The 69,765-nt window shown below is 50.1% G+C and overlaps 2 protein-coding genes, 1 long non-coding RNA gene and 1 pseudogene across 7 annotated transcripts; 1 reads left to right on the forward strand and 3 right to left on the reverse strand.

The window, feature by feature from the left end:
- Positions 1 to 7,195: 7,195 nt before the first annotated feature.
- RAE1 (ribonucleic acid export 1) lies at positions 7,196 to 28,850 on the reverse strand. Of its 2 annotated transcripts, XM_027046520.2 has the most exons (13): positions 28,653 to 28,850; positions 28,181 to 28,215; positions 26,367 to 26,463; positions 25,699 to 25,803; positions 23,562 to 23,654; positions 17,950 to 18,036; positions 17,115 to 17,201; positions 16,918 to 16,989; positions 15,826 to 15,933; positions 12,126 to 12,232; positions 11,969 to 12,044; positions 11,217 to 11,411; positions 7,196 to 7,634 (listed from the first exon to the last, which is right to left on the reverse strand). In XM_027046520.2, the coding sequence occupies exons 3-13, from the start codon at positions 26,454 to 26,456 to the stop codon at positions 7,548 to 7,550; spliced, it is 1,107 nt and encodes a 368-aa protein (XP_026902321.1). In that variant the 5' UTR covers positions 26,457 to 26,463; positions 28,181 to 28,215; positions 28,653 to 28,850; the 3' UTR covers positions 7,196 to 7,547. The 2 variants fall into 2 exon arrangements, with proteins under 2 accessions (XP_026902321.1, XP_026902320.1); XM_027046519.2 differs by lacking the exon at positions 28,181 to 28,215.
- A 4,650-nt stretch (positions 28,851 to 33,500) lies between these two features.
- SPO11 (SPO11 initiator of meiotic double stranded breaks) lies at positions 33,501 to 46,646 on the reverse strand. Of its 3 annotated transcripts, none has more exons than XM_015087376.3 (13): positions 46,423 to 46,646; positions 44,146 to 44,259; positions 42,781 to 42,869; positions 42,297 to 42,363; positions 41,966 to 42,074; positions 41,328 to 41,414; positions 40,581 to 40,617; positions 40,142 to 40,239; positions 38,598 to 38,697; positions 38,246 to 38,283; positions 37,236 to 37,312; positions 34,675 to 34,786; positions 33,501 to 34,179 (listed from the first exon to the last, which is right to left on the reverse strand). In XM_015087376.3, the coding sequence occupies exons 1-13, from the start codon at positions 46,551 to 46,553 to the stop codon at positions 34,060 to 34,062; spliced, it is 1,179 nt and encodes a 392-aa protein (XP_014942862.2). In that variant the 5' UTR covers positions 46,554 to 46,646; the 3' UTR covers positions 33,501 to 34,059. The 3 variants fall into 3 exon arrangements, with proteins under 3 accessions (XP_014942862.2, XP_014942861.2, XP_053055762.1); XM_015087375.3 differs by having other exon boundaries at positions 40,142 to 40,251; positions 46,423 to 46,644; XM_053199787.1 differs by lacking the exon at positions 44,146 to 44,259 and having other exon boundaries at positions 40,142 to 40,251; positions 46,423 to 46,645.
- Positions 46,230 to 57,303, forward strand: LOC113595745 (uncharacterized). 2 transcript variants are annotated; one of them, XR_008289028.1, is made up of 4 exons: positions 46,230 to 46,813; positions 47,254 to 47,372; positions 56,458 to 56,589; positions 57,080 to 57,303. It is a non-coding gene; the product is annotated as an uncharacterized LOC113595745 (long non-coding RNA). The 2 variants fall into 2 exon arrangements; XR_003416346.2 differs by lacking the exon at positions 57,080 to 57,303 and having other exon boundaries at positions 46,443 to 46,813; positions 56,458 to 56,601.
- Positions 49,739 to 49,816, reverse strand: LOC113595803 (uncharacterized; annotated as a pseudogene).
- Positions 57,304 to 69,765: the final 12,462 nt, after the last annotated feature.

Below are 69,765 nucleotides of genomic sequence, written 5' to 3' on the forward strand. Positions count from 1 at the left end.
GGCTTGGACGATGCCAAACGTTGTGGACGACCCGGCAAAATGGCCGGGACACCCGTGCTGTGCGTGTGGCTCAGAGCCGCTCAGGTTCAGGGTCATGGCGGCTGCTGAGGCTGCACGGCCTGTGGCCTGCGACCACGGCTCGTCCGCGTCGGTCGGACTCTGCCGAGGAAGACTTTTTCCCTCGCCAAGTTCACAGGCCACGGGCCGGGTGGGTGTGGGGGCCCCAGGGAAGAACTCCTCTGCGTCAGTTCCTTCGGTCGTGGTAACGAGTTACGCACACTTCTTGGCTCCGGGTAACACAGATTTATTCTCTCCTTCTGCTTACTCTGGAGGTCGGAGCCCAACAGGGGTCTCATGGGCCAGAGTCGAGGTGTCGGCAGGTCTGGCTCCTTCCGGAGGCTCTAGGGGATACATCCGTCTCCTTGCCCCTTTTCGGCTTCTGGAGGCTGCCGCCTTCCTTGGCCCGTGACCCCTTCTCTCATCTTCCAAGCCGGCTGCCGGGTGGGCTCTCCCATGCTGCATCACGGTGACACGCTCTCCCTCTGCCCCCGTCTTCCAGCTGCTGAGTGGAAGATGGTCCCCCCCCCATCACCGGCATAATCGCCCCATCTCAAGGCCCAGAGCCCTGGTCACAGCTGCAAAGCCCCTTTTGCCACGTGCGGTAGCTCGGAAAGCAGCGGCCATCTGTGGGGCTAATGAGGGTGTTTCGTCAGTAGACAACCTGGGGCACTGCCTCCGTCCACCTTAGAAAAGTGGCCACTGCTGATCTGGAAACGTGGATCATAAGCAGGGCAATTCCCCCACTGGAGGCTGCACGCTTTTTACTTTTTGGCACTCCGCAGGCGAGCAGGTGTGTGTGCCGGGAATTTGCAGGAAGTCGCGTCCTGTAAATGGAAGCCTCTTTTCCCCCCACCCCACCCCCCACCCTGTGCGGCTAATCCCGGAGCTTCGAGAAACCCGTGAGAGCCAGTGCTCGGGAGAGGGCGTGAGGTGCCTGCCCCGGGGGCCGGGTTTTCCCAGTGAGCACTGGTCCCGGGACCCTGCCCCAGCAGGTGCAGCCCGGCAGGTGCATCAGAGGCTGGCTCTAGGAGCTGGGGGGTGGGGGGTGGCGGTGAAGGTACAGCACGGACGTGGAGTCTATTCTGGGGCGGTGGTGGGGGCAGGGGGCGCCGTGTCACACAGCTGGAAGGCAAACGGCTCCCTGGGAACACTGTCCTAGTCAGCTCCAGCTGCTGTGACTAAGGACCACAGACTGGGGGGCATGGATGACAGACATTTATTTCCTCACAGTTCTGGAGGCCAGAAGTCCAAGATGGAGGTGCTGGGGGGCTGGCAGGGTGATTTTTGGGGGGAGGCCCCTGTCCTTGGCTCGCAGATGACTGTCTCCTCCCTGTGTCCTCACATGGTCTTTCCCGGGTGTCTGTGTCCTAATTTCTTCTTAGAAGGACAGCAGCCATATTGGATTAGGGTCCACCCCGGTGACCTTATTTATTTCCTTTTAGTTTTTAATGTTTATTTGTTTTTGAGAGAGGGAGACAGTGCGTGAGCAGGGGAGGGGCAGAGAGAGAGAGGGAGACACAGAGCCCGACGCGGGGCTCGAACCCACGGACCGCGAGATCATGACCTGAGCCGAAGTCGCACGTTCAACCGACTGAGCCACCCAGGCGGCCCTGTGGTGACCTCATTTAACTTCATCACCTCTGTAAAGACCCGGTCTTCCCGTACAGTCGCCTTTGACGCCCTGGGGGTTGGGACGAAACATAGGAATTTGGTGGTGGGAGGAGGAGGGGCCACCGCTCAGGCCATAACAGGCACCTACCCTGCTTTTGCAGGCAGCTCTCAGTCGAACGGAATCATGCTTGGGGCAAGGGCCCCCTGCTAAGTCCCACTGAGGCGGCCAAGAACTGGGGTCCTTGTCACACAAAGCCCCAGGAGATAAAGCGACCCCTGGCACCGCGAAACACGCGACGAATCCGAAGACAAGGGGAAAGCCACGCAAGTTGTTCCCTCAGAAAAGTCCACTTCCACGGCACTTTGGCTTTAAAGGTCACCCCAGAATCAGAGGCGATGGTGGACGGGGCGCTGGAGGAAGCGGTGGGGCGCAGCCCTGCAGAGACGTGCGGCAGGGGCAGGCAGGAGCCCTCGGGCACAGTGTCACGGCCAGCCCCTCCGGGCCCCAGAGCAACGGTGACACCAGGGGCCATCTGTGCTGAGACTCCAAAGCCGGGAGTGTGGCCTCTTGCTTCTGACCCGCGGTGGAGAAGAACCGGGGACGCAGGAAGCGGTGCCCAGATGACCCAGAGGGCAGTGTGGGCTGGGCCCCGGGCAGTGCTGGTGGATGAGTTTCTTCTTAGCACTTTTGTTCTCTCCCCTCCGCTGCCTTCCCCCATCCCTCCCCCCCGGGGAGAAACTCAAACTGGTAAAATAGCTACTTTTCTTGAGGGGCTGACTCATGTGTTAAGGAAGTATGCAACCAGCGTTTTATTTGCTTTGGAAACAGCCCTTCCCTTCGAGAGTCTTTGTCCGTATTAGTGACACAAAATTCACGACGACTTACACACGCCAGGCTGTATGTAGAATGGTTCACTCTGCTTATGTGAGCCTCATGGTGATGAAAACTCTCAAAAAAAAAAAAAAAAAAAAAAAAAAAAAGAAAGAAAAAAAAACCCCAAAACCCAAAACTCTCAAAACTACAGCCGCCCGGCTCTCCTGCCTCCTCCCACCTTCTGCTGCTTGAGCTCCATGAAATCGGGGTACCCTCGCTTTGCAGGCGATCCCGCTGGGTCTCTGGGGGGTCAACCCAGCCCCTCTCTAGGGAACAGGGTGCTCTTACTGAAACTGCTCCCCATAGCCTGCAGCCAGGAGGCATTTCCCACCCACTAGCCCAGGTAGGTGGAGAGGGTTCAAAGGCACCAAAGTTAGTCTCCAAATGGCCCTTTTGGCCACCAGGGTCCACCTGGGAAGGAGATTTGCATTTCCTACTCTTTCCTTCCCAAACCAGGGCAGAGGGATGCCAAAGGGTGAGTGGGTTCTCAGGGTCGCCCACACCGACAGGCAACAAAACCCCAATGTCCCGTAAGGGAACCACGGCGCGGGGGGTGGGGTGGGGGGGAGACATTGAATTTTAAAGTAGAGAAGTCAGGAATCGGACCTCTGAAAAAACACTGACTCCAGTATTTCCTAAGGAGGCCATCACTCTCGTAAAGATAAAGTGTATAGTTTTAAAGAATATTTTTCTAACGGGGTAAATACTCCTTCAACCCCACTGACAAGCTTAAGGACACCACCAAGTGGAGAGCCAACCCTCATTTCCCGGAACAAGTGCAAGAACACAGAACCGCCCTCCCGCCCCCAACACAGGCGCCGGAGTCGCTGGCGCCATCTGCCGGCCGCTTTGAAACACGCACCGGAGATCCCAAGACCGCCCAGCGTGTGACTTCCGTCCCTGTAGGGCCCCCCCCCCCCCCGGGGGGAAAGGGAAGCTTCCCACGGATGTCATCCCACCTGGACGTTCCAGCGGTGGCAGCAAGAGTCTGAGCACGTGCCGTGGGCCTTAACTCTGAATCCTCAACGCCGGTCTTCTGCGAGCGCTGCTTTTAACGTCTCCCGTTCCGCAGATGCGGTCACCGGGGCTCAGAGAAGTAGAGATGACACGCTCGGGGCGCCAGCGCTGGGATTCGTCGCTGGGCAGCCCACGTTCCTCACTATGTACAATGCTGTGCGGACACTTCAAATGTCACATTTTAGTCGACAGTGCCTCTCTCCCGTTTTGGGGGCAAAATGCAAGGAAACCATTACGGCAGGTACTCATGGCGGGTACTGCTTGAAGTTACTGAACCTCAAGAACTCGTCCTAAACCGTGTAAGACGTAGCAGGGAGAAAAACCCCAGTCCGGGATACAATGACCGTACAGAACGTGCATATGCGTAGACACGCGCACACACGTGTGACGGTAGCACAAGTTACGCCGAACGATACTGACCGTTACTGCGAACGACGTAGCGGAAACTAGAAAATAAATATATTTTGGGGCGCCTGGGTGGCTCAGTCGGTTGAGCGTCCGACTTCGGCTCAGGTCACGATCTCGCGGTCCGGGAGTTCGAGCCCCGCGTCGGGCTCTGGGCTGATGGCTCAGAGCCTGGAGCCTGCTTCCGATTCTGTGTCTCCCTCTCTCTCTGCCCCTCCCCCGTTCATGCTCTGTCTTTCTCTGTCTCAAAAATAAACATTAAAAAAATTTTTTTAAAAAGAAAATAAATATATTTTAATACGGCTCCGCTACAAAAACACCAGTAGCAACAACTGCAGTCACTTCACAACCTACGAATGGATGTTTAATTTGGAAAACGCTGGCTCACACGTTCCCTAATGTGTTTGGCTCATTTCTCACAGAACCCCCTTCTTCAAAGGAAAACCAAACTCCGGGGGCGCTGGGTAGCTCAGTCGGTTCAGCGTCCGACTTCAGCTCAGGTCACCATCTCCCGGTTCATGGGTTCGAGCCCCGCGTCGGGCTCCGTGCTGAAGGCTCGGAGTCTGGAGCCTGCTTCCGGTTCTGAGTCTCCCTCTCCCTCTTGCTCTCTCTGCCCCGTCCCTGCTTGTGCGCAGTCCCTCAAAAATAAATACATGTTTAAACAAAATCAAATTTGGGTTGAATGAAAAAAAAAATGGTTTCCCAGGTCACTCCAAAAATGGCAGAGCTCCTACCAAACAGCCTAGAACATACGGAATAACGTCCCCTTGAGAGAATTTTCCAGAGCAGTACGTGGTCCCTTGAAGATGGCTTTACCTGGTACGTTTTACCTTCTGTCGTATTATTTCATGGCTCGTTTTTACTGCTTTATTTTCATTGTGTTAATTTTTATGGTTACCTCGGGCAAAAGAGAATCGTTTTCCATAGACTTCCTTTCTTTCTTGAAATTGATGGCGGTGGCTAATTTTTTTGCAAGGCAACCATGTTTTTCAAAAGCGGATCAACTGAAAGAAGTGAACAACAGTGAAAGCGGTGACCAGAGCAGCGTGCGCCTGGGACACTGCGTGACAACCGACCCCTTCCCACACGACCAGGCACTCGAGGAGCTTCTCACTTGGCAGAACCCCCCCTGCTCCACAAGAGCAGCCGAGACGCGATGTCGTAAGCAGGGGGTTCACCTTGACCTACCGAATCCCACCCACGGCGTCCGCTCGTCCAGGCGCATGGCGGACGAAGCCACCCCGAACACGGGCTGGGCAGGCAGGGGTCAGGAGACCCCCTTGGTTGCAGAGGGCTCTGAGGAGGCTCCCGGACGCAGGACACAAAGCAGGCCACGTTTTGCAGGCCGCTCCCGGCGTCTGTGCCCCCAGGACGCGGCGTCAGACCAACCGCAGCAGGAGCAGGGAGGGGTGTGGCCACCCTGTGCCTGCAGGACCCCACCTCGGACCCCAGGCCCCTCGGCCCCTCTCGTGCAAGGTCTCCCACCAGGCCGCGTCCGCAGCTCAGGCCAAGCGCGGGGTCACACGCAGAGAGGATAAAAGGCCCAGCGAGACCAGAGGGGAACATACGTGAAAGCAACGTGCCACCTTTGGAATCTACGTGGCAGGTCCGCGCTCACCTCCGTTTGGGACTTTGTGACGATCCAATGCCGGAAAACGTTAAGTGAGCGAGACGACTGGTCCTCTCCACGAGGCCTACTCTCTCCTCGCTCAACGAAGCCGGGACCTCTGGTTCGAACCGCATGTGCGCAGCGGCCTGACACTGGTTAGAAGAGTCACGATCACACGCGTGGCTTTCTGGACTAGAAGATGCCAGCAAATCTCTTCCGCGTACCTACCGCATGCAACGCACAGCTTGGGCGCCTGCAGCGATGACGTCTAAGGTGCGGAGTTTCTCAAATACTCCGTGTGCCTTTCAGGAACCGTGAAAGCAAACATCTTAAGTCCAGTGATTCAACAACTATTTCCTGGTGCGTCAGCGAACCCCAAGCACGCTTTAAGGCTCTAGGTTCTGGGCCCCGGCCCCGTCTGCCAGGGTTCACATCTCTGCGGGCGCCAGGGAGCCCCCCTCACTCCTGGTTCCACCACCCCACAGTAATTTCGGTAAATGGACCTTGATAACCACGTTTTAAGTTGGCCAGTGACTAAAACTACCTAGCCCCTTGGTCACGTGCCAAGGCCCAGTCTTGGAAAAGAACGCTCTTCGAAGCTCACGACTCGGGCCGTTTCGAGGTCCTTTTCAAGCATCGCCAGTCACGGACATACAGAGAATGAAGAAACTCCGGGTAAACGAACACTGATAAATCTTGTCCACCTGCCGTGAGGTTCAGCCACCGAGATAACCGAGCTGGACTCGGCAGAGCGGGCTACTGGCTGTGTCCCCCCACAGGCACAGATCATAAAGCCGCACGGCTGATTCGTGCAGCAGGGAGAGAAGGGAGGTGAAGATTCAGACTTTTTCCCCCGTGCACCTGCCTTTCTCCCTCAAAAAACGCATCTTTCAATGCAAAGAGAGCTGAAGAGTTAAAGGGCCTGAATTTGCTTGGGATCTGACTACCAAAGAATTCAAACCACTGAGTGCAGGCGATCTCTTTCAGTAGAAAACTTTATTTTCATTGCTTTTTACGAGTAGGCAAACAAGTCTTACAATATCACGAAAGCCAGATTTCCAAACTCAGCAAGCCAGTTTACATCCCAGTCCCAGACAGTAAAGCGTAAGATGCATTTGGGATCGCAGGGTAGGAACACAACAACGGACTCAAAGGTCAAATGTCGAAGTTGAATTTCATTTCAGATACTTACCAACCAAGAATTTTCAAGTACGAGAAATAAATAAAATAAAAATTAAAAAGCCACGCCTGAAAAGTTACTGGGCGGGAGTTCAGCGCACGTCTCATGCAGGGGGCTCGCTCCTAACTTGAGGGCCACACAAACATCACCCGCTTGGGTCTGCACGCGGAACAGGCCCCGTCCCAGCCACCAGGACGTCCGCCCGCAGAGCCAAACGACACCGGGGACGTGGAAGACGGAACGAAAGAAGCCGGTGCTTGGAGAAGCAGCGGCCGGCCCCCCGCGCACGGCTCAGGATTCCCGCCCTCCTCAGCAAGACTGCTGCTCCCCCAACGGCGTCTCACATCACAAATCAAAACCCATGATCATGCTGGGCAGGACAACCATGTGAGAGCTTAGGGGGCAGGCCAGGGGAGAGAGAGACAAAGGGAGCTTAGGAGGCAATCTTCAAAATATTTTATTACAAAATACAGTAACAGCGTCCGTAGAATGTTCCCCAATGTTCTCTAATACAGACGTGGCTGAACGAAGCGCTGAAAAATGCCTGGCAGTCACCCACAGGAAGCTGACTTCTCTAATGACTTCAGTCCCCTCAGGGCCACAGCACAGACCTGTGACAGGCAGTCGCCGTGGCCGGCTGGGCTCCCGACTGCTGAACAATGATCGTTTTCTCCAGGGGTTGAAATCCACATCCATGGCTGACAACCTACCAAAAACTGGGACCCAAATTCGTACAAAGACGAGGCAGAGTGAGAGAGAATGACTCCCGACGGCCCAGAAGTCTCCGGCCGCTACTTCTTATTCCTGGGTTTTAGTTCTTCGGCTGCGTTACGCAGGAAGATGTAATTTTTCTTTTGGGGATTATAAAATTCATGTCCCTAAAGGGAAAAAGACACGACAAGCTTATTATGAAAAAGCAAAAGTTAGCATTTTGTGGGCACTCGGCACACGCCAGGTCCTGTGCTTCGTGCATCAAACAGAATCTCTCTGGGGGAACAAAACAGGTTTCTGGCGAGAAAGAAAAGGCAAACAAACGTTAAGCAGAAACCGGTGTCCCCCTCGGACGGACCATCTTTTATGGATTTTCGGCACGGAGACTCTTCAGCCCACCCCCACTTCAAGGCCCGGAGGGCCGCCCACGGGAGGAGCAGAGCCTCCCAGGAGGACGGGGGAGCACTGGCCTGGACTTGAGGCCTTGAAGCAGAGCGGATGTCTGCTCTGAGGCTTCCCGGGCACGAGGGCAGGGTCCGGGACAAGCCTCCCCACGCAGACCCATAGAGAAGCGGCGGCACGCACGGCCGTCAGTGCGTCTGCTCGTGCCCGTGCTGAGGTGGAAGGAGATCGGTACGACTCTGGGGGAGCCAGAAAAATCTGGACCAGGCTGGACTCTGAAGGGCTGGGAAGGGCAGACAGGGGGGCTTTAAACATTATCCCACAGGGAAAAGGAACAGCAGCCACCAAAGTCATAAGTGGCATAAAGAGTGATACGGGGGGGCTCCCGGGTGGCTCGGTCGGTTAAGCGTCGGATTCTTGGTTTTGGCTCAGGTCGTGATCTCACGGTTCGTGAGTTCGAGCCCCACATCGGGCTCTGTACTGACAGCGCGGAGCCTGCCTGGGATTCTGTCTCCCTCTCTCTCTGCCCCTCCCCTGCTTGCTTGCTCTCTCTCAAAAATAAACCAAAAACAAAAAAAGAGAGAGAGAGACACGTGACAGACCTGTTTCAGGGAGATGATGGGGGCGGGGCAAGGCAGAAAGGCAGCACTCCAGAGACCAGAAGCATGGGAACAGGGAGGTGGGAAGGGATACCGACTGCCCTCTGCCTCCCCCGTGACGACAGGTTTTTGCTCGTCCCTGGGCAGATGTGCCGAGGTGGGTCTAGAAGCTTTGCTCAGTGGTGACCATACGTTCTCATCGTAACACGCAAGGTGCAGCTCTTCTGGACAGGTACACTCGGGCAGCAAGCTGAGAGTATTAATCGTAAGTGAGCACGGTCGCATCCCGGAGACAACAATCCTTAGACCAGAACAGGGTGAAATTCCCAAAGCGACTCCTTCCAAACGAGAACGAGGATTTAAGCCGCGGGCGCCGCGGGCGCCACGAGCTGGCGCAACCTGTTCGGACAAACTCACCCTGATCGGCTTTCACGGCAATGAACTTTCTCGCTTCCTTCCACTACCAATGTTTCCAAGCCCGCGACACACGGAGCCCCGCGGAGAAATCGAGGCCTCAGGCCACCACCTGGCTCCAACACCAAATCAGGCAGAACCGGAAGTGCACACTTTGCAAAACGGAGCGTGTGGCTCCCCGGGTGGATGGACAGACACGCGGGCACAGTCGTGCCACGGGCTGCTACACAGTGAAAAGGATGGACCAGGGAGGGATACGCTCCACGCCATGCGTGAATTCCACAATCATCACACTGAGTGAAAGATGCCAGGCAAAAAAAAGCGTGTGGTGTAGGACTCCTTTTTTTTTTTTAACTGTTTATTTACTTTCGAGATAAGAGACTGTGTGAGTGGGGGAGGGGCAGACAGGAAGACGTCGAATCCGAAGCAGGCTCCAGGCTCCCAGCTGTCAGCACAGAGCCCGACATGGGACTCGAACCCACAGACCATGAGATCCTGACCTGAGCTGAAGTCGGACGCTTAACGGACTGAGCCACACAGGGGCCCCTGGAGGACTCCTTTTACATAAAGCTCTAGAAACTGCAAACTCATCTATAAAGACAGAAAGCAGATCACCGGTTGTGTGTGGGGAGAACGATTCCAGTAATGCACACGGAAACTTCTGGGGGTGATAAAAGCACTCTCTCGACTGGGGTGAAGGCTTTACGGGCATATATACGGATGCTGAAACTGATCACTCCGCACGACGACGACTGCATTGCAGGGACACGTCAGTATAGCTGCCTGACGAGAACCAAAGGGCGGCTGCACGGCCCGCATCAGCAAACGCTCAGCCACAGGGGGCACATCTGTAGAGGCCGGGGCAGGCATCGAAAATAACGTGCTGAAGGGCGCCTGGGTGACTCAGTCGGTTAAGTGTCCGACTCTTGATTTCAGCTCAGGTCACAATCTCATGGTTTGTGGGATCAAGCCCTGCGTCGGGCTCCGTGCTGACGGTGCAGTGCCTGCTCGGGATTCTCTCTCCCCCTCTTTCTCTGCCCCTACCCCGCTCGTGCTCTCCCCCCTCAAAATAAATTAAGCTTAAAAAAAAATTAAAAATTACAAGAAAAAATAACAACGTGCTGAGCAGGCAGGGCGGCCAGAGACAGTGACTTCCAGCTCTTCTGAGAAAAAGAGAGGATCGAAGCTGAGACCGAGACCTCTGCCCCAAGAGAGCGGATGGTGACTGACACAGAGGTTGGACACGGGAGAGGCAGCAGGCCTGGAGGATAAAGGATGCGTGGGTGGGAGTCAGCAGGACTCTTCTCCCAAAGTGAAGGAACCCTAGGGCACCAGGTACACACATCCTGTCGGGACCATGATACCGGAAGAGCTCAGGAATCAAGTCAGAAACCGAAGGGTCACTGGTTTACGGTGGAGAACCCCGAGCAGAACCAGTCAGGCTGAGAGCGGACCAGGAGGGGCAGCATCCCGGAGGCGGCCAAAACAACAGAAGCTGCAGGCGTTAACCTCTTCCGACGGGTCTATGGGTCAAGGGAAACGCGGCTCCTCCGCGAGCGCTGGCACGGCCCCTGGCTGGAGGACAAAGGAGCTGGCGGGGAGGGAGAGAAGGCGCTGGGAGGAGAAGAGGATGGAGTGGCTCGAGGGAGTCCTGTGCCTGTCTGCGGTGGCAGGAGGGCAGAAGGAGACGGGCCAGCAGACAGACACGTGTGCCGATGGGAGGGAAGACACGGTGGAAAGGCTGCTGGGGGAGGGGACGAGAGAGACAAGGGTCGAACAATCCAGGAGAACCAGCAGCTGAGAAGCAAGCCCGTGGGCTGGCCGAGAGACAGCAGACATCAGCCAGTGGCCCGGAACTCAAGCACCCGAGTCAGGTCCCTTTGCCACTACGCCGGGATGCCTCAAAAACGCAGCCACGATCCAGTCAGCCCCTAAACCCTCTCCCCAGATAATACACAAAAAAGCCACGCCTCCAGCCAAGGCTCGGTGACCTGGCCCTGCGGCCCCTGCCCCCTGCATGACCACTTCCTCTCTGGCCACCGCCCCAGCCACCACTGAAGGACGTGCGGCTTCCAGCTCCCCTCTGCTTCTGGGCTCACGAGGACCAGACCCTGCCCAGGGGCAGGGTCCCAGGGAAAGGCTCTACAGGTATGACTTCACGGGGTCTGCACACCTGGCGAGGAAAGCCTGCCATTTCCCTTGGAGGTGACGTGATGGTGACCTGCCAAGGTCACCAGTGAGTCCAGAGAAGAGTCACAGCTCGAGCCTGGGCCTTCCGCCTCCAGCCTGGCGTTGTCACCCGAGAGAGCCCAGGGCAGGACTGGGAATCCTCACCTTTGACCAGTCGTAGCTGGAAGCATAGGCAAATATGTTCCCATTGTGATTGAAGCAGCAGGCCGATATGGGCTGATCTAACTGTTCCGAAGTTTTTAGCTTCGTTCTGGCATCTTTGTCCCAAAAGCTGAATCTGCCATCGGATCCCACAGTGGCAAGGGTGCCGTGAACAGGATGGAATGCGATCCCGTTTACCTGAAGGGATTGACACGCACAGTGAGAAGTGGACGACGGAGGAGAAAGCACATCTCTACCAGGACGTGCTTCCTGCTGCACGTACGAAACAAAACGTACAGACTGTCACTTTGTGAGAGCCGGCTGCCCGCTGATCACGGAAGAAACTAGCCATGCTTCCAGAATCAACGGCCAGCCCAGAACTGAGTCACGCCTCTTGTTAGGGACACAAGTCAGCAAAAATCAACAAGTATGCGGCTACTGACACTGCAGAGAGGACCCCACAGGAATGCCTTTTTCTTTCTCAGCAAACAGCAATTTCTGAGTTTTAGCTAAGCGAATCAACTGCCTACCAGCACCCGAAAGGAGGTGGATGGCCCTGAGAGCCCAAAGCGAGAGCCCGAAGCTTGCACCCGAAGCAGCAGGCGGAGAGCAAAGACAGTGTGTCATAAAAACAGAAACCCGGGCCCTACAGCGTAACTCATCTATCTCTGCCTGTGACCCCTAATGACTCAGCCACCCACCTCCAAGTCTAGTTTCTAGACAGGTTCTCAAGGTTAAAGTTTCTAAAAACATACCGCGTAGATGTCCTGAGGAGCTGAGGTATTGGTTCCGTTCGAGCGGTGACATTTGAAGGTGAAGTTGTCTTTGGCACTGAAAAGCAAAGGCCCAACTGAGTTTTCCTTTCTGAAAGAGTCTCCAGTGAAAATTCACAAGCGAATTGAGCCCACTTACGGATTTGGGGGGTTGATGTAGTGAATAGCAACCCTCCCCTCGATACTTCCCAGAGCGAAACCAGTCGGCTTGTTCTGTTTATCTTTGAAAATAGCCACGCATCGATGCTACCGTTTGTGGAGACAGAAAAAGAGAATGTTATCACAATGTAAAAGACAAGATTTCGTAACTAAGTGAAAATAAGTAATTTTCACCGTTTTTGGGTTTCAGAAGAACCAGAAACATATTATACAAATATGACACAGAGGTGACTGCTCGTCCTCCAGTAAACATCACTGTCCACCTTTTGGGAAACCACTTGTACTCGGCCACGTGACTTTGTGGATAAACCGCAGACGGCGTGCTTCCGTCGGGTGCCGCTCGGCCTCTGGTGCCACAAAGGCCTGTCACTCCCGCAGTTGGTGTGACCCTCGGAGCCCCACCACATCCTACCCCAGTGCCGCCCCATCGTGGGGCGGGGGGCGCACTCGTGTCTCTGACCCACAGCCCCCCACCAGGTGGGCTCCCTGCGGCGACTCACCCAATGCTTCTGAATCTGCTTCCCCAGGCAGAAGAGGGAAACAGCGTCTGCCCGGCAACCACAGGGGAAACCAGGGCCGAGTGGGACAGGGGACGTGACCAGCACTTTCTAACTGTGACCACACTATGCAGAAGCAACACACCACACCCCATCTAATGCTGGGTCTGGGGACCCAAAAGAGGGTCTCCTGGACTCTATAGAAGACCCCACCAAAGAGCCCGGGACCCAGCCCCCGTGGCAGAGGACCAGGGCCTGGGTCTTCGTGCCTCCTTCTATGCTTTCATCTACCTTGAGAGAAGAGCATGCCGGCGAGTGGGGGTGGCGGGGAGGAAGGGAGGAGACAGAGAGAGAGAGAGAGAGAGAGAGAGAGAGAGAGAGAGAGAGAGGGAGAGAGAATCCCAAGCAGGCTCCGCGCCGTCAGCACAGAGTCTGACGCAGGGTTCTATCTCACCAACAGTGAGATCGTGACCTGCACCGACATCAAGAGTCAGACGCTTAACCGCCTGAGCCAATCAGGCACCCCGTCACTTCCTCCTAGATGTGACAACCTGGCCTACCCCCGAGACCCACCCACCCACCCCAAACTGGACATTTCCTCTTCCTAGAGGGGTTGGGGAGGCATGAGAGCAGCATCAGAGCCTGGGACGAAGCCATAGAAGAATGATGGTAAAGAGCAGTTTCTGTTGTTGTAACACTTATTAGAGTGCACAAATTTCCTAAGTAAACAGAAAAGCACATGCTAGTTCTATTTCTGTACCGTTTGCCTTTTTTTGAACAGAAAGCCCATTACTTCTGCGAGTAGAAAAAAAATTAATATAAAGAGACAAAATCTGTAAGTTCTTAGAGGTCAGCAGGAACCATGGCTCGTCAAGCTGTGCCTCCCATGCTCAGCGCAGAGCCCAGGAACTGCACACCTCTAGGGGGCACCATCTACAAGGACACAACCACACAGCAGCCCTATGCAAAGGCTGATGGCGTGCCTCAACAAATGAAAGGCCAAGGTGCCTAGAAGCAGGAAGTAAAGTCAGATCAGACTAGGTTTTGTCAGGGAATCTGGGATTTATCCAAAGGGAAATGAGAAGTCACTGCTGGCTTTTCGGCAGAGGTGTGGGCAAAGTCAGACGTGCCACTAGAAGAAAGAGCCCCCCCAACCCACGCGTGGAGAGCAGATCAAAGGAGGGCACAGACAGAACCTCTTACAGTCATTCGAGGAGATTTGGATTAGATGTGGTGGGAGGGAAGGAACAAAATGAACAGATTCTAAAACACCTGCAGAAGTGAACCTGGGGATCAGGGGGACAGGCGGAAAGGAGGGGGAGCAGATCAAGGATGCCTTTCCGATTCACAGCATTGACAACAGCAGGTGGGTCTCATGAGATGCAGAGCACCTGGGGAGGAACACGCTGGGGGTGGGGGGGCGGGAGCAGGTGAAGATGGTTGTTTTGCTCAGCAAACATCTACAGAAGCCTTCTACCCACCAGACCGGGCTGTAGCTGGGAACGAAGCAGCGACAAAGAGAAATCTCTGCTCTTACTGAGTTTACATTCTAGTGGGCAACACAAAACGAAACACATGAAACACATCACGCGTTTATCTCTAAGGTATATACACACACTCACACACGCAGTTTAGGGGAAAACGGCCAGGGAGAAGCCTGAGGAGGGGTAACACCCAAATAAAGATCTGCAGAAAGTCGTCCCGGGTTTGGTGACGGATACTGTTGGGCGGAGACGTCGGGAGGCACATCAAGGAGCTGTCAGACTGGGGGTGTCCTGCAGGCATCCCGGAGGCGAGGTCTGTGGGGGGTCTGAGTCCCCAGCCCACAAGGTTTACCAAAATGACAGCAGGGAGGGGAGAGGAGGTCCTGCTTCAGGAGAGGAGGCAGCGCGGCCAAGGGCAGACACCCGGGGAACCCGACACGCAGCAAGCAGCAGTGAGGAAGCAGCAGCAGCAACCGCGAGGCAGGTGGTAAGAGGCTGGCGTCGCGGAGAACAGGGACAGGGCGTTTGAGAACATGTAGGGACAGTGGTGAGTGCTGCTGGGCTGACAGAAGAGGACGGCTGGTCAGCGTCCACCGGAATCACTGACGAGGAAGCCCTCGGTGGCCAGCCAAAAGCTGTTTCAGAGGAGTCACGGAGGCAGAAGTCTCAAGGGAGTCGGGTGAGAAGTGAGTGGGAGGTAAGGAAACCAAGAAAGCGCAGGTGAGATGCTTAACTGCAGAGGAAAAAGGGGTCCGGGTGGGACCAAAGGATGTGGGCCAAGAGTGTTTTCTCGGGTGAAGAAGACTAGGGCACATGTCAGGGCCGGTTGTGACATCAGGAGGGGGTGGGAGTCCAGACAACCCCCGCCCCGGAGGAGATGGGGACCACCAGCACGAGGCTCCACAGACCCCCTCCACACGATGGGCCTTCCCAAGGGGCACACGTCCCCTGACTGGCGGGAGAAAGTGGGGGCAAGGTGCAGGCGCAGGTAGACTTCTAGACTCAGCGGGAGGAAGAGAAGCTCCCCACCGCTGGTCCGTATGTTCTCTGAGCAGGAGCCGAATGGATGTGCGGAGACAAAGGTAGGGGAGGGAGAGCCTAGGAGTTTCAAGTGAAGAAAATCTAAGAGTCTGTGGCAGGTGAGCTGACGAGAAAAACCCGGTAACTGGGCGGGATGAAGGCACAGCAGAGGCTGGGAGCGATGCCCACGACGGAACCAGTCCGCGGGGGTATGCGATCTGATTCCGTAGCATCCAGCTGTCCGGGGCACGTCTGGAGAGGACAGAGAAGTCTGGCTTGTCCAGGGATGGACAGCAGTTACTCACTAAATACTTGCTTATATCCTCAACTTCACCCCCTTTGAAACTACTTGCCGGGGCACCTGCGTGGCTCAGTTGGTTAGGCATCCGACTCTTCATCTCGGCTCAGGTCACGAGCTCATGATCTGGGAGTTCAAGCCCTGCATCCGGGTCTGTGTTGACAGCTCCTGCTTGGGATTCTCTCTCTCCCTCTCTCTGCCCCTCCCCTGCTCACGCTCACTTTCTGCCCAAAGAAATAAACTCTAAGCACTTTAAATAAACAAACTTTAAAAAAAAAAGAAAATGCTTACAGGTGTTTGGAAGCACAACTGTATCCCAATCGTGTGCAGTGAGGTGTGACACAGGCTCGTAAGTACGTGCGTCCTGGTCACGCGACTCACCTGATGTTTCAGCGGGGATTCTATCCTCCTGAATTCGGAGGGCTGATTCTCTAACTGGTAGACGATCAGTCCCCTCTCTGCAGTCGCCACCACGGCCATAGGGTAGATCTAGGGAATGGAGGAGGCAGGGGCGTGCTTAAAATGAAGGACTGTGGTTTTTTTACACAGAACTATTAGATCAAAATTCTTTCAGAGTCACAAAAGTAAGTGAATTTTTTTTAATTTAAAAAAGACCACTGGTATCAACATGTTTCATGAAAATCTACAGAAACCGTATCTGCAAGTAGAACATCCGTTTTTAAAAGGCTCGTTTTTTAAAAACTATAAAATACAATCATTTGAAAAGTACACTGAGGAAGAGAGGAGAAATCAAAGTCACCTACACCATACCTTCAGATGACAGCTGTTGTCACTATCACAGTGTGTTTACTCCGGTGTTTCTTTGAGCATTACGCACATATAGGCATGTACGTATGTTCCTGCATAATCTGGATCCTTCACTCGAGGTGTGTGTTCCGAGAACGCTACTGGTGACTGTGCAATATTCCCTCAAACAAACACAGCACCAGGTTCGTTTAATCTCCCTGGTCCTGTTGGCCCATTAGGTCACATCCAAGGTTTCGTCATGTTACACAAAACAAAACCCATCTGCGTCATTTTTCTCACAATAAATTCCTAAAAGTGCGATTACTGGTAGTTCGCACAAAACTTTAAGACTTATAACCAGATGGACAGAGAAAGTTCTTCGGTTTCTCTTCCACTCACGGTCCCCAAAGATCCGGTGCCACACCACAAAGTTGTTGCCAGTTTTTCTACAGCAACCAAAAAATGTTACAGCCTGATGGCACGTGGCTTCCTGCGTATGTTCAAAAAACAAGTGGCAAAAAAAAACCCCGGCAGCAGGATTCGGTAATTTTGGAACAAATCCAGCACAAAAATCTCCTGATTCAAGACGACAGGAGGTCTGAACTACATCCTCTGGGAACTTATTATTAAAATTCGAGGGATTTTTACATTATCCTCTAATTGCAAGACGTCATCAAGTTTTGTATTTCTCTTAAAAGGATACATATTAAGTCAGAAATTCCTCACCACATCGGCGCAGTAACATCTTTCAGGGAGTTGCAAAACCATCATGGGATTTGATGATCGTGTATCCCAAAACTAGAAGGAAGAAAAAAACAACAAAAAGCCAGTAACTGACCATTCAGAGCTTTAGTGCAAACAGCATGAGAAGTAAATGTCCATCCTGGTCAGGCCATGCAGTCCCCTCAATGGCATAATCATACCTTCAAAGTCTTATCCCAGCTGCCAGTCATCACACAGCTGTAGTTTGGAGCTTTGATCCAATGGATGGTCTTAACAGGAGCGTCATGCTTTCGAAACAAAATCAGAACAGATCAAGATAAATGTAACCATGTGCCGAACGGCCTCAGTTCTGGAAACTCAAAGAGAAGGAATGAACTTAAATATCAAGGTCGTACCAGACAAACACCAAAGGATATCCAAGCCTTTCCCAATGACCGTGACATCCAATTTAGCCCGAGAACTTATATCTACTTACCATTCTGACAAATGTCAGTTTTATTATTTTCCCCCTAATTAGCGAGCACGTGAGAGTAAAGCAAGCCCCTTCCCAGGGAGGCGTTCAGAAATGACGAGTAGGGCTCCGCCACTCTTGTTTATACTAAGGTGCTATGAATCAAGAAATCAAGGAGATGCTTCTGGCACAGTCACACAGCCCCGTGATCTCGGAGTATGCGATGCCTTTCTGAAAACGTTTCCACGTCAAGGGGCCCTTCTCAAACAGGTCAGACCCTCTGGTTCTTGGCCCTCTTGCCTCCGTTACTCCTGCCTTAGCAGTCTTTCCACAAGAGCGTGCCTGCTGTCCCCGAGCAGGCTAACAGCTCCACGGGCGTGTGCAAGTGTCTTTCTTGCTCGCTGCCGTGTCTCTACCCCTACGGAAAGTGCCTGGGATACAGCAGGCATTCAATAAATACTTGTCGAACGAACGAGTATCCAAATACAGTTGGGAAAAGGCAAGCCGCACGCGGGTGTCAGAATGTCAGATACGTGAATGTCGAGGCCCACGGGCACCAGCCTTTTGTGGACGGCGTTTATTACCTGTGCAATCTGTATTGCTTGATTACTGTTGAGGTCCCACATTTTGGCAGTTTTATCACATGATGCTGTAAATACTTTGCTCCCATCCTAAAAGAAGGTGGAGAAAATTTGTCATTGGAAAAAAATAAAATTTCTATCTGTATATTAAGTTGATCATATTGAGGCAGATTTAATTTTGCAATTTTTAAAAAATTTTTTAAATGTTTATTTTTGAGAGAGAGAGGGAAAGAGAAAGAGCACAAGTGGGGAGGGGCAGAGAGAGAGGGAGACACAGAATCCAAAGCAGGCTCCAGGCGCTAAGCGATCAGCACAGCGCCCGACGTGGGGTTCAAGCTCAAGGACCATGAGATCATGACCTGAGTCGAAGTCGGAGGCTTAACCGACTGAGCCACCAGGTGCCCCTGCAATTTTTATTTTTCTAATTATCTGGGGGCTAGTATATTATAAACTACGCTGTCATACCCAAAACGTGTTTTAGCTTCATTTCTTTATTACTGATTTATTTTTCTAAGAAATACCACATAAACAGGATGAAAACCATCCAAATAGCACTTGAAGTTATACAGGGAAGATGAGGTCTCCCACCCCTGACCTGGCTCCTTCCTTATGGGCCACTCACTACCCTCTGGGAGTAGTTTTTGGATATCCTCCATCTGTGTGTATTACCAGGGGACGTTTATACCTTTTTTCTTGTTTTGATTAATTTTAAGCTGTTTTTTTTTCTTTAAATGAATTTCAAGCCCTCACAAAAGTTGCAGGAATAAAACCATGAACATCCGTAAACCCTTCAGCTAGAATCACCAATGGTAAACACATTTACGGTATCTCTCTATGTAGACACATGTACATATCCATAATCATTACACATTTGTTCGCCTATGTATCCAATAACATTCTGAAGTGCACACCATAAGACTACACTAATTTTTATTCTTTAAATTTCTTTAATGTTTATTTATTTATGAGAGAGTGAGAGTGAGCACATGTCGGGAGGGGGGTGGGGCGCAGACAGAGAAGGAGACACAGAATCCAAAGTGGGTTCCAAGCTCTGAGTTGTCAGCACAGAGCCCGACACGGGGTTCGAAGTCACGAACCGTGAGATCCTGACCTGAGCCGAAGTTGGTACGTTTAACTGACTGAGCCACCCAGGTGCCCTTACGCTAATTTGCAAAAATCACTGGTCCTATGTAAACTATAGAACAGCTTAAAAAATTAGCAATCATGGTGTGGTGATTTTAAAAATATTCAAATACAGGGATGCCTGGGTGGCCTAGTCGGTTAAGTGTCTGACTTCGGCTCAGGTCAGGATCTCACGGTTCGGGACTTCGAACCCGGTGTCGGGCTCTGTGCTGACAGCTCAGAGCCTGGAACCCACTTCAGATTCTGTGTCTCCCTCTCTCTCTACCTTTCCCCAACTCACGCTCTGTGCCTCTCTCTCTCAAAAATAAACAAACATTTAAAAAAATTCAAATACAGAACTCATAAATTAGGTCAAATACGAAGAAGCACAGATAAGTTTTAAAAAGTACTAAATGGAAAGTTCTAGACCAGCGGTTGGCAAATTTTTTTCTTTAAAAAACAATTTTTTTTAATGTTTCTATTTTACTTTTGAGAGAGAGAGAGAGAGAGAGAGACACACAGTGAGAGCAGGAGAGGGGCGGAGACCGAGGGAGACACAGAATCCGAACGGGCTCCGGGCTCTGTCAGCACAGAGCCCGACGTGGGGCTTGAACTCACAGACTGCAAGATCATGACCTGAGCTGAAGTCGGACGCCCAACTGACTGAGCCACCCAGGTGCCCCACAAATTTCTTTCTTAAAGGGCCATTTATTTAGTGAATTTTCGTCTTTATAGGTCTCCGTTCCAACTCCTGAAGTGTTACACTTGAAGGCAGCCATACACACTATGTACATGAGGGAGTGTAGCTATGTTCCAATAAACTTTATTCCCCAAAATAGGCAACGGGCCACAGTCTGCTGACCAGTGACCCAGATTATGTCATTTCTGGTTCCAAAGCTCCAAGATTTACTGCCATCCTTCCCCAGCAAAAGTTTCTTCCCATAGAAAGTCACCAGTTCTGCAACTGAAAGACAAGATACAACCTGCCTGTGTCGGTGACCTCGGAAGGCTCACTCTGTAAACCCTCAGAAAGACACCAACGCATGCGATGGCCACCCCCAGACCGAGGGATGCGCCAGCCTCTCCATCGCACCGGCAACGCCCGTCCTACCAGCCGTGACCAGCACCACACGGCAGCGGCACACAAGGGCCCAGTGGGCGCACCGAACTCGAGGCTAATCTACCTGAAGGCGGGGCAGACGACAGCACTCGTGTTCCCGGCCCTGTGCTCTCCACCCAGCTGCTCTCCACGCTGCTACGGCCACGGAGCGAAAATGTCCTCAGAGGGCAAAGAATCATCTTCGCCAAGTTTGGTTTTTATGCCTCCACGGTCGCTCTGGCTCTTTCGTGCTTCCGTGCCGTTATGTACGCGGCTTCCTCTCCCGGACGCTCTTCCCACGCTGGCCCATTTCCCTTCCTGTAGGCCTATGAGGAAGGCGGTCAAGCACATGGGCTCTGGAGCCAGGAAGGTCTGGATCTGGGCCTAGACTCGGCCACTCACTATGTTCCCTCAGGCAAGCCTGTCCTCTAACACCGTGCCCATCGCTTTACGTACGTGTGGTCTAGCGGTCACAAGTTCTGCCACCTGGCATTCTTACTTGTTTCTACAGGTCTGTCCTAAGAGACCAGAAATTCCATGAATACGGTATTTGCCTACCTGGCCTACTTTGTTTTCCACTCTATCCCCAGGGCTTTAGCTTACTAGAGGAGCCTGATAGTTATTTGCTGAATTAAATATGACCCGTCGTAATTATTATCACCTTCATTTTACAAACGAGGAAACAGATGGAGAGATCAGGTAACCTGCCAAACTGAAAACACTGAAGAGTAGAGCCCAAATTTGAACCTAGGCCTGGACTGGATGACACAACGCTCAAAAAACTAGAGGCCTGTGTGCAGTTCGTTTCTCTAACTCTTGTCTCTTCAGTGAAGCCTTCATGGCACCCTCCCCAAAATTTACAGTTGCTTTCTGTGTTCCCCACTACCCAGCACCAGCACACCTTCTCGGAACTCAGAACCCTTCGTTACGGTGCTCGATCCCTCCAGCAGATGACGCACAACTCGGGAGAAAGGAAATAAGCTGTTCTCGTTTTTATATATCCCGAAGCCACTCAATACATCCTCTACCAGTTCATTTTACTTCTTACCTAGTTTATAAGAAACTTTACATTCTGATCCATCACCAAATCAGAAAAAAAGACAGGCAAAATAAATCAAGTATTTTAAATTTACTCAAGTTATTACTTTTCCACGTGCAAATTAAAAGTAAGTTGTGGGGCCCCTGGGTGGCTCAGTGGGTTTAGTGTCAGACTCGTGATTTCAGTTCAGGTCACGATCTCACAGTTCATGAGCTCGAGCCCCACGTCAGGCTCTGTGCAGACACCGCACAGCCTGCCTGAGTTTTCGTTTTTTTTTTTTTTTTTTTGGAGAGAAAGAGCATGTGTGTGAGCAGGGGAGGGGCAGAGAGGGGGACAGAGGATCCCAAGGGGGCTCTGAGCTGACAGGCCAACAGCAGAGAGACCAATGCGGGGCGTGAACTCATGGGGCTCAAACTCATGAAACCGTTAGATCATGACCTGAGCCAGACACTCAACCGACTGAGCCACTCAGGCGCCACCCCCCCTTCCCTGGGATTCTGTTCTTCTCTGCCCCTCCCCTGCACGTGTGCTCACTCTCTCTCTTTCTCTCTCTCAAAACAAACTTAAAAAAAAAAACAAGTTGTATCTGTAAAAAATGCATCTTTTCAAATTGTTTTCACAGATCTATTATCAGTCTCATACTAATCCAATCAGGTATGTCAAGAAAACACCTTCAGATGACTAAAATGCTCAGAGAAGACCATCACAGTTAATGATGAAAACAGGAGCAACTCTGGCTCCTGAACCATCCCGAAATATTGATGAGTAGCAGACTCCTTTCCTAGTTAGAAACTAAGTAAGATCACGTCATTTAAAAATGACCACATAAAACAGGAGTAATTGGCAATTTCTCATAGTTAAACATATACTCACCATACGACCCAGTAATCCATTATCTACCCAGGAGAAATGAAAACTTTTGTTCGTGGCAATTCCAGGACCCAAGTGTTTACAGCAGCCTGATTCCTGACCAAAATGGGCAACAACCCAAACGTCCTTCTCCTGGTGGCTGGGTGAGCAAACGATGACCCGGCCACGCAGTGGGCCATACCACTGGCACGACCACCTGCACGGGGCTCAAAGGCACCACGCGGAGTGAAGGGGCACCGCGGGGTGGGGCTGTCTGCGCGACCCGGCACGGGGAGAGCCACGGGCACCAAAACCACACCAGTGGTTTCCAGGGGCTGGGATCGGAGGAGGACGTGCCCACACAAGGGCGGGGGGGGATTCTGGGGGCTGATGTTCTGTGTTTCGACCACAAGTCTCTGCAGCCTCAAAAACTGACAGAATTACACGCTAAAAAGGTTCCGTTTCATCGTCTGCAAATCATGCCTAATGAATCTGACCGAACAAATGACACAGAAGGCCTGGGAAGGGCCGGAAGGCCTAGCCTCCCCCGCATGGGGGTACATCCGTGTGCCCGTCAGTCAGGCCCCTGTTTTCTTGCCTCCGCTGGGCTCAGCCAACTGGGCCACAGCGGTGGCGGGAGAGAAAGGCTGAGCTGTCAGTGCCCCAGCCCCTCCTCTCCCCAGGGGACCGGCCTCTCCACAGCTGCGGCCCACCACACCCACCTTCCCTTCTCTGCTGGGCCTTGTGAAAGATCTCTCCATTTAGACTCTCCCCAATCCACAGCAGAAGCTCAGAGCCACATTAACTTGGACATATTTGTTTATATGACTGATGTTCAAGATTCGGAAGGAAAAACAGAATTCTAAAACCCTAAAAAAGACTTCACATGTCTGTTAATAGAAAAAGATTATTTTTTTTTCTCTAGCATTTATTTTCTGAGATACTAAATTTCTAATTTTAAAACAACATAAATTTATGGCATAAAGGTAAAAAAGGTTTCCAGAAATTATTTAATCCTTTGACCAAGGTAACGTGTCAATAAAATGATGAAGTTGTGTTTTTGTTTTTTTAATTTTTTAAAATGTTTATTTACCTCTGAAAGAGACAGACAGAGACAGTGCGAACAGGGGAGGGGCAGAGAGAAAGGGAGACACAGAATTGGAAGCAGGCTCCGGGCTCCGGGCTGTCAGCACAGAGCCCAACGCAGGCCTCGAACTCACAGACCGCGAGATCATGAACCGAGCTGAAGTCGGACACTCAACCAACTGAGCCACCCAGGCACCCCTAAAATAATGAAGTTTTTATGCAAGAAAAGCTTTCAGATTAACTAAAGTTAACGTTAACGGACCCCCTTAGGAACATCAACGCATTCAGAAACTCAGAATTTCCAACAATGTGTACAGTACCCGCTATTTGTGGTCTGGGTTATATAAAAGTTGAAACACAAACTCTGGATTACACACGATTTTACGCTGCAGAAAACACGAAAACTTGAATGAGACTCACATCACTCCAGCAGACATCTAACACCGGCCCCGTATGCATCTGCTGGGCTTTTGGGATCGTCTGTCCGCTATCTTGAACTTCCCAGCAGCGAACCTGTAGCGATACGACAAATGAACACAAACAGCAAGCCAAGACACACTGCACGCAGTAAACACCTGATAAGGAATGGGGGCAACTTACGCATACAGAAACGTCTCCTATCAACCTCATTAACTTTAACAACAAAGCGACTGACGGGGGCCTGGGTAGCTTACTCGGTTAAGCATCTGACTGTCTATTTTGGCTCAGGTCACGATTTCATGGTTCGCAGGATCAAGCCCGGAGTCGGGCTCTGTGCTGACAGTGCAGAGCCTGCTTGGGATTCTCTCTCTCTGCCCCGCCCCAGCTTGTGCTCTCTCAAAATAAACATTAAAAAAAAAAAAAAAAAAATGTTTGCTGTGCTGTCTTTCTATGCACACGTTGTCTTCAAGAAACTAGATTACAGGGGCGCCTGGGTGGCTCAGTCGGTGAAGCGTCCGACTTCAGCTCAGGTCACGATCTCGCGGTCCGTGAGTTCTAGCTCTGGGCTCTGGGCTGATGGCTCAGAGCCTGCTTCCGATTCCGTGTCTCCCTCTCTCTCTGCCCCTCCCCCGTTCATGCTCTGTCTCTCTGTGTCTCAAAAATAAAAATAAAACGTTACAAAAATATATATATATAAAAAAAAAGAAACGAAAAGAAACTAGATTACAGAGTACCTTCACTCTCGTCAGCACTTTTCTCCCTGCATCGTTAGTTGCCATTACGCGCTCTTCTGACGTTTTTTAGTGACTCATTTGAAGTCTTTCCAGAAGCTACATGTAGAAACCAAACCTGCTCCGCCATGGCTACCTTCCTCCCCTTGCTGTTCTCCTCTCTTCATCCCCCTGCAGCCCCACTGCCTCCCTGCTGCCGAAAAATCTTTTCCAAAACCTTAAAATGGCAACCCAGCGTACAAACATACCACAGAATACCATTATTAGCGGACCAGCACGGAGACTTCTTAAAATGAGGCAGTATCGGGGAGCGGCCAGGAGTCTAGACCCTGGGCCATATTGCGAGGGTCGGCAGCCCCGCCTCGCTCCTCCCTTACATGTGGGCCCTGGGCCAGTTATTCTACTCCTGAGCTCACGAGCTGCTTCATAAGACGGGCAGGACAGTGAAGAGACTGCTGGAGAGTCTGCAAGAGACAGCCTGGGGACGTTCCTCATGCCCCACAGTGGAATCACTAAGATGCAACGTACAAACTTAAGGATTTCTCACAGGTATGGCCGATTACCTTCCAGGAGCCCCGTAGCAATCTACACACTCAGCAGTGGTACATGTATGGTTTCGGCTTATCTTTGCCGAGACCAACCGTTACGCTTTTCTGCTTTTAATTTTCGGTAACGTGACGGAGTCTATCACCTAAGTCTGAATTCATCTGCTCAGGGGTGTGGCCGGATAGCTCCAGTCCACACCAAGGGGCCACCTGCACTCCCTCTGTGAAGTGCCTCTTCACATCCTTTGCTTATTTTTCTACCAGAGTTTTTATCTTTCTGTGTACTGTGATTTTTTTGCCTTTCTTCTTGTACGCCACAGGCTAAGCGTAACACCTAAGCACGATCTGTGCTTTGCCCGAAGTTAAACAAGTTTAACGTGTGCCTTAAGAACGTTTCAGGATAAGAAAAGAAATTTATGTATACTACCACGGATAACAGTCATTCTCAATGATACTACATTGGATCTGGGAATCCACGTCAAGTTACTGAACTAAGGTAGGAAATTTTTTTAAGGTCGTATGTATGTACGTACGTATGTATATGTACGTATGTAAAGTAATCTCCACACCCAACGCGGGGCTGGAGCTCACAACCCTGAGATTAAGAGACATGTGCTCCACTGACTGAGTCGGCCAGGCCCCCCCAGAGGAGGAAGTTTTGAGTGATGCCTATGATCACGCTTTCTTAACAAAAATCAGGGTAACAAATGATGTCAGTGCACTCAGAAGGGTCACACCCTCTAACCGATTTCTTTCTTCATTCACTTCATTCACTTGGGAAAGAACGGAGCCAAAAGGAAAGCTAACTCTGTCCATACAAAGAGAGAGGACTTCTAGAACATGCACGTAAGGAGCACTTACATCATTAGCCCACGATCCTGCAATAAGAAAGTTCCCGGGCAAGGTTGGTGGGCTAAAAGATAGACAACCAATGCTATCATCAGGAGACGATGTTACTTCAATATCCTGGGGGAAAAAGTCAGTGTTACAAAGTATGCATCATTAATTTCATTCAAAATTGTTTTCTTTCTCACTAAGCGCTCAGGGTAGACTTTCCTTGTGTTCAAGAACTAAATGAACTGTACCTCTCTTACTTTGATCCCAAAGGGGAAGCTACGGGAAGGACCAGCATAGATGGGAGGGACCAGACCCAGCACTCTCTATGAAATGCCCATCATGATATCTTCCAAGCGACGGCCCACTGGTTCACTGTGGCCTCAAAGTGCTTGATCAAAGTCATCGCCTGTCCCCACCCCAAAGGAAATTCTAACTCAACAGTCGTGGGCTGGGCCCTGGGAACCCACAGTTTTAACAAGCACCACGGTGACTTAAGAGATGGGGAAAGTTAGGGTGCCCAGGACACTCGGGCAGTGGACACAGCTGCCGTGCTCCCGAGTTGGAGAAAGTGGGCTCGACAGAGTTTCAGAGCTTTCGCCCCAAAGGAGGCTCCCACACCACTTCAGTGTCTCTCACTCGGGGAGGCCCTGGCGCGTGATTTCCTCCAAGTGCCGTGAAGCTTTCCGAGGTACCTTCATGGGGTTGTGGTTATCTGTGCTTGTGCTGCCAAACATGCTGGTCCCACTGGTTCCGAAACCCGAGGTTGTTCCGAACAGACTCATTTTGGCCCTGAAAAGTAACGGAAAACGTTAAGGACGGGTCCTTTCTTCAGGAATCAAGATCACTGAGAGCTAACTTAAAGCTAATTCAGCCACAGAAAAAAAAGAAGACTCTAAATGAGTTTCTCTCTTCTCAAGACATCTGAACATGTGATAAGCAGGTACTTTTTAAAGATGAACTTTCTACTTTAGGACTGTTTTTGACTTACAGGGAATTGTCAAGACAGAGTTCCCACACACCGCACAGCCAGCTTCCCCGTGTCCCTCGCACGTTTGCCACCGTTAGTAAACCAAGACACTACGGCCGAGTGCTTTTCAGTCACCAGCCAGAAAATAAATTCACCCATGTTTTACATAGTTTGAGACGCTGCCCTTGGCACCAGGAACACAACAGTGAACCAGCAAAAGGCCCCACTCTTCAGGTCACCACTCAGTGGGAGTTTCCTGTCTTCTTACTAACTTCTACGCTGCTTTAGGTCGGCATCTCCGAACGAAGTCACTAAGACAAGCAACCAGTCCCGGCAAAGTTCAGCAACTTCTCCGTACAAGAAGTTTTAAACAGTACTCCATCGGGTCTGCTCGAGTACCCAAAGGTCTGGTATTACATCCTGGACAACACAGAATGGGGAGACCGCTAGGGATTCTGGAAAGGCACCTGGGCTTCCCGACCTCATGAAGCAAGTGGGCGCCCAGCGACTCGGTCAAAGCAACGGCTATGATCCCATCGGCATCTGAGAACAACTCTGTGAGAGGACGTTAAATGTGAGCAGTGCCCGGGCAACGCCAGCTCACTGCATGAGAACAAAGGAATAACAAGGCTTCTGCAGGCAGAGTCCAGGAACCAGTGGCTACACGGCTTGGGGCAGGTGACTTAGCCTCGATTTTCTCATCCCCGAAAACAGAGCCACGAATGCCCACTTCACAGAATCACGAAAAACAAGGGAGGTCGCATGCACACACGCACGGCGCCTGAAAATTCTCTGTTCCTTCCCTCTCTGCAGCTCTCAAGTTGGGAGAGAACGTTTCTGCCACGTGGAACCCGGGGAAGGAGCAGGGGTCATGCAAGCATTAACCAGGCTACGTGGACCGCGTGTCATACAGGACGCTGGGACCCCTCAAGCTCGGAGGACCCGCGTACAACTCAACCGCACCTCCCCGCCTGCGCCACCCGCTGCGTTCCAGCCAGGCTGGCTCTGCTGACGCCCTTCCTGCGCGTGGACACAGCAAGGTCCACCCGGCCTTGGAACATTGCTGCTACCTGTTCCTTCCGCCTGGGGTGACTCGCCCTCCCCCATCCTCCCGACGTCTCAGGCTGAATCTTCAGACCCCCAATTCAAAAGCAGTCTCCCGAGCACTTTTGGGGGGCGATGGAAACGTTCTAAAACTGGACTGTGGTGATGTTGACACAACCGTAGGCAACTTCCCAAACCCATCGAAAAGGTCCGCTTTAAAAGGGTTACAGTAGAAGGCCGCTAGACCCGTCTGTTGCCAAAAGGTCACCTCCTCAGAGGCGTCCCTGTTTTCCTCATCTGACATCTCCAACCTCGGACATCACCCTGTTTTCTGGACGGCACCTGTCAGGATCTGACACTGTTTGCAACCAGGCTCTTCCCCAAGAGAAGGTCAGCTCCGGGAGGACAGAGGGCTGTCTGGATTCTTCCCTGGCACACGCCTGACCCTCAGCACAGTGCCTTGGGCACGGCGGCTGCGACCGCACAGATACTTGCCTGGGGGACGCGTGTCTCCGTGTGTACAGCAAACACTTGGCAGAGAAGGCCGGAAACAAAGAGACAGATCAGTTTCAGACAGTGGTCAGTGCAACGAAGAGAGGTTAAAGCGGGAGAAGACTAAAGGGGATGGATGCCCCTCTACCCTGGTCGGGGAAGGCTCCTCCGAGGAGGTAGCATGCATCTGATAAGCCAGACCTGTAACCGGGGAGGGTAGAGGCGACAGACGCTGCCATCAACTCCGCGACCCTTCCCAGTGCCTCAGTTTCCCCACAAGAAGGACGAGGGGGTTAGACCCGAGATGACTCCGAGGCCCCTTCCAGCTCTGGCGTCCCTCCCAGGGGCCGGTAACGAAGCCCGCTAACCGGCCGGCTCGCGCCCCGGCACCTCGCTGCGGGGCTCACTCCGCCGGGGGACCCGGCCTCGGAGGCGCCATGGCCGCGGGGAGCGAGGGAGGCGGCACGGGGCCTACCTGAGTCGCGCCGCGGCGGGGGGGCAGGTGGCGGGGAGCGGGAGGAACTCGGGGGCCTGCGAGCCCACCCGGGCGAGGAGGAGGCGAAGGCGAGGTGGCGCGAACAGAAAACCCAAAGGCCGAAACACCCTCACGCTGGTGGAGGAAACTGCCCCAATTACCGCGGAGCCACTGCGCCTGCGCCCCGGGGCCACTTCCTGTGCCGCCCGGAAGGCAGCGAAGAAAGAAAAAGCCTTCCCCCACCCCCTCTCGCGAGACGATGACGCATGCGCAGAAGCGTTATTGACGCCGAGAAGCAGTCCCCGTGCCAGCAATTTGCGGATTGGTCGTAAGTTGGTGTGGCCAGGCTGCAAGTTGCCAAGCAACTGTTTTAATAAATTCGCCGCTACCGCTCCCGCCCACGGAGGATAGTATTTTCTCTCGAGAATTAAATGTCTAGCAGAATTCTGATTGCCGCCAATTCAAGCCCAAGGCCATCCTCGGAGAAGCTGATGGAATGCTGCCTCGGGCTGCGGTGAAGTCCGCCAGCCTGGGGCCCTGCCCTGGCCTCCTGTCTGCCGTCCGGGGCTCTTGGGGCCTCAGTTTCCTTTTGTAAAATTGGCATAACGATGCCTGACTTCAGGGAAGTTCTTAATTGGGATCGAGTGAAGTAACACACATGAAAGACTTTTGCGAAGCGTAAGATTCCATAAGAATGCTAAGGGGTTGTTAGGACACACACATGGACGCGTGCCAACTCCAAAGATTTCAGCTGGTGGCTGAATTTCTGAAGGAAGAGAGAGGGATCTCCTGACTCTGTGGGACATACACTGAACCTTCTCCTTTGCTATTCAGTGTGGTCTGTGAACCAGGAGCCTTAATATCTGCAGGGGACTTTCAGACCCACAAGACCTTTTTATAAAATGCAGATCGAGAAGGTCCAGGGGGTGCTGAGCAAATTCCCAGCTGAGCTGGCCTCACCGAGTCTAGATGAGGTATTTGGAGTCATTTGGGGTACCTTTTGTAAAGCTGTGCTGCCTGGGCCTCCCTCTCAGAGATTTCTGATTTAGTTGATCTGTGGTGGCACAGGGGGTTAATAGTTTTTATAAGCTCCTCAAGTGATCCTAAGGAGCAGGCAAGATTGAGAACCTCTAGTCTAGATCGTGATAATAAGAGCTCTTTATCTCCTATAATTTCCAGAGCAGCCCTATAAAGTACTGTAATCCCAGACATCATACAGCCGTTAAGCAGCAGAGCCAGTGAAGCCTGTCCGGTACCGAAGTCCCCCAGCATAATCTTGGAATCATCTCTGACAAGTACTCCCTCCTCAAGGACACCTTTCCTCATTCTTTCCCAAATGGATCATCTCATACCATTGCTTCTTGAAGACTGCTTCTCATATTCTGCCTCATAAAACGGCAGGCATTTGCCTCGTCTTGCTTGCTAGACTTTAAACTGTGTCTTCCTCCCGTGCGTATCCTTTGCAGCACCAAGCTCTCAGTGTCTTACACACGGCTGGAGTGAAATCAGCGTTTGTTGAATTATATTTCCCACACCTGAGGAATACTCCAGAAACCTCTATCATGATACAGAGTCTTGCACAATCCTGGTGCTTCATCATATTTTTAAAACGATCTTTCTGCTGTTTTGGGGGAACTAACTGACAAGCTGCTTTTGCATCGACCACCCGGGGAAGAATAAAAGCATGTGCACGCAAATGTAGCAACAGCGAACATTCCTTGACTTTTCTAAAGTGTCATTCCAACAGTTTACGAGAATTATCTCACTTAGTCCTCACAATGAGACTACGGGGATATTATTCTTGTTATCTCCAATTCGCCGTTGACAAAACCAAGGCCAGCCACACAAGAAGCGAGTAGAAGGGGGAGCTGAGATGCAAGCCGCGTGCCCCCCAAATCCGACTCCGCAGATGGCAGGTGGCAGCAAATCACCGCCACTAGCAGTGGCATCTTTTCCACTGGCAACAAGAAGGGGGATCAAAACAATCTAAAAGCAGGGATAGAATTATTGAGCCATAAAGTATAGGCAAAACATCATTAAAAATGGAACAATTAAAATTAAATTTCAGCTACGGCTGTCATTCACATTGGTAAACACTTGCGCGGTTATTACACAAGACAGGCTTTATGAAGGACCACACAGTTTAGATTACATTTCTAGGTGAATACAAACTAAACAGGCTTATAATTTTAGTATCAATTCCTTTTCATTTAAGGTGACCTTTAATTTTGAAACTTAATTATGAATTTTTTTTCATGTTTGTTTATGTTTGAGAGAGAGCGCGCACGCACAGGCAGGAGAGGGGCAGAGAGAGAGGGAGACCCAGAATCCTAAGCGGGCTCCAGGCTCCGAACTGTCAGCACAAAGCCCGACGGGGGGCTCGAACTCAAGAACCGCAAGATCCTGACCTGAGTCGAAGTTGGACGCTTGACCGGCTGAGCCACCCAGGCGCCCGATTATAAAGTTCTAATGTGTTGTTTAAGGTTTTGTAAACAGCTCGGTTGCCAAGAAGCACAAAGTGCAGCTTCACAAGGAATCGGAAACATCCAGAGCTGATGACACAGAATGAATTTTTGTCAAGTAGTACTCAGCCTCACACAGGAATCTTCGTGGTTTCCTCAACTTCTTTTGTCGCGTCTCAGACTCTTCTGCTCCATTCCTTCGAACGCTGACTTGAAGATGTTTTAAAGAAACATCCATCCAAAAGAGTGGAAGGATCTGAGAGAACAGTAGAGTTTCTGCCAGCAGAGGACGCCCTTGGCTCGTGTTTACAGGACTGTTCCCTCGGGGTAACAGATTTTACCGGTGCACAAAAGTCCAAACAGAAGTAATGTTTCTCGATACTTTACTGCAAAAACATTCTGTTGCAAATATCTCTTAGTGCACATGTACATGTGGCTTAGCTTTGAGAGCAACCGTTCTTTTTGGCACCAATAAACAGGTGTCTACATCCAACAGTTCAACTGAGATGCTCTCATTAAAGGAAGGAAGTCATAGATGGAAATCCCAGAATGATTTTGCTTATTCTGCAGAAACTGCAATATCCTCTCCTCCCATTTTCTTTTCCCAAATAACTGAAAATTATTTTAAGTAAATTTCCAATCATAAACTTGAAATGACTGTAATTGTCTAAACTGAATGTATCTGCAAGCCCCTTTCAAATTTATTTTCCAACTTTTTTAAAGTTTACTTATTTTGAGAGAGAGCGAGCACGCATGTGCATGTGCAGGGAAAGGGCAGAGGGAAAGGCAGAGAGAGAGAGAGAGAGAGAGAGAGAGAGAGAGAGAGAGGGAATCGCAAGCAGGCTCCGCACTGTTGGTGTGGAGCCCGACATGGGGCTCCACCTCACAAACCGCAAGATCACGACCTGAGCCGACATCAAGAGTTGTCCACTTAATCGACTGAGCCACCCAGGCGCCCCTATTTTCAAACTTTAATTAGACTACTGTAGATGTTTCATTCCTTTCCATTTGATAGTCTATCCGAACGAATCCAGACATCGTGCAGCTTGACCATGTATTTCTAGGTTAGTAATGTTCTCCTTTACACGACATGTCAAACTTCAGCGATATGAGATGTAAAGGAAGGAAGTAGGGTATAAATTCAAAGCAAAATTTGTGATTTATAAAAATGTCTTTACAATTTGTGATAGTCTCACAAGTCAATTTGGTAGCCTCACAGAATATTCTCAAAATGAAATACCTGGTTCTGAGGCGACCAGGGAAAATCACATAATTTTTGACATTACAGGCTTGGCATCAGGAGGACCTGACTTGGCCCCCAGCCAACAAGAACTGTGGACCCTCTCCGAGCAGTGTGCATACTCGTGCTCCACACGTGGAGCCCTTCACATGTACTGGTGTCGTGATGAGAGCAGGAGCCTCGGAGCCAGACTCTGGTGTTAGGTCCCAGCTCCGCTGCTTAGTAGTTGTGTGACTTTGGGAAAAGCTATTAGCATCTCTGTACCTTTGTTCTCTTATCTGTAAAGTGGGGCTGACAAAAGTACCTAGCTCATAGAGTTTCTGTGAAGATGACGTTAATGTTCAAAAGCACCTAGAAAAATACCTGGTGCGTAAGTGCTATACAAGTACTTAATTTTCTTATTATGTTACCTCATTTAATATGTACCAGAACCTCTTGAGTAGGGCCAGCTTCGTGGGTGTGCAGTCACGCGGGCCCCAAGGGCGCTTTAATTCCCTGCTGCTGATAACTTTTGAATGAGGACCCTACAATTACATTTTGCCCTGGGCCCCACATATTCGGTAGCTGGTCCTACTCTTGAGGTAAACAGTGTCACTGTCCCCTCTCTGCCATGTCCTGGCTATGTGTCCCGGGAGAAGCAACATCCCCCGTGTTCTCACCTGTAAACTACAGATGTAATTAACTACAGACCTGACGGGGCTCTTGGAAGCCTTAAGTAAGATCACGTGTAAGCACTGATCAGCACATGTAAGTTCTCAGAAATGGCATCCACTACTATCATCGATAAAACATCATCACTCGATAAAACCACCAACATTTCTGTTCTCCTACAAATCTATATTCTTGCTTATAATTACAAGCAGTTCTTCAATACAGGGAAAAGCTTGCTGAAGGTAGAGAACAAAGTCATAAAACCCAACTCTGGAAAAATTAAGATAGGGTTAGGAGGGGAGAAGATCAAATCTTTACTGTCACAGAAAGACCTTATTAAAATTCGAGGCTTCTGCAAATCTTGAACATGTTCTATGTTTCATAAACACGGACTAGAGGAGAAGTCAGGGGACTTGATTTGGGGTGAGAACGGATAAAGCCCTGGAGAAATTTTCAAACAAATTTTACTAATAAGAGGCATACTCAGAAACGAAATTAAGTGCTTCGGTCTGCATCAACCCAAATATTTATTCATAATAAATTTTACCACTTTCACAAGTGAATGAATGGGCTACAGCCCCTACACCAGGAAGGAAAAAGAAAAAACAAAACAAAACAAAACAAAACAAAAAGCAGCTACAAAGGAAATGCCGGACACTGTGATTCATTTGCAACCTCTCAAATCTAGGTTATTATTTGTTTTGATACTGAAAAGATACTTCGTGCCTTAACATTAGTCGTACTGTAGAAAGTAAATAAGGTATTTCTGTAGACCTTGATGACATGTACACATTTTTTTTCAAGTAGAATTTAAAAGTCAAAATAACTTCTACTTTCTTTTATAATTTACTTTAGAACATAAGATAGAACTCAATCTCTACAGAGAAGGCCAAAACAAAGACTTCTAGAGAAAACGGTTTTGACAAAAAATATAACTAACGTAAAATTATTTTACCTCTACAGAGTTAAGAATATACATTCTTTCCACAACAGTATCTACTACTGAAAACTAATGAAAAGCCTCTTGGAATCACAAGGTATATTCTGATACGTTTTATATCCATCCTCCAAATTTTAATTTGTTAGGTAAGTACACTCTGGAAAGGTAATCTGATGAAAGGAAGGTCAAAGCTTGAATTTCTGCCTTCATTTTAGAGTCCGCCATTATTTCCATCTGCCAATAAAAGTAAAGTACAGCCGTAACAGGGTCCCGTGTGACACTTCTGTTGACTCAAACTAGTAAGTCTAGACTTGTTTTATTCTCCAAAACCGTGGGCAAGAGCTTTCAAATCAGCCAGGATATTCCAGAGCTGTCACAGCAAAAAATGTCAGAATACCCAGTATGGCTGTGTGTGATAACTAGGAATGGTCTGGGGTCTTTCTGATTTCTTTCTCTTCTTCCCCCACATCCCCATAAGCTATGGTAAAGCCATAGACAATGGGTATATAACTATGATGAGGATAAATAGATCAGCTCCATCCAGCTGATCTTATCTATTGGCATTCCTAATTCAGTGTTTCAACAACCATTTACCGCCACACAACACCTATGCTAGTTGTTGGTAATATAAAATTTCAAGGAGGATATTTTCAAATTATGTGAATAGCCACTATGGAAGTTAAAGGCAATAAAACATACAACACTTGAACTTTAGAAAAAAAAACCTACTTCTTTTCTCCAAAATGGTTGGCAAGTAACATAAGGTCTTTTCAGGACACTGTCCAGTTTCATCTGGTCCCGTTTTGTCAGTGGAATTAAAGTATCTCTAGGTATATTTAATCTGGAAAAATATATGAAAAAAATCAGCAAAAACAAAGTGTTCCTATAACTTGAAGAACACATATTTGTTTGTATTTATTATACTATTTCAAGAAACTCTAAAATAACAGATAAGCAAGTTATTTTAAATTCGGAATTTGGGGGATCTGGCACGTCCTAGACCAGCAAGTATTCGGGTTCACAGTGGAAGTCTGCTCTAAATTGTTTTTCTTCACATCACACTCACATGACAGTGAGAAGAAGAACACAGACACTGGTTACAGACACTAATGCCAACAGCGCTCACATCAAGCGTGTGGACACCAGTGTGGCTCCCAGAGCACTACGGCCTTGAAGCAGTGAACTATTTATTTATTTATTTATTTAAAAATTTTTTTTCAACGTTTATTTATTTTTGGGACAGAGAGAGACAGAGCATGAACGGGGGAGGGGCAGAGAGAGAGGGAGGCACAGAATCGGAAACAGGCTCCAGGCTCTGAGCCATCAGCCCAGAGCCTGACGCAGGGCTCGAACTCACGGACCGCGAGATCGTGACCTGGCTGAAGTCGGACGCTTAACCGACTGCACCACCCAGGCGCCCTGAAGCAGTGAGCTATTTAATGTGTGTGGCCAGCAGCAAGATTCACTGTGGGATCTTAGGCTCCACTGAGCGCTTCGTTCTTTGCCATTCATCGAGAATTTTCTGGGCCAAGGAAGTTAGTCTATCACTCACTTCTTTTCACATGTGTGCACACACACACACGCGCGTGCATATCTAGTTTTAAATTTTCGAGAAGTAGGTTGTAATTTTTTTTCTCGGTGTGTGTTTTAAAAATAGAACATGAGGAGTCCAGGATTTATGGTATAGACTAACTTTTAAAGTGACAAATCCTGGATTTCCCAGAAGAGCTCCAGTTTCAAACAGTCGTTTTCAATGTCCCCACAATTATGATCATTTGCCAGTGGCAGCTCCCGGATAGGGTGACAATTTGATTAGAAAGGGGGGCCTAGAGGATTTCCCATGAAGCTGTTTACATAGCTATCACATTTTTCCCCTTACTTCGTTGTACATTTATTTGGAGTGGCTTTGAGGGCACTGATGGAATTTAGGAGACGCAGCTACAGTTTCTGCAAGGCCCTTCACCTTAGTAATTATCAGATCATTTGTCCCGAATTCGTTCGGAAAGCTTTTCATACAGGCAGATCACCCCGAAGGGATTTTGACCATACACGTACACCAAACTGAACAAAACTTTGAGTCATTGGAGCACTACTATTCAAAAATCAAAAACTGAATGTTTTATGCCCTCATTTTTGAAGAAGTGGCAATCACCCAAAACCTGTTCGTGTTCCAAACTTAGGAAATAAGGAGCAGTTACCAAGGTTTGCTCACTGCTTAAAGAAATCCGATAAACATGTTCTCAAGTTCATTCATGCCGGCCAATTAAAACAATAAAATATTTTTAAATATCACATTAAGCAGAGATGAATAAAAGTGATGATGTCCTATGCTGAGGGACAGGCGGGCTCTTCCTCTCCAGGGAAAACAATTAACCTATCCAGAGGGCAGTCAACGTCTTAAAAATGTGCATACCCTTTGACCCAGCAATTCTGGGAATTCAGCCTTCGGGAGTAAGGGACTAATTAAAGATGTGGGCAGAGATTCAGTTACAGCAGGGTCCATCAAAGCACTATTTATCAGATTATTTGGAAACCACCCAAATGTCTGACTATGAGGCACTGGCTGAATAAACACTGGTACATCCAGAATTGGAACTCAGTAATGGAGGACATTAAAATGAGGTCACGGAACTGTATTTATTGATACGGAAAAGTGATTTCATTGTGTTGTTGTGTGAAAAGAGCAGATTACAAAATAACAGGGTATGACCCCATTTTTGTGAAAAAGTGATGGCTATGTACAGAGAGCAATAATAACGTACAAGGGTGAATAATAACGTACAGATGAACGAACACCGTTCATCTGTAGGTGATTTTTATCTTGTTACATAATGACATTTTTCCTATAGTGAACATGTTATGTTCAACTCGCCAAAATTGAGGCTCCCAAACTTTAAGTAATCTTAACATGAGATTTTCTTATGAAATTAAAAAATTTACATCTATGGTAAAATGGATTCGGGTGCAACCAATGATGTTGTCAATTATTACCATTTAACTACATGCGATGTCTTATACTTTCTGAGTATAAAAATGCCACAAAATCTCTTAACCATAACGGTAAAACAAAAAATATGTTCCGAGAGTTCAATTAACCAAATTCATTGAAGTTTTAGAAATTGAAACAGACATGGTGACTTTAACTCCTGATTCTCTAACCCTGAGTCACAGTGAACAACATAAAGACGACACATGAAGAGCTTTCCCTCGTAGTGACTTTTTAGGCTCGTTGTTACATATTATGATGAATCATCATTTCAAACACCCTGATTTTACTAAAACCATCTAACCGTTTAATATCAGAAGGGAGGAGACCAAGCCATCTAATAGCTGGAACTGTGAGATTATGGGCTTCAAAAGACATCGCCTAAAATAAAGAACAAAGGTACATTTTTGAGGCTAAAATGCAGAAAGCTAGCATACTTGTTTGTGCAGCCTAATTTTTTACACATTAAGAAAGACGAGTACTAACGACTTCACATGCCCCGAGCCTATGGAACTAAGGAAATCACCAAGAGTTTTGCTAAACTGGGCTTTCAGTGAAGGTTTTAAAACTGCTCTAGTATTTCCACATTGGTTTTATATAAAGTGAAACCATAAATAACCTCTCTGACCTGCATTTATTGTTGTTTGTGGTTCTATATTTTAACATCTTGCTTCACTATCCCTTTTATCTCAGTATGTAGGTCATATACGTCAGGGATGCTCCACGTGCATACCAGTGGTTCCCAAACTTTATCATGCAACAGAATCACTTGGGGCCCAACCCTAGACATTCCAATTCAGGAGGCCTGGATGGGGACTGAGATACGCATTTCTAGCAAGTTCCCCGGTAATGCTAACACTGCTTGTCTGGGACCGTACGTTGAGAACCACTGATATATGGTAGCTGGGGACTCCGGGGGTGGAATTTGGGGATGTTTTCATTTTACCATCTGGTGGGAGTGAAGGGAATGGGCAACGTCAGAATTCAAGGCTGTATATAACTTCCAGAGTTTATTTGGCAATGAGACGTTGTTGTTACGGTGAGGCCCCACAGTCACTAGAACAGGCTGGGAGAGCGGAAGATAGTAATGCCTCTTGCCCACAGCTAATCCCATTCTGTCATCTGTGGTCACATTTGGCATGCCAGAAGCTGGAATCACAGCCACTGAAACAGAATGGCCTCAGACTAGGAGAGTAGCTCCCCTGTACATTTTGGGGGTCCTCAGCTAACAAGGGGCCAATACGTGGATACAACAATCACTCTGATGACTATGAACTACCTCAACAGTAGGAGAGGAAAAATACTTCTACTCACCATAGATCCATACTTATAGATGCACATTATTTCTATGCCTGTTAAAAGAAAGTTACCTTTACAATTAGTTTCTTTGTATATTGCAGGTTAGATCATCATCAACGCTATATGTAACATCTGTAGTTCTTATTTTCACAGATACTACCAATAAAAAACTTATGGTTTGGCTTCCTATGGCAAAAATAGCAAGAAATTGCCTCACGTGATTAGAGTCATTAATTTTACTCTAATAACCATATTCTTTTACAATAATCTACGGAAGTGTTCTAAGAGCAGAAGAGCACAACTATGAATATTGTAAACAGGATTTAGTTAAGACAACTGCTTCCAATCATCCCCAACGATAAGTCACCATGTGGGTCGGCATCCACAAGAGTGAAAACAGGAATGTGAAACGTATCCCACAGCTTCTTGACTAAAAGTCTCGTGTTCAGATCAGGTACCCCCTTTCCCTAAAAGCAAGATTGAAATGATGCAACTTTAGTTCCAGCAGAAGAAAATGACAAAATCTTTTCCTTATTTTATTAATAATTTAAAAGTTAAAAAGTTAGAGTACTTTAAATTTCAGGTGGAAGACTGGTGTAGACTGTGAAAAAAATGCAGTCTACACAACAGAGGGAAAAAGGCCCACGTACGTTCCTAACTATGACTCTACTATCCCAGTCCTGGGAAATAATCCTAAGGCAACATTTCGGCAGAAACGGGAATGATAACAAGTCGGGCACATATAAAGATGTTCACTGCGGTCTTATTCAAGATGACAAAAACTACCGCCAAGTAGCCAAAACAGGTAACAACAGGGACACTGGGAGGCAGCGCTGCACACACCTCACGCTGCCTTAGTCCAGCAGGTGTCATGGATTACGCCAGTTTTGGTTTTTTTTTAAGTTGACTCACTTTTGAGAGAGAGAGAGAAAGTGAGCAGGGGAGAGTCAGAGAGAGAGAGAGAGAGAGAGAGAGAAACAGAGAGAATCCCAAGCAGGCTCTGCAGTGTCAGCACAGAGCCCTACACAGGGCTCGAACCCATGAACCCCAAGATCATGACCTGAGCTGAACTCAAGAGTTGAACACTCAACTGACTGAGCCACCCGGGGGGCCCTGACTATACCAGTTCATCAACTTCTCCCACACTACCCCGTAGCAGGAAGCTTACCCCCCTCTGCTAACTGACGCCTGTGGCCGCCTGTGTGTCATCTCAACTTCTGCGTATACTTCTGCGTTCTTGGCCGTTTGGGGCGCGTATATATATGTATGCATATATATGTATATAGAATCAGGCTCCCTTTGATGGAATTAATGCAATTACGTGATATGCAAACCCACGGGAGGCATAACAGAGCAGCTCTTGTGTGTTCAGTCCTCTCCTCCCCGAAGCCCCAGTGTTACCATATCACAGTTGACGCCAGCGGTGGTAGGGGAACGGCGAGTAGGTGACTGAGAGCCTGTGTAAACTCGCTGTGATATTGGAAAATCGCTGGTATGTAAGAATTGGGAGCACCACCTTGATCTCAGTCAGATTTGAGGATGCTTAAATAAACACACTGGGGTGCACCTGCGTGGCTCAGGTCACGATCTCATGGTTGGTGCGTTCCAGCCCCACGTGGGGCTCTGGGCTGACCGCTCAGAGCCCGGAGGCTGCTTCGGAGTCTGTGTCTCCCTCTCTCTCTGCCCCTCTCCCACTCACGCTCTGTCTCTCTCAGAAATAAACATTGAAAAAATCTTTTAAAAAATGAAAAAAAAAATAAACACCTTGGAAATTTTTACTCTACAACCATAAAAGATACACCATATTGCTGACAGAATGTTGAGCAAGCTGCACAGATGTTATAAACCCCTCTGGCCAATCCCCAAAGTAGCGTGCTAGCCTTGGAACTGAGGTCAAGGTAGGTAACATACCGTAACCATAATGCACGGAGACATCCTGTTGCAAAAGTTGTCATCCAGGAGTCGCTGAAAGGTCGCATCTTTTTCCACAATTAACAGAAATTTTGCATCTGTAATTATATCTGTGACATTAAGGCTGATAATTTGAAGGCAGGAGTATTGCATTTAATCACCAACTAAATAATGATGCCACATAAATCCATTCAAAAACAGCTATAGATATAGTATTTTCCTTTTTACCCTCAACTATATAGGCCTATTCACATATTTAGATATCTGTCTCTCCTACTAGTTGGGGATCTCCTAAAAGAATCGTAAAGCAGAAACCATGTGTGTTCATCTTGACCACGATAGGGTCTAGCTTGATGGTTACACATTATGAAGGCTTGGTCTATCGAATGAATGAATGAATGCTCTATGAGCTTAACTAGTTTCCCCACTCAAAGGATACTTCGAATACCTTGAATATTAGATGGCACGGCAACAGCCTAAATAACAAAACAAGATAGCTTTTATTTTAAATAAAAAGCAAGTATAACCACATTCAAAAAATTTATCACAGAAGCCCTACATTTTCATTTTCCTCTGGATATACCAGGCATCAGAGGTTTACTCCTCAGAAAAGAAACAGTAGGAAACAGATACACTCCTCAGTAAGAAAACAGACACGCCACTCAAACTACTTCCTTGCAGGTGAGAATCTCTTGGAAGCTTTGTGGAGATCTGGCTTAGGCAGCAGAAAGGGATGAAATTTAAGGCCTCCTTCTCTTAGAGCACATGAGTGTCATCTTGTGTGTTTCTAGACTGCTGTGCATGCTAGTGCTGTGGGCTTTCTAGGTGCCCAAGCCTAACAAATAGTTTAGCATTAAAGGTATCAATTTCAGAACCAGAAAACTGTGTAAAGATTACATAAAGAATCATGCTAAGATAGCCAAGCTACGTTCTACCTGAAAACAAAGGTACATTTTTTTTTTTTTAAGGAAAGCGTATCTTTGTTTATTTCACTATGACATTGGACAATTGGCGTATTCTGAAACTATGTAATGTGCAGGCCCAGAAAGCATATGCCTACTCACCATTCAGTTTTATTTGAAAATCTTAAACTCCAAACTACATAAGAAAGCAGGAAATAAAGCACATTTCAAAAACAAAGGATCTGCAAGGGAGTTAAAGCATGTGAAAACATCAATATGCTTACTGTTGTACCACAGGTACAGTGCACTTTGGTCCCGTCTTCCTCGATATACCTTAAGTTGCCAGCAATTAAACCTTTTGACGTGGATGACTGAAAAAATAATAGCCATACTTGAACACTTTTTCACTAACATATTTTACACTGCTAAGTCAATCCTCATGCTCGCCCACCTGACTACATGTGTTTTAGCTCTGACTGGAATTTAAGACGTGAAGGAGAAAATACATAAGGTGTTTAGGCATAAAAAATATTTAGTAATTTACCTGTTTTGGTCCATTCATCCAAGGAAATATATTGAGAGTCGATCATTTAAATTCATAGTGAGAAAAATGTAGTACCAAATAATATCAGAAAAAGGCACAGATTACATTTATTTTTCTATTATAATTTTACACAAACTTTTATTTTTTTAAGTTTATTTACTTATTTTGAGAGGGGGAGGGACAGCGAGAGAGGGAGAGAGAGAATCCCAAACAGGTTCCATGCTGTCAGCACAGAGGCTGACATGGGGCTCGATCCCACAAACAGTGAGATCATGACCTGAGCTGATACCAAGAGCTGGACGCTTAACCAACTGAGCCACCCAGTGCCCCGCAAATCTTCTATTTAAAAAAAAAAGTTTTGTGTTTAATGGTACTTACGATATGTAGACTCATCCTCGGCACTTTTAACATACAAGAAATGTCATTGATAATATTGTCCACAACCGTCTGGTTACCAAAAAGTTGGCTGTCAGTATAATATATGTCTCTATGAAAATTAAATATATATTTTTAATTAGCCATGCTCTCTTTGGAGTATTGGAGTATTATTTGCAGGAAGCTTCAATTGGATGAAACACAACGTATAAAGAAAGTAATTTTTTACCCACAGTAGACTGTGGCTCTTATGTACCATTTCAAAACATAATAGGAGTTAATCTAAACTAACTCTCACATTGTGTCTTAGCAATTTACCAAAACAAGTATTTACCTTTTGGTTGCGTGAGTGTTGCTCTGTACCAATTTATAAATTATGGACAATATTTTAAGAATGAGAGCTGCAAGATAAGATGCAACAAACAAGTTACTCATCATTTCTCTTATTAATTCAAAACATACTGCTATCAAAGATTTCAACTGCCCCCCGTCACTATCCATGACATTAAAAAAACTGTCATTCCAAAATAGAAGTATTGAGTACAGAATAATAATTTCCTGAAGCATCAGATAAAATGAATTGCTCTCTGAACAGCAAAACCAAGAGAACACTTTTTCACTGATTCATGTACCTTGTAAATCTATTTGGAAATTATAATCTATTTCCATGGTTATTGACAATGCAAGCTTCGGTAACTCTACTTCAGGTGTAAGGGTGGTCTATGAAAGAACAACTAAAATTATTCAACTAGGAGCAACTGAAACCCAGAAAACAACCAAACTTATTTATTACTAAAAGCTAAGAAAGATTAATTTACCAAAATTTTTAACTGATTTTGGTGAATCACTTTTGATTTTTCTCCTGGTACAATGAGGGACCATCTGAAGACCCACAGAATCTTCAAACCTGTCATTTTGTTGAAAGGTAATAAAATAAAAAAAAATAATTAACTTCTAATCACCAAACAATATACACTTAGTGTCCTCTTCCGCACATAATCTAAATCTTTATTTCTTCTCAGCAGAAGCTTTAGGACAACTTCATTTATAACCTTAGAGAATTCCAGGTGTTAATTAGGTACTTAGCTTTGCGACACACAGAGGTACTAAAATAAAGTGTTTAAAATACGTGAATTAAGTACCTTTAAGTATAATGTGTGTATTTCTTTCCTGGGAAGACATCAACTGTATGTAAACTATTTTCAAATATTTCACAATTTTATTAGCATTTTTGCTTATTTTGCCCATTTAATAATTTTGCTCAATTTAACAAGTTTTGAAATATTGTATTCCTGATTTATCCCCAAAGTTACACTAAATGAAATGACAATTTGTGTTAGGTGGTTACACTGAACTGCCAGGCCTGTCCTAAAGGTGGCAGAAGGGCACCAGGCAAATAGGCCAGGTCTCCGCTGCTTCTGGACTCGATGAAACCTCTCTTGCAAAATGATGTAGAATGTGATTCAGAAGTTTATAGTTTGTATTAATTAATGACTGTAAAAGAGCATTTAGTGAGTAAGGGGACCCCAAATTACTTTTATTCTGTTTCTGTAACCCTTATGAGAGCTACCACAGTGCTTTTTGCTATTTAGATTCTACAGGCTGAGCCCCTGAAAAAAAAAAACAAGCTATGTGAGTAGGTCAGAAGGCTTTGACAAAGTTGTTTGCTCATTTTAACCTCTCGGACACATGACTTAGCAGGGGGGAGACCAACCAGGAGGAAGAGCCTCTGAAGTGTGCTCTAGGTTCCAGATACATTTATTTTCATTTCAGTATCAGGATTGGTTGTAGCTCCCCTGAGCAAGCAGTTCACTTTTACAGTATTTTTGCAGAATCCCCCTGGTGGTGTTTCCCCGCTTTGAGTGCTAGAAAAGCTTAGATCCAAGTTTGGAGCCTATTTTTAGCAGGACTGTAAGACTTCATCATATGCGTTTTGACTTCTAGCCTCTTTTGGTGCTTCCTTCACGGCTCCTAGCATTGTTTCCCTTTGCCTTACCTTCCACATCTACTTCTGGTTTAAATGACCTGCCTACGACGTACGTGTTTTTGTAAGCACCCTTAAATCCTTCCAGGAAGGGTAAACGCGGTAAAAAGAATGAAATCGGACTAGAATTCTAACTCGAGTAAATTAAAATAATGACATAGATAACTGTATTTAAAAATTAAAAAGGCAACATGCCCACTTTATATTTTCCCAGCTCGATCTGTTGTCTATTGTGAACACGGGAGCTTTATTTCTTGCCAGGCTGGTGAGGACGTCTTGAATAACACTTTCTATAGATGCAAGAACCTCAGAACTGAAACAAGAAACACATTATGATTCAATCTTAATTCTAAATTAGGCCTTTTACAACATGTACCATTCCCCCAGATCAACACTAAAGTAAGTTCTTGTCTCCTTGATTGTTTTTTAAGACTAGGTAATTTCCCCTCTATACCACTCTCTCCCGCTTTTGACATCAGCATTGCATTAAAACAACTGTATGGATAGCGGTTACTTACAGAGAAGTTTCATTTGCTTGTAATTTTACTTCCCAAATAGTTACAACTGAACTAAAATCTCCCTTTTAGACAGTGTTAATGACTAGACAATAGAATTTATAAATATATTTTACATCTCGTCATATTAACCTACTTAAATCCAAACTTGCTGGCTTGAAATACTGCTGATAACTGTTTTAATTAAAAATGATGGAATATTGGCTTTGAGTTGAATTTCTTCCCCAAAAAATGCAATGCAAAAACATTCCAAAAGCAATATTTGTTGTAGCACATCGCCCTGATTGATCTCATGCCTTAAATCTGCCCTTTTGAATTTTAGTGATAGAAAGAGAAAAAAGTTTAATCACTACCATGAAAAGACTTGGCAAAACCATTACACCACTTTAGAGCAAAATATTAAGACTTAGCCCAGTTTTCTGTGAGCTGACTTTTAATTTCACAAGCCATCAGCTTCAAAAAAATGTTGTTCGGTTATAAATACCATTAGCGTGCTGCCTAAGAAGGGAGATCAAATTAAATGTAGAAAATGGGCAAAATGTAGAATGTTCTAGTTTCCACAGAAACTTCAGAGCTTGCTTTGAAAATGCACAAATCAGAAAGTAAGTTTCAAAAGAATCAGTATTTTCTAACGTGGGGAGAGAAAAACGGACTCACATATCTCATTCATTTTTCCAGTTTGGGGGAAAAAAAAAGTTGCAAGATTAATGCTGTGACAAACCTGAAAATACAATTAGATTACTTTACATCGCGACAGTAAACACGGGACTTCCATGCCCTCCTTCCCCTCACCCTCACTTCTCTCCCAAACTCGTTTCATAAAAATTGGTTTGCTTGTAGGTATTCCACTTTTGTTGTTGTTCGTTTTGTTTTGTTCTGTTTTGCTTTTGGTAGTCAGCTTAGTCTTAAAAATATGCCGGTAATTTGTTTAGGCTGAAAAACTTTACGAAGGGGGACCTGGACGGCTCAGTGGGTTAAGACTCTGACTCTCGATTTCGGCTGGGGTGGTAACCTCATGCTTCATGAGATCTACCCGTGCGGTGGAATCTGCGTTGCCAGCGTGGAGCCTGCTCGGGACTCTCTCTCCCTCTCTCTCTGCCCCTCCCCCTCCTCTCAAAACAAGTAAACATCGAAAAACAAAAACAAAACAAACTTTGCCGATAAACCACAAAAACCGACCTAGGAAAAGAACAACAGAGCACTTTAGGCAAAAACGATCCAGAACATAGTCTCTATAGTTCATTCCAAGTTGAGTAGCAGGAGACGCTCCGTAATGATTTCACCAACACCTCACTCTAACCAACTAAGCCAAGCCGCCAACTGCTTTGATTTTCATTGAGGCGCGAACATCCCCTCCACTTCCAAGTTAAGTAAATCCTTGTCGTAGCGTAAACACCTTCTCGTTCACTTTGCTAAAACCCCCTAATTGAGCGGCAACTCCCAACATTCATGTTCCCTTTCTCTTCCCCACCCCCACCTCCACCCCCACAATCCTGAAAGCTTTTTAGGTTAAAATGCTCTCCAAAAAAAAAAAAAAAATTTTTTTTCTAACAAAGACAAAGACAAAGCCAAAGTTTAGGTCAGCCTGAACTCCTCGACTGCAGAGAATCTTAGGAAACATGCGAGCCTAGCTGTGGGGATGCTCCTGGAACATTCTAGATGGCGAACATTCTAGAAAACAAGGGGGTAGGGGCTCTGTCACGTGGCTTTTTGAGTTCAAAATGAGAGCTGAGAACGGAGGACATGGAGCGCTGCCGAAGGACTTTTGTCAGGATTCATGGGTGGCCTGTGAAGGAGGTCGTCCTGTGGCCTCAACACCTCAGCATCTCAAGGGAGAAGGGAAGGGGCACCAGCCACGTCCCTCCGGAGCGCCTCACGCCCCCACCCCGGGGCGACTGGGGACCCCCGGGGACCCCGCTGCTAACCGCCCGGCCTGCGCGCCCCGCAAGGAGCCCTTCTACCTCGAGGCCAGGCGCGTCCCCCCGTCCGCGGGCTCCCCACCGCCTCTCCTCAGGGCGGCCAGCAGCGAAGCCCTGTGTTGGTCCAAAACCTCGAAGAACGAGGCCTCAGGCCCCACCGGCGCAAAGGCCATGGGGGTCAACAGCGACAGGAAGCGCCAAGCGCAGGAACCCCACCAGCGCCTGCGACGGCCCTCCCTGGTGCTTGCTGCGCATGCTCCCTGGCGGCGCGTGCCCTTGGTTGGCTTTCTGGCTGGGGCTGCGCATGCGCACTGCCCGGGCAGGCGTATAACGACTCTCGCATGCGCATAATGACTCTCACCGAGTTGAATTCGCAGGCGAGCAGGGCTCGTTCGGGTGCGGTCCCACCTCGGGAGGCAAAGTGATGGGCCCGGTAGGGACCCGTGTTTGGACTGTTGGACCCGGTTTTCCTTGAAATGGATTTATGGGTTATTTGGGGGGAGGGTGGTATCTAGGGAAAATCGTACCAGCAGTTTTTCATTAAAAGAAATAGTTCTGGTGATCCACCTGTACACCAGATGCAGTGCTAGGCACTGGGTTCAGCTGTGATCAGGGCAAACAAATCTCCTGGCCTTACTAACATTCATAGAGCAGCCTCTTTCTTAATTCTCCTAACCATCCCAGGAGGTTCCTGATGTGGTCATGGCGCTTTAGCAGGCGAGGAGGGAGTGAGGTTCACAGCTCAGTCGGGCTATGGTAACATCCCAGCTCGATCACTTGCAAGGATCGCCAGGTTTAGCAAATTGAAATACAGGACGCTCCGTTAAATTTGAATTTCAGATAAACAACAAATACTTTTTTTTTTTTTTAAAGGATAACTAGGTCCCATGCCATCTTTGGGACATACTCTTACTAGAAGTTTTCCGACATTCAGTATTTCATCTAGCAATCCTCACATTGGACCACACCCTTGCCTGGCAGATTGGAGATTGGTGAGTTGTGTCTCCCCCCCCCCCCATCCCCCCCCCTCTCTTGCAACCTTTGAGCAGAAGGACTCTTGATTCAGGGGGAATGGTGCCTTTGAGAGAGAGGACAATGGGGAGAGACCCTAAAGCAAGGTAGGTCCCAGGCCTCTGGGGGCCTGGTCCTACATGGATGGGAGCCTGAGGGCTTGGCCACGGAAGAGCCACCTGACCGCAGGCCCGCTCCAGAAAACACTTTATTCCCTCACTTGCTGGGTATTTGATAGTTTTGAAACTAAAACTGCTTTGCTGTCAGAAATGACAATGAACCCCCTCTGTTCATAATGGGCACTGAACTGAGGGCCTTTGTTATTCTTATTATCACAAATACTTCCTTTCTGCCTGCCCTGAGCTAGGAATTGTCGGGAACTGAGGACACTGCTGTGAACAAGGCTGGCAGAGTCCTTGCCCTTTGGGAGCTCACCATCTAAGGAGAGGATAAATAAGTGAACGCTTGAGTAATCAAGTCGGCAGGGTGCGTTTAAATCAACAACGCTAGGGGCGCCTGGGTGGCGCAGTCGGTTAAGCGTCCGACTTCAGCCAGGTCACGATCTCGCGGTCCGTGAGTTCGAGCCCCGCGTCAGGCTCTGGGCTGATGGCTCAGAGCCTGGAGACGGTTTCCGATTCTGTGTCTCCCTCTCTCTCTGCCCCTCCCCCATTCATGCTCTGTCTCTCTCTGTCCCAAAAATAAATAAACGTTGAAAAAAAAATTAAAAAAAAAATCAACAACGCTAAGAGGTAAAAATCATTACCCCCATTTCACTGAGGAAGAAACCGAGGCTTGGGGAGCCATCAGTTTGTGCAAGATTGCACTCTGGTATGTAACAGGGGTGAGAGCGAAATCGTGACCCCGAATTCAAGCTTTTTATCATGGGGACAGGAGGCACCACTACAGGTCTGGCTGGGGAATGTGTAGTGTAATTTGTAGAGGCTTCTCTGGTGATAGAATTACCCCGCTGGCCTCAGTTTTCTCCACTTTGAGATGAGGGCGGTGCCACAGGTGGGCTCTAATTTATCATCCCCAAATGAGGAAGAAACAAAAGGCCTTTGAAGGGAGAGGGCAAGTCAGTGACACCAGCTAGGCTTGTCTGCTGGGAAGTGCCTCTCTCCTGGGACTAGAACCATCTGTCCAGCTGTCTCTGGCTCTCGTGAGGACAGGCTCTGTATCACAGAGCGCTAGGCTCAGCCAGGAGCCGGCGGCCTCACCAGATCTATGGAAGGTCCTGAGCTGGGCAGGGGCACGGGGAGGGGAGGGGATCGACACCGAGAAGGGAACAACCCATACTAAACTTGGCATTCCTGCGGGGAGAAACCACAAGGGGCAGACTTGAAAGGCCTCGCTGTGTTCCCACCGCGGCAGACCAAAGCGGGAGGCGTTAGCTGTCTTTGCAGGAGGCTTTCAGGTATCCGGCCTGCACTCGGGCGACTTGCCCTGTGCCCACCACCTCCACATCAAAGTCACCTAGCCCAGCCCCGGGGCCCTGCGAGGAAACCAGAAAAACAGATTCTGCCCCTAGCAACGGATCGCAAATGAAACTGGGCAAATGCCCTTTGCGCGTTGCGGGGCAGTCTTGGTATGGGGTTCTGCCTACCTGCTGGCCAGCTGTGCTCGGCACAGGGACAGAGAAGGGTCACAAAGCCGCACTCAAGCTGTTCTTGGGAAAATGAAAAGCTTTCCCCCTACACCCTACTAGTGGGCCTTTCCTCCGAACCCAACCTGACATCCGGAAGCTTGTCTGAGGGCCAGAACCTCCGAGTGGGCTGGAAAGGAGCATTATTTAAGTCAGGCACAATGATTGTAGGGAAGGATGGGGAGGCCTTTCTAGCAAACTGGACAGGAGACGATGCCCCACTTGTTACGTTTAAGCAAGGTGGCTTCTTCAGCAGCTGTAAGTGGATTTTAACATCATATAGAGTGTTGAGGGAAAGAAAAGTAAATTCCACAATAATGTCTTTATTTGGGGGGCTTTATCAGGTGTTTTTATTTTGTATGTATGGGTTTTTTTTCGCTTTTAAAAAAATTATAAGAAGGATATATGCTTTTCGTAAAATATTTACATAATTCAGAAATTACAAAACGAGAAGGGTTTTCTTTTTTTTATTATTTTTTATTTTTTTTTATTAAATTTTTTTTTTAACGTTTATTTATTTTTGAGACAGAGACAGAGCATGAACGGGGGAGGGTCAGAGAGAGAGAGGGAGGCACAGAATCGGAAACAGGGTCCAGGCTCTGAGCTGTCAGCACAGAGCCTGACGCGGGGCTCGAACTCATGAACCGTGAAATCATGACCTGAGCCGAAGTCGGACGCTTAACCGACTGAGCCACCCAGGCGCCCCTGAGAAGGGTTTTCAATTAGCAATAATTGTGCCTCGGATAAACCTCGTTGGCTACAATACTGCCCCCTCGCAGAGCCTGAAGGTATGAGATGAAAGTGAAAGGAAGCCCCTCTCCCAGCATCTACTCACTGCAGTACCTTCATTTGTCCTACTCCACACTCTGCCCTCCTCCGGACCCTGGAAGGATTCCTTCTCGCCCCCGGGGCCTTTGCACATGCTCTCTAGCAGTTTGGAAAGTTTTGTCTTCTTTCTCTCCTACTCTCCACCCTCCCTCCCCTAAAGCCAGCTTTGCTAATTCTCCTGTATCCTTCAGATCTCCCTCTGGATCTCCCTGGACCACCCCAAGTCTTGATTGACCCTTGGTGCCCTCTGTCTCCACATGCCTGCATTCCTCTACCCTGTCAACCCCAGGGACTGAGCTCATCCGGTACCCCACAGTCCCACTGTGCCTGGCACACAGAAGGCACTCCGCAGTATTTGTGGAGCAAATGAATGAATGACCCCTTGCGGGATTCTGTCTGTTATCTACTTGTAGTATTTCTGTACATCTTTCTGCACATGCCCACATAAGCATCGTTTTTTATATGAATAAGACCCTACATTCTCCTGGGATTCTGCCACCGGCCATAATAATAACTGCGGTTTGCTGATGCTCAGACCCTGAGCCGAACTCCATGCACGAAATCTCATTTACTGCCTTTCATTGTATGGGGAGAAAGTCGAGGCTCAAAGAAGTACAATCCGAACTCCTGGCTTCACAGAGAGGCATCTGGCAAAGCTCTGATCCGACAAGAACAGTGTCTGTGCTGTGAGCTACTATATGCTATTGCCTCAAAGTCAAGGTAATTTGGTGCTGATGAACGGATCCGTTCATTTTTCGTAGGCAGGGTGATTCTAGAACAGGATATATGATGTCAAGCCGATCAATACAAGGAAGATGATGCAAATAAGATCAGCAAAATATTCGTGAGCATGTGGGTTATCTTACTGATGAAGGCCTGGAAGTTGTTTGTTTGAGAAAGAGAGTGTGCTGTAATATGTACCCCCAGGGACCCAGCATGAGCTCCTGTGACTCTGGCCAAACCTTTCCATCTAGGTCCACCCCCTTCCCAACCCTCCCTCCAGATTCTTTGGAAGCAAATCCTAGGCATGGTATTATTTCATCTTAAGTATTTGAATGCGCATCTCTAAAAAATAGGGACTCTTTTAAAAATAACTAGAATCCTGGGGTGACTGGGTGGCTCAGTTGGTTAAGCATCTGACTTCTGCTCAGGTCACGGTTTCATGGTTCGTGGGTTTGAGCCCCGCGTCGGGCTCTGTGGTGACAGCTCGGAGCCTGCAGCCTGCTTCGGATTCTGTGTCTCCTCTCTCTGGCCCTCCCCCGCTCAAGTGCACTGGCTCTCTCCCTCCCTCTCTCTTTCTCTCTCTGTCTCAAAAATAATAAACATTTAAAAACTAAGAAAAAAATCATAATCCCATTTTCATACCAAAAAGAACATATTTTACAATCATCCTTTAATACTTCCTAATATTCTGTCACTGCTAAAATGTCCCCAGTTACTCCACGAATTGTTTTTATAGTTTCTTCTCATCAAGGTGCAGATAAGGCCCATCCCTTCATGGCCGTTGGCTGATACAGCTCTTAAATTTCCTTAATTCTACATCTCCCCCCCCCCCTTTGCCTTCCTTGCCATTTATTTGTTGAAGATACCGAGTCATTTGTCCCAGAGAGTTTCACACAATTAATAGTTTGTGGATCGCACCCCTGTGGTGTCATTTAACATGTTTTTCTGTCCCTGGTATTTCCTGTAAGTTGGAAATTAGATTTAGGGGCTTGACTGGTCTTGCTTGGACCTTCCTTTCCTCCTTCCTTCCTTCCTTCCTTCCTTCCTTCCTTCCTTCCTTCCTTCCTTCCTCCCTCCCTCCCTCCCTCCCTCCCTCCCTCCCTTCCCTCCCTCCCTTCCTCCTTCCTTCCTTCCTTCCTTCTTCCTTCCTTCCCTATATATATCATAGGTAGTTTGAAATGTGTATATTTCACTATATTTCACTCCACTATAACCTCCTAGGCCCTCTATGGCTGGAGCTTCCAGGTTGAGAAGCTCAGAGCTGGCCTGAGCCTCTCATTAACAGAAGGAGAAGCCCAGCCCAGGAGGCAAAGTCACGCTCAGCAAAAACCCTGCAGGGTTCAGAATCCCTCCACAGAAGACCAACCCAGAGGAGGAGATCCAGGGAGCGATTTTGCAGCCACAGTTTCCCTCCACTTCATGGAAGCGTCCTATGGATTTGCAGGGAAGGCTCTGCAACCTGGCTCCCTCCTGGCTTGCCAGCTCGCAGAGTGGCTTCTGGCCACGGCCCAGCCTGACTCATCCTCTCTGCTTTTTATTTCTTTCTGCCTCACACCCCAACTGGGCTGCTAATCACTCCCCTCCACCCACTAGTGTGTGTGTGTGTGTGTGTGTGTGTGTGTGTGTGTCGGAATTGCTGTAGCCATGGCCTAGAGACACCCCACCACAACTGTTTCCCAGCCCTCCTCCAGCCTCTAGTCTCTGCTTCATTTGAAAAATCGGTTGACACTAAACAGCGCCTTGCTTTGATTTAAGGAGACTTAAAAAAAATCTTAAAGTAGTTTTCATCGTCCCTCTCTGCCACTCCTTTTTCTTCTTTTATCGTTTGTGTTTCATTCTAAAGCCCTCTTGGCAACTGGTTTTGACAGAAAGAGAGCTTTTACCAGAGACCAGAAGGCACATTCAGTGCCCAAAACCAAGGTGATAAAACTCCTAAGGTGTTTTCTCCTCCAGCCCCCTCTTTACTACGCCCAGGTCCATACCAGAGGGCTTCCGGATTTACATATTGACCTGGATCATCACACACACACAGACAAGCGCCTCCCTGGTGCCCGGGGCCCTTCTTGACACGAAGATTACAAAGAGGAAGATCCCTGGGGCACCCGTGTGGCTCAGCCGGTCGGGCGTCCAAGTCCGACTTCGGCTCAGGTCACGATCTCGCGGTCCGTGGGTTCGAGCCCCACGTCGGGCCCTGTGCTGACCGCTCAGAGCCTGGAGCCTGCTCCCGATTCTGCGTCTCCCTCTCTCTTTCTCTGCCCCTCCCCTGCTCACGCTCGGTCTCCCTCTCTCAAAAATAAACATTTAAAAAAATTAAAAAAAAAAAAAGCCCGATCACCAAGTGCCATGCACACGTTGCTGGTATTTTGGTGGGGAAGACAGATCATAAAGAGAAAAACGAACACACGACATAGAGTCAACAATGCTGTGTTGCCCGGAAAAGAAATGCCAGTGTTTGGACAGGAAAGAGTGAAGACGTGAACACAGAGAAGCTGGATACTAAGGAAGGGCCAGCCGCAGGCGGCGGGGAGCAGCACACGCCAAGCCCCTCAGGACAGATGGGATCAGAGAGCAAGGCAGTGTTGGTGGAGGGTGAGAAGGACAGGAAGGTGGTGGAGAGGAGGGGCCGAGGGCCAGACCATCAGAGGCCTGTCCGCCAGCAGGAGGAGTTGGGACTTTGCTATAAGGCAATGATTCCAACTGGGGCAGTTTGCTTCCACGGGACATTTGGCAATGTTGGGAGGTGTTTTGGGCTGTCACAACCTGGGGGGGGGGGGTTGCTACTGGCGTATGGTAGGAAGAGGGTGGCGTTAAACATCCTGCAGGGCACAGGGCAGCCCCCACAGCAGAGAAGGAACCTGTCCCTGATGTTAATAGTGCCAAGGCTGAGAAAGCCTGCTGGAAAGGCAGGCGGAGGTCATCAGAGGGTTTAGAGCAAGGGAATGACAAAAACTGAATCAAGAAGGGAGAATGGATCCCGGGGAGTGAGGGTGGAGGCAGCCAGACCGGGGATAGGAATTGTGCAGGCGAGAGGTTCTCCTGGACCAGAACGCTGTCCTCCAAGGTGGAGAGAAGGCACAGGCTTGGGGATGTTTTTCAATCAAAGAAAGCCATGGTCACACATGTTTTCGAAATGCTGCATGCTCCACCAAGATAGCAGTCTGGCGTGAATCCCACAGCGAGATTGGTTGGGTTCAAACCTTGGCCTTGCCACCTGCTCAGGCTGTGTGATCTTGAGTAAGTGTCTCAACCTCTCTGTGCTTCAGTTTTTTCCACTTCTAAAATAAGAATAAGAATAGTACCTACCTCCCAGGGTAGATTGTTAGTATGTGGGTTGATTTGTTAGTATGTGTAAATGAGTTCGTATACGCCTGGCGCATCGTGGACACTCGACAGACTTTACCTGTTATTCGAGCGCATCCCCATTAAGGGTGCCACCACGTGTGTCTACAAATGCAAGGCTGTGCATAAAAATCTTACTGAACCTGTATAACCCGCATTTGCCAAACTTGCGTTTTTCGTGCCTCTTCCTCAGTGACACGCAGAAAACCAGAAATCCATAGAACATTTTAAAATCTGTAGAAACTTTTAAAAGCAGCTATCCTGAGATGTAAGTCACCCGGCATGAAATCCACCCTCCCAAAGTTCACAGGGTGCATTCACAGAGCTGTGCAGCCATCATCCCGATCTACTTAGAGAACATTTTCGTGTCCCTCCACCCGCCCCCCAAGAAACCCCCTGTTAGTCACTTCTCTCTCGTTGCCCCCAGCAACCTTCCGTCTTTATAGATCTGCGTGTTCTGGACAATTCACATAAATGCAATCCTACAACAAGGGGCCTTGTGTGACTGGCTTCCTTCACTCAGCGTGTTTTCAAGGTTCATCTACGTGTATCTGTGCTTATTCTTTTTCCTGGCCAAGTAAATATCCCACTGTATGGAGAGCACCATTTTGGTTTGCCCGTTCCTTACTTGGTGGGCGTTTAGGTGGTTTCCACCTTTAGGAATGACGTCGCCACGAACATTCCCGTACAAGTTTTCACGTGGATGTATGTTTGCATCGCTCTTGGGTCCAGACCTCGGACTGAAGTGGCTGGTGCGTGTGCGGCATTTTGCAGAAGAGGGCACTCTCGGAGATGGGTAGGCGCCGTCATTTTTGTCTGCTCTGCCAATTTCCTTCCTCCTCTTTCCTTCCTGCGCCCCCTCCCCCCACTCCCCTCACCCCCTCCACGCTCTTCACCATCCAGGGTGCAGGTCAGAACTTTGCCACTTCCCAGATGTGTGGTCTCGAGCAAGAGATGTGCACTTCGCTGAGCCTCCGTTTTCTCCTCTGTAAAGTGGGAATCTGACGAAAGGAGGCGGTTTGTGGAAAGCGCTTGCTCTGGTGTCTGAAGCCGGTATTGTGAGACCTTACTGAGAGAAGTTTCCTACCTTGGTACACGTGGTTGCAAACGTGTAAAGGGTTCCTGGGCTTGTCTCTGAACAGGACACGGGACGTGCACGTCCTCACCTCTGCCAGCTTTTGCCAAACGAATCTCTGAAGTGACCACCTCTATGTCACTCCCCTCCTTGTCCGTGTCCTTGTCTTTTCTCCTTTTTGCCTTTCGGAGGGTGTGAAAAGGTGTGACTTTACGATTTTGACTTGGGTGCCTGCCTCTTCCCTGGGACTGTTTAGCACCTGCAGATACCCTGTGAGGCAGGCGCTGATCTCCTCCCCATCCTGCAGATGAGGAAACCAGCTTTGAGAGGTGAAGGGCTGGCCCGCGAGTTTGGAGCTCGGGCGGTCTGGCTCCGGTGCCTGGGCTCCCTGCCTCCGCTTCACTGGGCCTCCTGTGGAGCCCGGCGCTGGCAGATAAACACGAGCGAGACCTCGCGGTGACTAAGACCATTAAGAAATCTAAGAAACATGTGCGTCCTTTCATTCGACAAATATTTATTGAGCATTTACTCGGTGCCAGGCTCTGCAAACAAAATAAAGTCCCTGTCGCCAGGGCTGGCAGTCCAGCGGGGGAGGGAGAGAGAATAAATCTGTACCGTCACGTAAGCTCTGCGAAGAAAAACAAAGCAGCGTTAAGGAAGCTGGAGAGGGAGGGGGCGCTGTTTCTGTCGGGAGGTCGAGGAGGTCTCGTCAAGGAGGTAGCATTCGTACAGAAACACGATGAAGTGGGTCGTGAACCACACGGGCACCTGCAGGAGAGCTGTTTGGGGGAGGGGATAGCACATTCGGGCTTCGAAGGAGAACGCGGTTGGGATGTTTAAGGAGTTCGAGAATCCTCCAGCTGACCTCCCAAGATCCCTGCCCTCTGCTTATTCATCCAAACATGAATCTGGGTGCTGCCGTGCGCGGACTTTGTGCTTGTAATTAAAGCCCCAAGTCAGTTGACCTTGGGATACAGAGGTCAGATGGGCACATCTGACCTCGTCAGGGGAGCCCCTCGGAGGCAGAAAGTCGGCCCTCTGCGGCTGGAGGCCGGAGGAAATGTCAGAGGGCCTGGAAGCCGAGAGGATTTGATGTGCTGTGGGCTGGCTGAGGTACAGGGGACCGTGACATGGTGGCCTCTGGGAGCTGGGAGCTTCCCCGGGGCTGAAAGCCGCCAAGGAGATGGGGGCTGCAGTCCTGCAACCACGAGGAACAGATTCTGCCAATGACAGGAATGAGCCTGGTGGGGCGCCTGGCGGGCTCAGTCGGTTAAGCGTCCGGCTTTTGATTTTGACTCAGGCCATGATCTCACCGTTCACGAGTTTGAGCCCCGTGTCGGGCTCTGTGCTGACAGCTTGGAGCTTCCTTGGGATTCTCTCTCCCACTTTACCCCTTCCCTGCTCAAGCTCACACACACACACTCTCAAAGTAACTAAATAAACTTTTTTTTTTTTAAAGGAATGAGCTTGTAAGAGAACCCTCAGCTCCAGGAGAGAGTGCAGCTGGCCAACACCTTCCCTGCAGCCTGAGCGAAGGACCAGCCACGCTGTGCCACACTTCCAAGCCACACAACCGTGAGCTCGTAAAAAGGTGTTGTTTGAAGCTCCTGAATTTGAGTCGTTCATCACGTGGCACAGAAAACGGATATAGAGGTCGTGTAACTGCCACCGGGTGCAGCCTGGGAGGTAACAGGCCAGACCCTGCAGGGCCATCGGCCGCGGGGAGGACTTTGCATTTGTGCTGAGGGACCCAGAAAACCACGCCAAGTGTGTAACTCTCACATCCTCGCCCTCTGTTCCCCCTCGCCCTTCTCTCATTTTCCGTCCTGCCCCGTTTTCATTCCATCGCCACCCCCTACCTCCTTATATCTGTCTACCGAGGTGTATGTTTGCAGATCTCCGGGGGCACTGTTGATTGTGAGTGACGGGAAATCTCACAAATTACTCAACCCCCAAATCCGGGACTTCAGGAATGGCTGGATCCAGGAGCTCAAGGATTACTTTCAGAAGTCTGCGTCTTTCCCTCCCTCTACCTTGCTGTCTTCCGCCTTGTCTTCTGCCTCACCTTCATTCTCTGGTAGGCCCTCCCCACATGGTGGCTGAGATGACCACCAGCAGTTGGGAGCCGAAGCCTGTCATTTTAACAATCCAGTCAGAGACCCCACCTTTCCCCATGGCTCCCCTAAGAGTCCTGGGATGACCCGGAAAGGAGCAGCTTGGGTCACGTGACCGATGACCGCAGAACCAATCACAAAGGGCGGGGGAAGGGGCACCGCAGAGGGGAGGCCTCAGCCCCATACCTGTTCCTGGATGTGGGGCTGGGGGGTGGGGTGCGGGCTGGGGAGCAAGGGGCCTGCAGGGCTACCTTGAAAGCCCCCGGACTGAGAAAGGGGAGGGATGGTCCTTTGGGGCCTTTCAGGGGGGGGTCACTGGGGTGCTGTGGATAGCGAAAGGGGGGTGGGGGGGAGATGCTGGTGGGGCAGAGCCAGCACCCAGCACCCACTGGCGCCCAGCTCCGCCCACGTCTCTGGGCGCCGCGGGGGCCCAGGTGCCGTGGGCGATACGGCTTCTGCAGGGAGACTCCAGCCCACCCTGTGTTCGCTCCCGCTCCGGTCGTGGGGCCCTCGCTTCCCCCCTCGTTATCTCTGCATCCTATTAGATCCTGGCACAGGCAGCGGGCGGAGGTGGAAACGCCACACCAGCCTGCCTTTGCCCCGGTTGTTTACTGGGGAAATAAATAGAAAAAGAAACTCGGCAGAACAGATGCTTGGACCGACGCAGAGGCCCTGGGAGGCTCGCGGTGGAGTCGTCTTCATAAACAGACGCCGAGAGGAGCAGCCCGGAAAGTCTGTCCAAGCTCCAAACAAACGAGGACCCGGAGCCAAGCGTGAGGCCAGCCGGAAGGTCCCAGCCAGGGAGGGAGAGCCCTGGGGTGGGGGCGGTCCAACAGGACGCCCAGCCCTTTGCTCGCGCGTGGGGGCGGGGTGGGGGGAGTTGGAGGAGAGGGGTGGGGGGCGCCAACATCGGTATCTTCCGCTTGCTGCTTTTTAAAGGCAGTGTTGGAAAGAGGGCTGGGGGGACAGGTGTGCTGGTTGGCTCTGAGACCCTCCCCTCCCCAGACACCGGCATGCACTGTGCTTGGCCTGACAGTGGCCTGTGAGGACCTGATGGGTGCCCCTCCCCCTGCCCCCCCAAACCCACTCTGCTGCTGCAGCTACACCAGCCTCCAGGGCCTCCTTGGCTGTTCCGGAAATACACCAGTTCGCTCCTGCCTCAGGGCCCTTGCACCTGCTGCTCCCCCCCCCCCCCAGCAACACTCTTCCCACACACTGTCCTGCGCCTTGCTCCCTCACTTCCTTTAAGCTTCTGTCCCCTTAAGTCATAGGACTTTGGATGAGGCTTAGTTATGCGGCAATTAGCAACCCCAGACCCTCCGAGTCTGCGCACCGTGAAGGTTCACCTCTCACACACACTACATAACCCGTGTCATGGCCTGGGGGGCGCTGTCGGTCACTCAGAGCCCCAGGCTGACCCAGGCGCCTCTATTTGTATTTTCATGGTCACCGGAGCTGTGGGAAACGGCTCTGCAGTTCCTCCCAGAACTGGCACCTGTCACGTGTCTTTGGCCAAAGCAAGTCACAAGGGTCCGGAAGACATTTGGGGAACAGCTTCGTGTTACCCTGTTCCTGAGACACCCTGTGTCTGTGCCCCCCCCCCGCCCCCGCCGTGCCCTGGTTCTCTGCTGCGCCCCTCCCTACGTGACGCTGGCGACAGCTAGTTGCTTATTATTTCCTTCTCCCCCTAAAATCTAGGCCCCCGGAGGGCGGGCTCTGTCTGCTTTTGTTCGCTACTATACTGCAGCACTTAGAACACTGCCTGGTATACAGTAGGCACTCAAATAACATTTAGTCGCGTCGATCATAGTAGGATGGAGAGTTAATGTCTAAGGATGCTTACTGGGGGTGGGCACCATGCTGAGTGCTGTTCGTGGATTGACTCCTTCATTCCTATCTCGGGCCTATGGGGAGGCAGGGCTGCCGTGACCCCCGTTTTCCACACATGGACACTGAGGCTCAGAGGGGTCAAGACACTTGCCCGAGGCCACACAGCAAGTTAGTGGGCAGAGCCAGCCTCCTGACCTCTGAGAGGTCCTGCTGGGCCCAACTCCATGTGATCGGGGCAGAGAGTCACCGCACCAGCTGGATGCCCTGTGTGTGCGGGGACAGGGCCGCGGGAGCACGTGCAGAAGGCAGGGTCACAATGGCAGTGGCTCCGTCTTTATCACTCGCCGGGTACTGCGCTTAGTGGGGCACATCCCATTTCATGCTTACGAATCCCCCCTCCGCTCCTTCCTGGCCCCTCTCACCTGTGTGAGACTGTGACTAGGAGCCTCCGTTTGCCCATCTGTAGAGTGGGGGGGTGACCATCGTAGCTGCCTGACGGGGTTGTGAGGCTAAAATGCACTGACAGCGTGAAGTGTTCAATACGCAGGAGGAATCCCGGTTTCTAAGACCTCTTAGTGGCACCGAGCGTCTGTCCTAAAACATTCGGCGTCTGCAGGAGTCGGCACGTTCATCGCCTCGCTGTTTGCAAAAGCAAGAACGTTGCAAACACTCGAATATTCTCCGGTACTTGGAGTCGACCAGCGTTTTGCAGACACACAGCGGAAACCCGGGAGGCCGATGGTGGGAACGGGTACCAGCCGGGTACGCTGCGGGGGGAAAGCCGCGTGTGTTCCATAATCCCACTTCAGTAGATTATACTTTTGCCTTCTGTATTATACATTTCTGAAATGTTTAAACAGTTTATTTTATTTCTTTTTTTCACAGAGAGAGAGAGAGAGAGAGAGAGAGAGTGAGCTGGGGGGTGGGGGAACAGAGGGAAGGAGAGGAAGAGAATCCCAAGCAGGCTCCCCACTCAGCACAGAGCGCGACGAGGGGCTCAGTCTCACGACCCCGGGAATCACGACCTGAGCCGAAATCAAGAGTCGGACGCTCAACAGACTGAACCTCCCAGCCGCCCCTGTTTGGGTTTTTTGTTTTGTTTTTTTTTAAGGTAGGGGTTATTTTGTAGTTAGGGCAAATGGGAAAGTGTTGTGAGCCTCACATCATGCAAGTCAGTGAGGACCTGGGTATTGAAACTACCTTGAAAACTACCTCTCTTTATTAGGGCGGGAAGCCTTTCCCGAAAGCCGACGGTACGCAGGCCCCTGAGTCTCATCTGCCAGGATGGGGCATAAGCCAGACCAGAGTCTGAGTTTGTGCTCATATTGACCTACATTCTCATCACAACTCAAAGGTGATGATATTAATATTCACAGTGAAAGCAGTGGTAATAATAACGACAGTTAACGTTTACCGAGTGCTCACCCTGTGCCAGGACCTGTTCTCAACCCTTTAGATGCATCATCTCATTTAATGCTTCAACAGCCTATGAGGTAGGTAGGTAGCCACGCCCATCTTACAGATAGAGAAACTGAGGCCCAGAGAGATTGATAATTTGCCCGAGGTCACACAGCTAATAAGCGGCAGAAGTTGGTGAGGACGCAGGCATTCCAGCCACAGAGCCTTTGCGAGGAGCCCCCAGACCTGGAGTGAACCGTGTCCGCATCTGGGAGGCCGGGCTACTCTGAGGGAGGTTTTCTTGTTTCTGCTCCCATCTGCCGCATCTTGAATGGATCTTTTATTTACTTATTCATTTGTTTTCATGTTTATTTATTTATTTTTGAGAGAGAAAGAGAGGACAGGGGAGGGGCAGAGAGAGAAGGAAAGGCGGAATCCCAAGCAGGTTCTGCACCGTCCGCGCAGAGCCCGACGCGGGGCTCGAACCCACGAGCCGTGAGATCATGACCTGAGCCGAACTTAAGAGTCAGATGCCCAACCGACTGGGCAACCCAGGCGCCCCTTGAATGAATCTGTTAAACGAGATGCCGCATCCACCCCTTATCCGACGCAGCAGCAACGGAAGCCGTTGGTCACTGGAAGGCTCGTGGTTGTGGGGCCATCACCTGCGAGGTTGTCCACCCACATGTGATGACTGCTCTCCTCGGCCTGCTGCCCTGCTGCTCTCTTTCCGGAATCTACCTTGTCTGGACCACATGCTAATGAGCTAACTGAGAAGGTCTGACTTACTGGCAGCGTTTCTTGATGAAACCCACTTGCTCCATAGAAGAGCTGGCACGGGCAAAGAGACCTGAGTGACAGGACCGTGTGTGGATGCCAAGCGGCGTTGGGACCATTTAGTTCAAGGGGTTGTCCGGGTGCCAGCACCACCTCCACACGCGCGACTAGCGACCGCGCCAAAGCGTGTGGGTATGGTTTTCGAGGTCGTTGGGAGACGCGGCGTGGGAGGCAGGGACGAGGGGCCGACTCCCCTCAGGCCACGGGGACGGCCGCACCCCACGCGGATGAAGCGCCAGCGGGCTCAGCACCGGCCCGCGAGCGAGGGGAGCCTGGCGATGCCCTTACGAGGGGACCACGGTCAGACCTCCAAGACCCACTTGTGCTGCTTCCATTCGGCAGCGAATCAAGAGTTGCCCAAAACAGCAGGAATGAAGACTTTAAGAACCCACCCCTCCCCGCCCCCCCAGCTCCCTGAAGGAAGTTGTCACATCTGTGTGTGACGCCTGGAGCTGCAGCAGCATCTTGTGACCGCGAGGGGACAGCCCCATCTGCGGTCGATGGGGGAGAGCAAAAAGAGCCCGGACCCTTGGAGAGTTCCCAGGGACGCTGGTCCCAGGTGGGACCGCCTACCAGCGGCCGTCACATTCGGCGAGAAAAAGCCACTTTCTCCTTGTTCGATCCACTTCTACTTATGTAGTCTTCTAGTGTTTATTTTTGAGAGAGAGAGAGAGAGAGAGCGCGTGATTGGGGAAGAGGCAGAGAGAGAGGGAGACAGGGCATCCCAAGCAGGTTTCTCGCTGTCAGCACAGGCCCCGACACGGGGCTCAGTCCCACGAACAGTGAGATCGTGGGCTGAGTCGAAATCAAGAGTCAGACGCTCAACCGACTGAGCCACCCAGGTCCCCTGTTTGATCCACCTTTAATCGACTGCCCCGGGCCCTCTTGTCAGACGTACTCTCGCCTCCGGAATGGTCCCCGTGTCGCAGACCCACTGCGAGAATTAAGTGAGGCGAGGAGGCTTGTGAAGCTCCGAGCCAGTCCCCCGTCCGGTGGTGTCGGATACGCGTCAGCCCCACGTGGCTGGAACACGAAGCCCTTCCACATCGCCACCGCGATGACACGAGGGTAAGTCAGAGGCCCTCACGGAGCACGGGCCACGTTCAAGGCTCTGGTTCGCACGCGAGGTTGGCGCTCCATCCCCGTCCCCGTCCCCGTACGGGGGCATCGGAGGTGCTGGCTGATAATCTTCATCTTACACACCAGGAAGCTGAGGCACAGAGAGGGTGAGGAACTTGCCCCAGGCCCCCAGCAAGAACGCACTGGAGCTGGGGCTCGAACCAGGCCTACGTCCCGAGCTCCAGCGCGAGACGGCCCTGCCCCGCCCCGTCCCCGGTGGAGGCACTCCTGTAGGACCCGCGAGCCCTGCACAGGGACCTCGCCCTCGGCTCCTGGACGTCCCCAGCTCAGAGCTTCCACTCGTGTCTTGCCTCCTCCCTGTGTCTGCTTGGTCCCGAGGCGCTCCCCGGGGAGGCGGGCAGAGCCAAAAAACCCTGGCTCGCCTGCCTTGCTAATAGAACTAGAATGTTCTTGTCGAGATGGGTTTCTTTTGGGGATGGCCAAGCAAGCCACGTACTCAGCTGCTGGAGGCAGAGGACAAACACGATGTGTCATCGGGGACTCGGCCGCGGCAGCTGACACTTGTCCCTCGCTCTTCGGGGCCGGCTGTGCGAGGAGGAGACTGTTCTTAGGCCAAATCCAGCATCGCCGAGGGAGTTTTCATAATTGCTGATCACTCCGGGCTTCCCTCCCACGTTCCTGTCACTTCCCTTCTTCTCCCGAGGGGACTCGCAGGGTCAGCTTGCGGACCTCAGTCGCTGGGACGTCGCAGCCCCTCACCCTGTGGGGAGGGGGCCCTGGCGGGCTTCTCTGATCCCTTGACATCTCCTGCTTCAGGGAATCCCACAGACTGGGCGGAATCTGAGTCAGAAACCGTTTCTGGTTGCTCTTGAACATGATCCCCGGCTCTCTGTGGGTTTCCTTGGCCGGCGTCAACCTGGACGGCCAGTTCCCTCTGGAGCGCTAGACCCCAACACTAGTAACATCGCCTCCGAGCTCCCCCGGGGCTGCAGCGAAGGGAGAGAAGCCGGGAGGCGGCCACTGGGTCCCATCAGCCACAGCGCCGCGGCCCGCGGGTGCGGGTGCGGGTGACAGCATCCTGCAGGACGCGGCTCGCGTGCCTTATGACTCAGTGCGGGAGATAATTGCACACAGATCTGTTTTCTTTTTCTCCCTGTCTGGTTATCTGCAGCTCCAAGATACCCACCCTTCCCTGCACGATTTGCCCTCAGGCAAAGGTCTGTTTTGTTGTGTGCTTGTAAATCCCTGTCTTGATTTTCTCACCGTGTCCAGCCGCTGTGGCTTGTGGCGGGGAGGGGCACGTCTGCATTTTGGCCCCCTTGGACATCCCATCTTGGGGGTCTGGCTTCTTCTGTGCTAGTCACAGATGGATGACATCGTATTTTGGCGACTCAAGAGCAGGCGGAATACAGGACTCCAGGTGGGCTGCTGGGGGCTGGGGGTCCCGTCCTCACGTGCTGCCTTAGGCTGTGAAAGCCAGAGCGAGCAGGTGTGGCCTAAGGATTCTGCCTCCTGGGTCAACCCCATCAACCGTCTCCCTCTCTCTCTATCGCCATTTCAAGCCCCCTCGTATAACTTTCCCTGCTACGAGATGGCGTTGAATTTGACCAGAGTGTGACCAAGTCACAAATACATTCCCTTTGGAAATGTCCTCACTGTGCCTCTCCTTCTAGAGAGTCCACATTTTCAAGCAAACTAGAAGTCATTCCCTTTCAGCTCCTGTCTTTCTCCCGTCCTTCGGGCTGTTGGTTCGTTTTTTTCTTCCTACCGCCAGTTGGCATTAGATCCCATCTGATCGTGCATCTGACTTTCGGTTTGCTTCGGTTCCCTCCCACCGCGATGGCAGCATCGGGACAGATGCAGACCTGATGGGCGCTCTGCCCTCTGTGTCGAGAGCTGTACCCCGGGCCGTGCAGGAACTCAACTGGTACTTGGGGATCGATTGCATGGAGCCACTCACTAAATACGAATCAGTGACAGTCCCGTGGTGCATGTGGGGCACCGAGGTCAACTGTGACGAGTTGGGGACGGCTGGGTGAGACGCTGTGCTGTATACATGTTGCACGCCCGTGACCGTGTTGAACGGGTGGGGGGGGGGCGGGGAGCGGGCAGCGGGGCAGTCAGCGAGCGGGGCTCTGCGGTCCCTCCGTCTGGGTTCAATTCTGGCCCCAGTTCTCGGTACATCCCGGCCCTTGGGCAGGTTGCTCAGGCCCCTCTGGGTCAATTTCCTCATCTGTAAATCCCCCCCGTCTGGGGATGATGTTAATACCTATCTCACCAGGACGTTGTCCAGATTAAATAAGGTAATGCGTGCAGTGCACTTAAAAGGTGCTCCGTGCAGGGTGTGGGCTCAGCAAAGACAGCCGTTACTAATCCTTACAGCAGCCCTACTAAGCGGGCACCACTATGATCCCGAGTTAGCAGACTGGGAAACTAAGCAAGCTCATAAGCAGACAGAGGGAAACAACACCCACCCTGTGCTCACGAGTCTGCACTTAATATGGGACAAACGCACAAAAAACTCGGCTCTGCATTGCATTGTGCTTAAAAAAAAAAAAAAAGAAAAGAAAAGAAAAGAAAAAGCCAGATGCAGGCAAGGTGCTTCAGATCCCATTCCTTATGGAAGGACAGGTTCCAAAGCCCACGCTCGGGTCACAGCGCTATAGTCCATGGCTTCTGGGACGCCTTGGCATGACTTCAGTGTCATTCGAAGAAAATCCCCGGTTACGCAAGCACCTGGGCCGGGGTGCGGCCTCAGGAACAAGCAGCATTAAGCATGTGACACAAACGGGCAGCTTGAAGACGGCTCTGTGAGTGGAAGAGGCTCGTCACAACCCAGCGGCATCTGCAGGGACGGTTTAGGCTAAGCGTGCTGTTGCAGTTGGTTCACGGGTTGGCTTGGTGATGGGGCTGCCTCGTGGTCTCCAGCCGACGTCTGTTTACTGACGGTGTCCCGTTTCTGCTTTAAGAGCGCTGAACCTGGGCGCCGAGAAGACACCTAGCGGAGTCCCCATGTGCTGCTTATGCCTCGAGCTCCGCCGAAATGCTCCTTGCGAGACCAAAGAGCAGCTCCACGCCCTGAGTAGCAAGCTGAGACCTGTCTCACACTGAGGGCCTGTGAGGGGTAGTCATTACCCGGCCTGGCCTTTGAATCTTGCCGATGGTGGTATTTATATTCTTAAAACGTGGCTGAGCAGACAGCCATTTCCTTGGGGAGTTAAGTCATCAGCTAACAGTGTCTGCAAATGGCCCCATGGAGACTGCCACGGAGCAGGTTGAAGGTCACCGATGGCTCCGGGCCTCCCTGGGCCACACATGGGGAACGGGAAGAAAAGGTTAGCGGTAGTAGTCACGTGCCATGCGTCGTGCACGACTTGTGTATAAGACGACTCATGAATAGGAAGTATTATCCCCATTTTACAGAAAAGCAAACTGAGTCTCAGAGAGGTGAAGTAATCTGCCTAGGTCACACAGCTGGGACGCTGGATGTCTGAAGTCTGGGATATCTGATTCCAGATTCCATACGCTCACCCTCAGTTGACTCACAATTCTCCTTTTTCGGGAAACAGGGAAGAAGACAGCCTCAGGAGAAGAGGGAGGAGACTGTGAGGGAACAGGAAGAAGGGGCGCTGGTGTTGGGGAGTGAGGTCGGGTGGCCTTGATGATTTGCACAGGCCTCCCAGAGGAGCCCCAGCCTGTCCGGCAGGAGCGGCAGCTTGCAGCCAGCCACAGAGCTCCAGGAAGAAATCGAGGGGGTGTGGCCACAGAAGCCACTTCAAAAGCAACCCCGCTCGCGTTCTGCCTCTGGTGTCAGCAGGACACTTAGGTTGCAAGTGACAGAAAAGCCAATCAAGCCAGCTTAACAGAAAAACAGAAAAATAAACGTGGGCCCCCTCAACTTAAAAGTGCAGAGTAGATGACTTCAGGAACGGCTGTGTCCAGGTGCTCCAACGAAGCTTCTCTCTGTGTCGTCTGCTTTATCAGGCAGGCATTCTCCAAGGAGGATGGAAGTCAGCAGCCCCAGGCTTGTGTCCAGCGCTTTTGCAGGGGGGAGGAAGTGGCTCCCTCACAGGAGTTCCAACAGAAAGTCTGGGACGGAGCGGCACTGAGTAGGACTAACGTTGCCTGGGTCACGTGCCCATTCCTGAACCAAGCACTTTGGCCACAAGGGGATGAGATGCTCTGATCGGCTCATCCGTACGCAGAACCAGAGCCAGCCCCGCCAGAGCTGCCTGGACCGGGGAGGGTGCGTCTCCGAGAGAAATTTCCAGAGAAAAGTGTTAAGCATACTGAGGAGCAAAGATGGAAACCTCAGATGTCCTCTACCGAGCTTTTTCTTTTTCTTTTTCTTTTCAATTTTATTACTTTTTAATTTTTCAAAATGTTTTTATTTATTTTTGAGAGAGAGAGACAGAGACAGTGTGAGCAGGGGAGGGGCAGAGAGAGAAGGAGACACAGAATCGGAAGCAGGCTCCAGCTCTGAGCTGTCAGCACAGAGCCCGACGCGGGGCTCGAACCCACGAGCCGGGAGATCACGACCTGAGCCACAATTGGACACTTAACCGACCGAACCACCCAGGCGCCCCTTGATTTTATTTGTAAGTAACCTCTATACCCAACATGGGGCTCGAAGTCGCAACCCCGAGATCCAGGTCGCACGCTCCACTGACTGAGCCAGCCAGGCTCCCCAAGCTTTTTCTTAGTATAGTGACAGCACTCGTTTATCACCACCCTGCGACACTTGTCACTGTTATCACCTCCCTGGCTACAGTAACTACCCAGACCCCCGACTGCGTGCGTGCCTGAGTCTCTTATAAACCACACGGCAGGATGCCCTTGCACGGGGCGGCTCCCGTGTTGTCCGCCCCACCCCCCTGCACGTACCTTCGACAATATTTTCTCTTCTGTTTCTATTTTGTTCTTTTCTCTCTTTTTTAAATTTTACCTTTAAAGAGAGAGCGAGAGAGAGTGCAGGGCAGGGGGGAGGGACAGAGGCAGAAAGAGAGAGAGAGAGAGAGAGAGAATATCCCAAGCAGGCTCCACGATCCACGCAGAGTCTGACCTGAGGCTCGATCCCACGACCCCAGGATCATGACCTGAGCTGAAATCAAGAGTCAGACACTCAACCGAGTGAGCCACCCAGGCGCCCCCTCCTCTGTTTATAAAGTAATACGTGACCGACCGTGTTGGGAAATACAAAGGATCTCACGCTCAGAGGAAGCCATTCATAGTCCATTGCAGAGTTTTTTCCATGTACTGTAGGTACTTTTTCTGTAACTATAAGGTCATTTGATGTGTTAAGTTGTGTGCGCCGCTCCTTCCCATTAGTAGCTTAGCCATTTCTCTGCCTCCTTAAAAGCCCTTTGTAAAGACCATGGTGGCCGAGGCTCTGAGCCTTGCACCCCACGCCGCGGCCAGCAGGTCTGGGGACAGGGATTAGCGGCCGCACCAGGACCTCGTCCGGCGAGCTGCGGAAAAGCGGTTTCCGGATAGAAGGAGTGCTTCTGCTTCGAGCAGATGGGAGGGTAGCTGGTCGACGGCGTCGGGAAGCCGGAGCCGGGGCGCTGGATTCAGACGAGGCGGATCCTGACCTGTGGGATGACCCCTGTGGGGTCAGCGGGGAGCCTCCTGGGCGTCTGAGCTCCTGCTTCGGGGCGGTGAAAACCACAGGATTGTCTTGATTGAAGGTGCGGTCTCAGTGCAGCCACGCAAAGGGAGCAGAGTCACAAGATTCATTATTTACAGGTGCCAGGACCAGGGGAAGCCTAGTCACGAGCGAGCAGGGTCGCGAGCACCTAGTACTTCTAAGGTGGTTGGGGCGGAGGTCGAGAGCTTCTCGTGAGCATTACTCCAAGAGGTTGTATTAAAAGGGGGCTCGGGAAAAGCAAAGCAGAGACTGATGGCGGAATCTTAAACTCAGACGTATCTAAATGTCCAGACTCGGCGTGAGCAGGGTTGTCGTGCTGTAAATGACCAGGGCGGCGTCTCAGAAAAATAAAAGTTGTTTTCCTCATCACGATCGGGCTCCTTCCCTGGTGCCTACCTCCAGCCTTCCTCCCGGCTAGAAGATGCACCGTCAACTTTTCTGGCCGCCTTGACTCCCATAGTCCCGTGAGGCTGTGTCCTTGTGCTGTCCCTCATCACATGTCCTCTTGTGTTTCCTGGCCGGGGCAATTTTATCTCGCTCTCCCGTCTGACTGCAACATCACGTGTGGCTTTGGCCTGCCTTGTCTTAGGCTTGTCTGGACACACGTCCACCTACCCCTGGAGGCGGGACCTTATTTCAGTGGCTGCTTGATGAGCATCTACCTCGGGGGGGGGGGGGTGGTGAGGGGGCACTGAGCTCCAGGCTGAAGATACTGTGAAGAAAAAACAGACCTGGTCCTGCCCTTGGGAAGTTTACAGTCTAGACTGGTGGACAGACGTCATCAGTCACACCAAATAACGTGAAAAGTGTTCTAGACCTTGAGGGCATGTTTAATGGGGGAGGGGGGGGGCCGGCGGCAGGGGGAATGTTTGAATCAGGGAAGATTTCATGAAGGAGGTGATACCTGAGCTGAGTTCTGAGGGGGTGTTATCTGGTCCAAGAGACAGAGAAGAGAGACCGAGGCAAAAGGAGCATGTGCAAATGCCCTGCGGGAAGCATGGTGACCTCAGAAGGGGGGTGGGGCTGGAGAGCTGGGGTGGGGGACGGGGGAAGGTGGACAGTAGGGGAAGGGGGCCAGAGAGGACCATGGGCAAAGGCATGCCGCGCCTTGGGGGCCCGGTGAGAATTTTGATCCCCGTTCTAAGAGCAATAGTGAGGTAGGGATTGGAATGATCAGAATGACATAGTATCAGTGAAGCATTACAGTGTATCAGTGGAGTATCAGCAGAGGAGGAGGGTGGGCCGTTCCATCGTCGTCACTGTCTTCTGGGGCAAACCTGTCTCTTTCGCCACTGACCCAAGTAGCACATGTACCAGCTTTTTGATCCAGGCATCTGAGCGACTTTTCAATGTCAAGAGTGTATCCGCTCATTCGCCCGCTCATTCATTCGTTCAAAATACGGGCTGAAGGGTCCCTGCAGGGCTCAGTTGGCTAAGGGTCCGGCTCAGGCCATGATCTCGTGGTTCATGGGTTCGAGCCCCACGTTGGGCTCCGCGCTGACAGTGTGGAGCCTGCTCTCCACCCTGTTCGTGCTCTCTCTTCCTCAAAATAAATAAATGAACATAAAAAAAAAAAAAAATACTGGTCGAGGTCCCTTCATGCGTCCAGCACTGGTGAAGTCCAAGCAGGCGTCTCAGGATATAGAAGAGGCTCGAAAAACATTTGTTGGACAACAGAGTGAATCTCTCAAGAGCTTGCCAGCAGTGACGTTCTTGGATGTTGGCGGCTTCGTGTTGTGATGGCTTCAACCCATCACGCGTTGAAATTCCAGCTTTTACATTTTGTAAAAACAGTAACTTGTATAAAAAGATGTACAGGTTAATTACAAAGGTGTAAATCCCACCATCTGTGATTTGTGTG

This window comes from Acinonyx jubatus, chromosome A3, assembly GCF_027475565.1.
Source record: "Acinonyx jubatus isolate Ajub_Pintada_27869175 chromosome A3, VMU_Ajub_asm_v1.0, whole genome shotgun sequence".
In the NCBI taxonomy this organism is placed as follows: Eukaryota; Metazoa; Chordata; class Mammalia; order Carnivora; family Felidae; genus Acinonyx; species Acinonyx jubatus.

Coding starts and splice junctions, on each gene's coding strand:
- SPO11 (XM_015087375.3), bottom strand. CDS start 46,553: ATGGCCTTTGCGCCGGTGGGGCCTGAGGCCTCGTTCTTCGAGGTTTTG. Junction 42,870..44,145: donor TCGAGCTGGGAAAATATAAA/GTGGGCATGTTG, acceptor ACAAAATGACAG/GTTTGAAGATTCTGTGGGTC. Junction 40,618..41,327: donor ACTGTACCTGTGGTACAACA/GTAAGCATATTG, acceptor TTTGTTATTTAG/GCTGTTGCCGTGCCATCTAA.
- RAE1 (XM_027046519.2), bottom strand. CDS start 26,456: ATGAGTCTGTTCGGAACAACCTCGGGTTTCGGAACCAGTGGGACCAGC. Junction 17,202..17,949: donor AAGCAATACAGATTGCACAG/GTAATAAACGCC, acceptor TTGTTTCGAAAG/CATGACGCTCCTGTTAAGAC. Junction 11,412..11,968: donor CTCCTCAGGACATCTACGCG/GTATGTTTTTAG, acceptor CAATCCCTTCAG/GTAAACGGGATCGCATTCCA.